This window comes from Triticum urartu, chromosome 3A (assembly GCF_056163025.1).
Source record: "Triticum urartu cultivar PI428250 chromosome 3A, HENAU_Tu73, whole genome shotgun sequence".
Classification (NCBI taxonomy): Eukaryota; Viridiplantae; Streptophyta; class Magnoliopsida; order Poales; family Poaceae; genus Triticum; species Triticum urartu.
This window is the reverse complement of record NC_141875.1, coordinates 415,894,753-415,966,841: the sequence shown is the minus strand read 5'-3', so window position 1 is coordinate 415,966,841 and position 72,089 is coordinate 415,894,753. Positions and strand designations below refer to the sequence as shown.

At 44.9% G+C, this 72,089-nt stretch overlaps 1 protein-coding gene and 1 non-coding gene across 2 annotated transcripts; one reads left to right on the top strand and one right to left on the bottom strand.

Annotated features, from left to right (window-relative positions):
* Positions 1-26,227: 26,227 nt before the first annotated feature.
* LOC147979909 (uncharacterized) lies at positions 26,228-31,849 on the bottom strand. Its single transcript, XM_087547227.1, has one exon. It carries the CDS (start codon positions 29,211-29,213, stop codon positions 28,317-28,319), a length of 897 nt encoding a protein of 298 aa, XP_087403353.1. The 5' UTR covers positions 29,214-31,849; the 3' UTR covers positions 26,228-28,316.
* Positions 29,281-29,391, top strand: LOC125549641 (small nucleolar RNA R71). The gene has a single exon (XR_007301417.1). It is a non-coding gene; the product is annotated as a small nucleolar RNA R71 (small nucleolar RNA).
* Positions 31,850-72,089: the final 40,240 nt, after the last annotated feature.

Below are 72,089 nucleotides of genomic sequence, written 5' to 3'. Positions count from 1 at the left end.
AAAGACATGGCAACGATAGAGAATAATTGGAAGACACCTGGCGCATCGGCCTCGGGGCGTCACAACACTCCACCACTACAAGAGGATCTCGTCCCGAGATCTAGAATGGCACCGGAGAGAAAAGGAAGAGGAAGAGCAGCGGTAAAACTAAGTTGCTTATTTGACAAACGAGTGAAACCAATGAACCTTGAAAGGTTAAGCCATTTCGAGAAAAGAATACAACTAAGATGAACGAAGTTGATAACTCTTCGTTAGAAAAGAGGAACAAGGAAGAACAAATTTGGGCAGCACTCCGGTTGGGAAGGGATGCAAGACTAGATAAGATGAAAAGAACTTAGATGAAAACACGACACTCCGGTTAAAAAGGATAAGCATGAAAAGATCATGATCTTCACAAATCGAGATGATGACTAAAAAGAGCAATATCACAAAGTCTCCGGAAGAAAATAAAGAATGGAATGGAATGGACGGAGGGGAACAAGATCTTGAGAGAGCTTGCTTACAAAAAATGCTGGAATGGAGTTGTTGGATTATCAACAATGAAAAAGCATGAACTTGATATGGTCTTATGGAATACATCTCAAAATTATGAGGTGACAACCTGCCACTGACGGAAAAAAGATTGGATTGAAAGCTAGAAAAGATAGAAAATCTTCTTCCACCGAGGTGACAAGGATAAATCCTGGATCATAGACAATTACCACAACGAGCAACATTCCCAATGGAAGGCTTAAGGTGTAATATAACCCAAGATAACTCCAATGACGAGATTGATGGATTTAAAATACCTCATTCTTAACAACATATGTGAATCATGAAACATGAACTCAAATTATCAAGAATGGCATAATACCACCTCCAATGATACGGTAGAAAAGATTGCACTTCGGAATGCGAGATGAAGAATGCTTGAGCTCCTCTGGGAAGAATCTCAAAGAACACTTCGAGAAGGAATTAAATCCTTGCTGAACCATCATGTAGAGCCTCCATCAAGAACTCCGGTAACAAAAGAGTGATCAAACGAAATGAAGGATGAAAAGAATAAGGTTGAAGCCTTGCGATGATTTAGATGGATCTCCGTGGTGATAATGCGGAAAACTTGGCACTCCGGAAAAGAAAAGATGCAGCATCTCGGACCGAGAATGTGATATGATGAACAACTCTAGGAAGAAGAAACTAGATCACTTGGATGAAACAATAATAAGAATTACGTTATGCGTATCCTTCACCAATTTAGATTGATGACAAGCACGGATTTGGCATACTACTTATTCTCGTAGACATGATTAAGATAGATATTGCGCAAACTTGGGAAGGTCTTCAACGATCCACCAGAAGGATTGAAACAACGAATGAATTGATACAATAACAGCGGAAGAGAATTTTTGAACGAACCGGCATAAAAATTGAAAATGAACGAAGATACCTGAGAGAATTTAGATACTAGAGAATGAAGAGATCCCGAACAAATTAGAGAAAACTTGATTGATGCACCGGTAAGATTTGGAGAATGAGAGCTGAAGTCTAAGAATGAGTAAGTCTTCTGAAAAGATGGGCTCTGGAGAATCAAATTGAAAAGAATCTTGAATTGCTACGGATAGGTGAAAAGAATTCTCACAATCAAAACAATTATGAGAGGATGGAAACAAGCTAGAGTGACGAATCTTTGAGAGAACGGATAAGATTTGGAGGAAAAACTCTTCCCCGGTCTTCAAAATCTGAGAATTACGACGAGAAACACCACCATAAATTATTTAGACACTCCGTAAGAATCAAAAGCGAAGAGGTTGAGCCAACGATGAAAAGAATTTGTCCGATGTTGGAGAAACACATCTGACTGATGAGAATTCATTGTTACGTCAAACTTTGAAAGATTTGAGAATAGCTCCAGTAAAATAAGAAGAGTCGGGTAAGATCCTGGGAAAAGACCTGTGGGTTAGGGCCCACTCAAAAGATACACCGTTGAACAATTACTTGAAATGGAGATAGCACTGGTTGAATTAAATGGCTAGAATGAGATAACATCCTCAAAAGAACTTGAGCTAATAGATAAAGGAAACTTGAATCTTCTGAGATATCTTCAGCACTCCAGAACAAATGAATGGCGAGTAGTGGATGATCAAGAGGTGCTCCAGCATGAGAAAGCATTTGAACCGAGGACATGATATGATCAACCAAAGCTTGAATTGAATCCACCAGAGAAGAAAAAGAATGGCGAATGATGAACTTGAAGCTCCGTTAGTATCTTCTTGAGAATCACCGGATAAGAACATTGACGGAAAGGAATGGAGAGACTTCCCATCAATAAACATGATAGTTGATTAAGAAATCCGAATCCTTGAAGGAAAAGGGTGGGAGGGTGGGAAAAACAAAGACAATTTCGGACGGATGAAACAAACACCATTGACGAAAACTGAGATTGGATCTTGCAAATGTTGAAATGATCGGATCCACTTGAAGGGAATCTCACCGGTTGAGAAGAAATTGAAATGACAAACTCAATGATCAAGAAGGATTTGTATTCACATAGGAGTATGAGAACACCGCTTAGGCAAGGTATGGAATCAACATTTGACTTCGAAGCAACTCGGATACCACAACTGAAAACAAAAATAAAGGATTGGCTTGCAGAATAAGCCAGAACAAACATATGATAAAGATTTCGTCTGAAGTTTTCGAGGTGGGGCCCACATGGGCTCGATCGTACAGCACCATCATGTACAAGGCAGTGCACATGACATACGAAGCGTCCCCGAGTCAGCATAGCCAAGGACTCTTTAAGACACAACGAGACTAGTGTAAAACCAACCGTGGATAGCCGGACCACTAGACATAGAACCCCAATCTCATATCACACTTCTGTCGGAAAGATGTCCTAAGAGCTACTTGAATTCCCACTTATAAACTCCCGAAACTTTCTGTTTATGCAATCAGGTGTTGGGGATACAGGGGAAGCATAATATTTCACCCAAAACTAGCAAATCCTACATCCAGCTGTATCCATCCTTCAACACATAACCAAGAAACCTTCGGAAATCATTTACCTCAACCTTCGAAAAGCATATGTTATACGAGTTATGGCAATACTCCCGAACTCCCGCCCCAGTACTGGGTGGCGTCGAGGTTATCTCACCAACAACTTCATAAAAGAGATTTTCGATGTCGGCGAAACTCAGGTATTCTAGAACTGCAACGCTAAAATTGTGACGACAACACCTCAGAGATCAACTCCCCGGGACACTGCCACAACCCCCAAATGTCAGGAAGCACCAAGAACAATGTTCTCGTCACAAAACCATCGAAACGATTCCAAGATACCCGCGTGATCCTAATTTTTTTTAGTGAAATTTGAGAAGAGAAGAGTCAAAACTCTACGCCAGGATGCCTCACCAGAGCGATGAAGGGACTGAGGAGTAAAAAGAATCCTACTCTCCGATATATATATAATCCTATAAGACTCAAAACATTTTTCTAGACTCAACAACGCCAGCGATTCGATCAAGCAGGGGGCTCCTAAGTCGGGGAAGGCTCTGATACCAACTTGTAACACCCACGATGCAGCTATATCTCCCACATGTCGGAGCACGACTTAGAGGCATAACCGCATTGTAGGCATGTCGCAAGAGGGGTAATCTTCACACATCCCATGTACTGAATAAGAAAGAGGTATAGAGTTCGCTTACAATCGCCACTTCACACAATACATGAATATGGCTTTACATCATCCAGATACAATCAAGGTCCGACTACGGAACCAAAATAAAAGAAGACTACCCCTAATGCTACAGATTCCCGATCGCCCCGACTGGGCTCCACTACTGATCAACTGGAAATGAAACAACACAACGAACAAGATCTTCATCGAGCTCCTCCTTGAGCTGGGTTGCGTCACCTGCATGGTATCATCGGCACCTGCAACTGGTTTTGGAAGTAATCTGTGAGTCACGGGGACCCAGCAATCTCACACCCTTGCGATCAATACTATTTAAGCTTATGGGTAGGGGAAAAGGTATGAGGTGGAGCTGCAGCAAGCACTAGCATATATGGTGGCTAACTTCGCAAAAGAGAGCGAGAAGAGAAGGCAAAGTACATTCGTGAAACTAGAAGTGATCAAGAAGTGTTCCTGAAACTACTTACGTTCAAACATAACTCCAACACCGTGTTCACTTCCCGGACCCCGCCGAGAAGAGACCATCACGACTACACACGCGGTTGATGCATTTTAATTAAGTTAAGTTTCAAGTTCTCTACAACCGGACATTAACAAATTCCCATCTTCCCATAACCGCGGGCACGGCTTTCGAAAGTTCAAAACCCTATAGGGGTGTCCCAACTTAGCCCATGACAAGCTCTCACGGTCAATGAAGGATATTCCTTCTCCCAGGAAGACCCGATCAGTCTTGGAATCCCGGTTACAAGACATTTCGACAATGGTAAAACAAGACCAGCAAAGCCACCCAGATGTGCCGACAAATCCCGATAGGAGCTGCACATATCTCGTTCTCAGGGCACACCGGATGAGCAAGACGTCGGGTTGGCATAAACCCTGGTTGCCCAGGGGGCGCCGAACATCGCTCAGGTTGGACCAACACTTAGAGAAGCACTGCCCGGGGGGGTTAAAATAAAGATGACCCTTGAGTCTGCAGAACCCAATGGAAAAGAAAGGCTAGGTGGCAAATGGTAAAACCAAGGTTGGGCCTTGCTGGAGGATTTTTATTCAAGGCGAACTATCAAGGGGTTCCCATTATAACCCAACCGTGTAAGGAACGCAAAATCAAGGAACAAAACACCGGTATGACGGAAACTAGGGCGGCAAGAGTGGAACAAAACACCAGGCATAAGGCCGAGCCTTCCACCCTTTACCAAGTATATAGATGCATTAAGTAAATAAGATATATTGTGATATCCAAATGATAATCATGTTCCAACAAGGAACAAACTCCAATCTTCACCTGCAACTAACAACGCTATAAGAGGGGCTGAGCAAAGCGGTAACATAGCCAAACAACGGTTTGCTAGGACAAGGTGCGTTAGAGGCTTGACATGGCAATATGGGGGGCATGATATAGCAAGTGGTAGGTATCGCAGCATAGGCATAACAATAGAGCGAGCATCTAGCAAGCAAAGATAGAAGTGATTTCGAGGGTATGGTCATCTTGCCTGAGATCCTGCAAGTAAGAAGAACAAGTCCATGAAGAAGACAAATGGACGTAGTCGAACGGATCCTCACAAACGTGACGTTATCGGAACTAACCCGAAGAAGCAACACCGGAAAGAAGCAAACAACATAGTAAACAATCAACACATAATCATGGCATGATGCAGAAGCTAGTATGATGCATGTCCGGTTTAATGAAGCATGGCATGGCAAAGTGCACAAACAATCCTACAAATTAAGTGGAGCTCAACATGCAACTCCGTTGCATATTGACGAAACACCACATTCAAGTTATTTAGTTCGATCTCGTTTATGTACCCAACAATATTAAATGTTGTTAAACATGGCAAGAGGGTGAAGCAAAGTAAAACTACTTATCTAGTCAAGTTTAAATGAGGCCGGAAACAACGAACAACAATTCCGGAAAAATTCTCATATGCATATATTAGGTTTGGTACTGTTCTACCCTAAACCATATTTTATAGTTGTTAAACATGAAAAGTGATGCCATCATGTTAACCTTGGCATTTTTCTACCCAATTTTCATATAAAGATTATTTAAAACTGAGCTACGGTTATTAAGTTATGAAATATACTATTTTAACATGTCATTTGTGCAAAACAATGCAAACAACAATTTTAATCAGTTTTAACAGGGATGAAAGTTGCATATTGTTAAAGAACATGAAAAACTGAGCAAGATGCATTTATGACATGTTTCATTTGGATGCATGGATATTTAGTTATGAGCATTTTAAACTGATGGCATTACTGTAAATAAGAATGCACTGGGAAATGGTAAAATGCACATACTGAAAAAATATGCACGGGACGGATTCAACGCACTGTGCAAGCCCAGTAGCAGATCGGACCCATTGCGTGTGAGAGAGAATAAGCAGGGCAATAAAATGAAATACGGGGCGCCTGAGATTCGAACTCCAAACCTCCTGGTTGGATACTGGCTGCGCTAGCAACTAGGCTAGGTATGAGTTCATGATAAAATGAGCTCCTAGGCTCTTTTGAGCTATTCAGGAACAGGTCGAGCTTGGCCATGGCTGCATGGCAACAACCGACGACGAGGGCAAGCAAAAGCAACGGGCGTTGAGGTTATGAACTTGCGGCGGGCGTGCATAAACAGAAGACGGTGCACGCGTGCTTGCGGAGAGCTGCAAGAGGGGCCGGAGCATAAGCCTCGAGCAGAAGCTCGTCCCGGCCGAGGCACGACTTGCGACTATGCGGCAGCTGCTGGGCATGAGCGAAGAAAAACTGGCAAGGACGCGAGCATGGCGCGGGTGCGGACAAAGGAGGGGGGTGCACTACAAGATGCTCGCGTGCATGCGGGGCTTCTACGAGTGTTGGTGATGTGTGTGGACTCGCTGAAGATGCATGCATTGGGTCTTAACCAAGCAGAGCAAGACAGAGAGATAGGGCTGGGCTTGCAGGTCGAGGCACTCGGCCACAGCCACGGCCACGGCGGGGCATGCAGGCATGCAGCGGGGCGTGCGTGCGGCACTTGAGGCAAGGCTGCAGCAAGGCGTCGAGGTGAAGTGAAGCAGGGGACCGAGTGAGGCGAGCGGGGACAATATCCGATGGGGCACGGCAGCGTTTCTCTGAAAGTTTCAGAGATTCGCCGGAGCAGTGAGGGCACGACGATGGCATGGATCTAGTAGTGACTCCGGTGACCTAAACGCGACAGGAAGAAGAGGGAGCGAAGCAGGTATACCTAGCTCACCCTAGGACACGCAGACAGCCACGGAGACGAACCTGCGGCGATGCGGACGAGCTATGAACCTGACGCGGTTCCTGTCCGAGGAAGAAGCAAGCAGGGGAGGACGCCAGGCGCGAGACTTAGCGACGCAGAGGAAGCAGACGAAGTAAAGGAAGAAGATCGTGGCACCCTTGGACCCTTCTTGCTTCTGGCCTTGCTTGAAGTTGAAGAAGACGACGAGGAGGCCTCACAAACGACGGTGGAACGCGCTCAGTGGGGTGAGGCCTTGGCTTCGAGCGGCTTGGGGCTTTCGGGATTTGTGTGGCGCGGAAAACACGGGAGGCGGTCGGGGAGATTGGATTGGGAGGAGGTCGCTGGTTGGATCGATGGGGATCCCGAGGTGGGACTTGGTGAAGTGGTGGCGGCGGCGATGGGTGGATGGAACAGGGGCCTAAAATTTAGGGTTAGGGGCTATATATAACAAGTAGGTGAAAGGAGAGGGATTTGGATCATCAAATCGAAATCCAACGAACAAGAATAAATGGGTTAGGAAAACCAAATGAGAAAAGGGTGATGTTTCGTAGACGTTTGGGGATGATCCGGACCCAACGGTGACGACTGTCCGGGTCGGGTTTGGGACAACTCTCGGACGCGCGCGAGGGGCCGATGCACTGTGCAAGGAGGGGGTTTCGGGGCCTGGGGGTTGGTAGCGGACTGTGCAGAAAGCTTTGGGCTGAGAGAAGAGAAGAGAGAGAGACCCGGCGACTGTTTCCGGAGATCGAAAACGTCCGACGAAAAGACCGGCTATAATGCCGCTATAGTTATCCGTTGGGGCATCAAACGGACTCCGAATGTGATGAAACTTGGCAGGCGGCCTACCTACACTATAATAAGACCGCACGACAGCTTTCAACCCATTTCGAGAACATTTTCCGGCCACTTATAAAATAATATTTCGGACGTGCCGCGGGCGCGTGCAAGTGTGTCTGGGCTCAGAACGGATAACGGACGGAAGTGGGGGAACCCGGACGGATGCAAGTTTTGAAAACATGATGATGCAATGCATATGATGACATGATAAAATGCAACATGCAAGCAAAAGACATGGCAACGATAGTGAATAACTGGAAGACACCTGCCGCATCGGCCTCGGGGCGTCACACATTGTCAACATAACAACCGAGAGATCTCGATATCTTCCATGCTACACACATTATAGGCGGTTCCCAAGCAGAATGGTAAAGTTTATACTCCCTCACCACCAACAAGCATCAATCCATGGCTTGCCCGAAACAACGGGTGCCTCCAACTAACAACAATCCTGGGGGAGTTTTGTTTGCAATTATTTTGATTTGATTTAAGCATGGGACTGGGCATCCCGGTGACCAGCCATTTTCTCGTGAGTGAGGAGCGGAGTCCACTCCTCTTGAGAATAACCCGCCTAGCATGGAAGATACAGACAGCCCTAGTTGATATATGATCTATTCTAGCATACAAAACAGAATTTCATTTGAAGGTTTAGAGTTTGGCACATACAAATTTACTTGGAACGGCAGGTAGATACCGCATATAGGAAGGTATGGTGGACTCATATGGAACAACTTTGGGGTTTATGGAATTGGATGCACAAGCAGTATTCCCGCTTAGTACAAATGAAGGCTAGAAAGAGACTGGGAAGCGACCAGCTAGAGAGCGACAATAGTCATGAACATGCATTAAAATTAATCAACAGGGAATGCAACCATGAGTAGGATATAAATCACCATGAACATAAATATCATGGAGGCTATGTTGATTTTGTTTCAACTACATGCATGAACATGTGCCAAGTCAAGCCACTCGAATCGTTCAAAGGAGGATACCACCCTATCATACCACATCACAACCATTTTAATAGCATGTTGTCACGCAAGGTAAACCATTATAAACTCCTAGCAAATTAAGCATGGCATGGGTAACTATAATCTCTAATTGTCATTGCAAACATGTTTCATTCATAATAGGCTGAATCAGGAACGATGAACTAATCATATTTACAAAAATAAGAGAGGTCGAGTTCATACTAGCTTCTCTCATCTCAATCAGTTCATCATATATCGTCATTATTGCCTTTCACTTGCGCAACCGAACGGTGTGGATAATAATAATAGTGCGCGTGCATTGGACTAAGCTGGAATCTGCACGCATTTAATTCAAGGGAGAAGACAAGGTAATATGGGCTCTTTGTTAGATCAACAATAATGCACATGAGAGCCACTCAATATTTTCATTATGGTCTTCTCCTCTTGACCCCCAAAGAAAGGAAAAGAAACAAAACTATTTACACGGGAAAGCTCCCAACAAGAAAAAGAAGAACAAGAAATCTTTTTGGGTTTTTCTTTTTCTTGTTAATTACTACTACTACAGGCATGGAAAGTAAATTAGCTAAAAGCTACAACTAATTTTTTTTCTTAAGGGTTTTCAAACACACAAGAAGAAAGCTGGAAAAGAAAATAGACTAGCATGGATGATGCAATGAAAAAGTATGAGCACCGACAACTGGCATGAGTGTGTGAACATGAATGTAATGTCGGTGAGGGATACGTACTCCCCCAAGCTTAGGCTTTTGGCCTAAGTCGGTCTATGGCCGCGGTTGGCCTGGCGGATATCCGAAGTTGTAGCTGGGGTCGTACCGTGATGCAGCGGCTATTGCCTCACGGGTTGCAGCTTGGAGGCCAACTGTCTCCGTCCTCCTCTCATACTCGTTCGCCTCCTCCCTGGTTATAACATATCTCCCTTTTGTATGAAAGTCAAAGAAAGCGGGAGCAGGGAAGAGCAACATGGACGATGCGCCGTCTGTCAAAGATTAGTCGGTACTGGAGGAACTGATCATTCCTCTCAACAAACTGATGATGAACCATAGCATTATAATCTAGATAAGCAGGAGGCAACTCAATATCATCCCCGTGTATGGGTATATCAAGAAAGTTCGCTACACGAGTTGCATAAATTCCACCAAACAAATCTCCAGTTAAACTATTAAGATGCAACCTACATGCAACAATAGCCCCCAAGCTGTATTGTTTATCTCCTAATACAGCACTCTTGAGGACACTATGATCGGGAACACACATGTGACATGCATCATCCTTACCGTCAATGCATCTACCCACAAAGAGAGCAAAATAATGTATGGCAGGAAAATGAGTGCTCCCTATGGTAGCTTGGGTTATTTCTCTAGATTCCCCCACAGTGATACTAGCAAGAAGTTCTTTAAATTCAGATTTGCGAGATTCACTGGCACTACCCCACTGCGGGAGTTTACAAGCAGTATTAAAATCTTCTATGTCCATTGTATAAGATTTATCATAAAGATCAAATAGGACATTGTGAGAATTGCGCGAGGATGTAAATTTAAACCTTCTCACAAATGAATCAGTTAAATAGAGGTATTGTCGGCACTTATCTGACACGAAGCTCTCAAGATTAGCATTACACACATATGCGTCAAATTCTTCCTTGATGCCTGCCTGGACCATGAAATCCTCTGACGGCCGTTCACAAGGCCGCACTTGAGCCTCCCTTGGTAGTTCATTATCTGGCTCACGTATTGTGGGCCTTGGGCCTTGCTTCCTTGAGGAACCACCTTGGTACATTTTCCTAAACATATTCTTCCTCTGAAAAATTTCTGAAATTTTTAGTGACTCAAAATAAAAGTGAACCAAACTCAACAAAATTGATAGCAACTACTCCTACAAGTGCCTAGAGGCTATATCATGCATTAAAACTACTTTTGACCACATAAATTTGACATGCAAGCTCAAGAACAGGGTCACCTAAGCAGCAAAAATTTGCAATAAATAAAGCACTAGAACAAAAACTAATTAGACCATTGGAGGAGTCACATACTGAAGAACAATCCCCCAAAGCAGTTTTGTGAATGGAGCTTTGAGTAAGGAGATCGAAAATGGCAGCAAGATGAGCAAGAACACGGGTTTGAGCTGGTGGATGATTTTTTCTGGAGGAAGACGAAGTGTGTGGGTGCAAGAATAAGTGGAGGGGACCCACATGGGGTCCACGAGGCAAGGGGCGCCCAGGGGGGTGGGCGCGCCCTCCACCCTCGTGGGCACATGGTGGGTCCCCCTGGTGTGTTCTCAGTGCCAATAATTCTCAAATATTCCAGAAAAAATCATATTAAATTTTCAGGGCATTTGGAGAACTTTTATTTTTGGGGTATTTTTTATTGCAAGGATAATTCAGAAAACAGACAAAAAATATTATTTTTTCTTTATTTAATCTAAATAACAGAAAGTAAAAAGAGGGTATAGAGAGTTGTGCTTTCTAACTTCATCCATCTCATGCTCATCAAAAGGAATCCACTAACAAGGTTGATCAAGTCTTGTTAACAAACTCATTCTGAATCGCATGAAACTGGAGAAATTTCTAATAACACTAGGTTACCTCAACTGGGACATGCGCATCCCCAACAATAAGAATATCATATTTCTTCTTGGCAGTAGGAAGAAGAAATTCAAAACCTCCAATAATAATCCTTGAAAATTTTCCAATAGAATTGATACTGTGGACTTGAAGTTGTTCCCTTGGAAAATGTACCGTATGCTCATTACCATTAACATGAAAAGTGACATTGCCTTTGTTGCAATCAATAACAGCCCCTGCAGTATTCAAAAATGGTCTACCAAGGATAATCGACATACTATCGTCCTCGGGAATATCAAGAATAACAAAGTCTGTTAAAATGGTAACGTTTGCAACCACAACAGGCACATCCTCACAAATACCGACAGGTATAGCAGTTGATTTATCGGCCATTTGCAAAGATATTTCAGTAGGTGTCAACTTATTCAATTCAAGTCTGCGATATAAATAGAGAGGCATAACACTAACACCGGCTCCAAGATCACATAAAGCAGTTTTAACATAGTTTCTCTTAATGGAGCATGGTATAGTTGGTACTCCTGGATCTCCAAGTTTCTTTGGTATTCCACCTTTAAAAGTGTAATTAGCAAGCATGGTGGAAATTTTAACTTCTGGTATCTTTCTTTTATTAGTAACAATATCTTTCATATACTTAGCATAAGGATTCATTTTAAGCATATAGGTCAAACACATACACAAAAAGATAGGTCCAATCATTTCAGCAAAGCGCTCAAAATCCTCATCATCCTTTTTCTTGGATGGTTTAGAAGGAAAAGGCATAGGTTTCTGAACCCATGGTTCTCTTTCTTTATCATGCTTCCTAGCAACGAAGTCTCTCTTATCATAATGTTGATTCTTTGATTGTGGGTTATCAAGATAAACAGTAGGTTCAATCTCTACATCATTGCCATTGCTAGGTTGAGCATCAACATGAACATCATCATTAACATTATCACTAGGTTCATGTTCATTACCAGATTGTGTTTCAACATCAGACATAGAAATATCATTGGGATTCTCAGGTGTGTCAACAACAGGTTCACTAGAAGCATGCAAAGTCCTATCATTTTTCTTTTTCTTCTTCTTAGAAGAACTATGTGTATCAATATTAGTTCTCTGAGAATCTTGCTCAATTCTCTTAGGGTGGCCCTCAGGATACAAAGGTTCCTGAGTCATTTTACCCCCTCTAGTCATAACTCTAACAGCATTATCATTTTTCTTATTATTTAATTCATTGAGAAAATCATTCTGAACCTTAAGTACTTGTTCTACTTGAGTGGTAACCATAGAAGCATGTTTACTAATAAGTTGAAGTTCACCTTTAACTCTAGACATATAATCATTCAAGTGTTCAAGCATATCAGCATTGTGTTTCAGTTGTCTACCAACATAAGCATTGAAGTTTTCTTGTTTAACAATAAAATTATCAAACTCATCTAAGCATTGGCTAGCAGACTTATAACGAGGAATATCACCTTCATCAAATCTATAGAGAGAATTTACTTTCACTACCTGTGTCGGGTTATCAAGACCATGTACTTCTTCAATAGGTGGTAAATTCTTAACATCTTCACCTTTAATACCCTTTTATTTCATAGATTTCTTTGCCTCTTGCATATCTTCAGGACTGAGAAATAGAATACCCCTTTTCTTTGGAGTTGAATTAGGAGGTGGTTCAGGAACTGTCCAATCATTTTCATTACTCAACATATTATTCAATAGCAATTCAGCTTGATCAATAGTTCTTTCCCTGAAAACACAACCAGCACAACTATCCAGGTGGTCTCTGGAAGCATCGATTAGTCCATTATAAAAGATATCAAGTATTTCATTTTTCTTGAGAGGATGATCAGGCAAAGCATTAAGTAATTGGAGAAGCCTCCCCAAGCTTGTGGGAGACTCTCTTCTTCAATTTACACAAAATTATATATTTCCCTTAAAGCAGCTTGTTTCTTATGAGCGGGGAAATATTTAGCAGAGAAGTAATAAATCGTATCCTGGGGACTACGCACACAACCAGGGTCAAGAGAATTAAACAATGTTTTAGCATCACCCTTTAATGAGAACGAAAACAACTTAAGGATAAAGTAATAGCGAGTTTTCTCGTCATTAGTGAATAGGGTGGCTATATCATTTAATTTAGTAAGATGTGCCACAACGGTTTCAGATTCATAGCCATAAAAATGATCAGATTCAACCAAAGTAATTAACTCAGGATCGACAGAGAAATCATAATCCTTATCAGAAATGCAGATAGGTGAAGTAGCAAAAGCAGGGTCATATTTCATTCTAGCATTCAAAGACTTTTCTTTCAGCTTAGCTAATAATTTCTTGAGATCATATCTATCATTGCAAGCTAAAAAGTATCTAGCAGTTTCTTCATCCATAACATAACCCTCAGGCACAACAGGCAATTAATATCTAGGGGGAGAATCTTCATCATCACTTTCATCAATATTACCAGTTTCAATAATTTCATTCTCTCTAGCCCTAGCAAGTTGTTCATCAAGAAATTCACCATGTGTCACAATATTATCAAGCATAGAAGTAGTTTCATCGTGACATGTCAGAATGAATAGCAGGAGTAGGTGTCGCAAGTTTACTCAAAACAGAAGGTGAATCAAGTGCAGAGCTAGATGGCAGTTCCTTACCTCCCCTCGTAGTTGAGGGAAAAATCTTGGTTCTTTTATCTTTCAAGTTCTTCATAGTGATCAGCAGATATAAATCCCAAGTGACTCAAAGAATAGAGCTATGCTCCCCGGCAACAACGCCAGAAAATAGTCTTGATAACCCACAAGTATAGGGGATCGCAATAGTTTTCGAGGGTAGAGTATTCAACCCAAATTTATTGATTCGACACAAGGGGAGCCAAAGAATATTCTCAAGTATTAGCAGCTGAGTTGTCAGTTCAACCACACCTAGAAACTTAATATCTGCAGCGAAGTAATATGATAGTAGCGGTAACGGTAGCAAAAGTAATAGTTTTGGTTTTATAGTGATTATAACAGTAGCAACAGAAAAGTAAATAAGCGAAGAACAATATGTGAAAAGCTGGTAGGCAATGGACCAATGATGGATAATTATGTCGGACGCGATTCCTCATGCAATAGTTATAACATAGGGTGACACAGAACTAGCTCCAGTTCATCAATGTAATGTAGGCATGTATTCCGAATATAGTCATACGTGCTTATGGAAAAGAACTTGCATGACATCTTTTGTCCTACCCTCCCATGGCAGCGGGGTCCTATTGGAAACTAAGGGATATTAAGGCCTCCCTTTAATAGAGTACCGGACCAAAGCATTAACACTTAGTGAATACATGAACTCCTCAAACTACGGTCATCACCGGTAAGTATCCCGATTATTGTCACTTCAGGGTTAACAGATCATAGCACATAATAGGTGACTATAGACTTGCAAGATAGGATCAAGAACTCACATATATTCATGAAAACATAATAGGTTCAGATCTGAAATCATGGCACTTGGGCCCTAGTGACAAGCATTAAGCATAGCAAAGTCATAGCAACATCAATCTCAGAACATAATGGATACTAGGGATCAAACCCTAACAAAACTAACTCGATTACATGATAAATCTCATCCAACCCATCACTGTCCAGCAAGTCTATGATAGAATTACTCACGCACGGTGGTGAGCATCATGAAATTGGTGATGGAGGAAGGTTGATGATGATGATGGCGACGGATTCCCCTCTCCGGAGCCTCGAAGGGACTATAGATCAGCCCTCCCAAGAGAGATTAGGGCTTGGCGGCGGCTCCGTATCGTAAAACGCGATGAATCCTTCTCTCTGAATTTTTTCTCCCCAAACGTGAATATATGGAGTTGGAGTTGAAGTCGGTGGAGTACCAGGGAGCCCATGAGGCAGGGGGCGCGCCCCCACCCTCATGGACAGGGTGTGGGGCCCCTGGCCTTGATTCTTTCACTAGTAGTTTTTATATATTCCAAAAATATTCTCCATTGATTTTCAGGTCATTCCGAGAACTTTTATTTCTGCACAAAAATAACACCATGGCAATTCTGCTGAAAACAGTGTCAGTCCAGGTTAGTTCCATTCATCATGCAAGTTAGAGTCCAAAACAAGGGCAAAAGTCTTTGGAAAAGTAGATACGATGGAGACATATCACGAGGGAGGTTAATCATAAGTGGGATGCTTGTCCAAGGAAGGGCGGTACCCAAGCACCGGTGCACCCACATATCAAATTATCAAAGTAATGAACGCGAATCATATGAGCATGATGAAAACTAGCTTGACGATAATTCCAATGTGTCCACGGGAGCACTTTCCTTTATATAAGAGTTTGTCCAGGCTTGTCCTTTGCTACAAAAAGGATTGGGCCACCTTGCTGCACCTTGTTTACTTTTGTTACTTGTTACCCGTTATGAATTACCTTATCACAAAACTATCTGCTACCGATAATTTCAGTGCTTGCAGATAATACCTTACTAAAAACTGCTTGTCATTTCCTTCTGCTCCTCGTTGGTTTCGACACTCTTACTTATCGAAAGGACTACGATAGATCCCCTATACTTGTGGGTCATCACAGCATATGACATTGTGATGTTGTTGGTAGTCTCACCACACCACTGGATTACAGATCAAGAACACAAGCATACACATAGTGCTAAAGATGATAACTTTCTATGTTTAGTTTAATTTACATGGTATGAATAAGGAACTAGATTGTACAACTAAAGACAGAAATTGAGAAGGACAAACTTATGTTTATGTACTTCTACTTTATAAACTTTGAACAAGCAATTTGAAGCAGACGACAAAAATAAACAACATTTGCACTCATAGCTATCGAAATATACACAACAAAGTTTGAAGGCTCGAGAAGGACAAACTTACATTAGTAGTGAAGACAGGCTCTATAAAGTCCTTGTCCATATTGATGGGGGCAATTCAAGAAGTTTACCGCACACTCTTCTTCAAGAGGATTGCCTTTATTCTACATTTTGTTAAGAGTAAATATAGATGTGAAAATATAGGAACAAATTGCGATTATTTAACTTAAGATGCAGAGTACAAATGTAAATACAGCATACAGGCAGAAGGCACTGACAAGAGCAATGCGGAGCTAAACTTCTTCAGTAGCATTGGTTTTATTCAATATTTTGGCAAGAGTAAATGTAGATCTGATGTGTAGAAAAATGGAGGAGAAGGGAAAATAAGCTGCAAAGTGTACATGAAGAACTAACTGACAAATATAAGTACAGTGATGAAGGACAGCAGATACTTACAAGAATAATGCAGAACTAAATTTCTTCATAAGCATTGGGTTCATTCTACATTAATTTAAGCATTAATATAGATCTGATAATCTCGAGCGAATAGTGGATAAGCAAGCTATAACGCACAATGATGTCACATAGTCCACCAGGTATGAATGTAAGGACAGTGATAGGACAATAGGTACTCACAAGAGCAAAGCAGCGACCAGCATAGTTGTGATATCCTAGGTTTTGCGGCGTTGGTTCTATCGCCAATATACATCAGGTGCTATGTGATTTCTCCGGTAGCACCACCTTTTTCAAGGACATTGCTTGTACTCCTTCAGGTTCTGCAATCACCCTCTTCCTTTTAGATGTCTGAAACACAATAACAGCATTTGAATGGAAAACATGGTATGACAACAAATGGAATAGGTGTTGATAATGGACGGGCATGGCATCTTCACATATATCATGAGTAAACTAAGCAGATGGTGGTGCAACGAAGCAAAATAAATGCAAGACACCTTATGCAAGATATGTGCAACCAATAAAACCTTGCCAAATTAGAACAGACACCTTGTTGGGTGAACAGGATAGGCCATCTGCCTTTGACTCCTTAAGCTTAGAATAGTCATTAGGATCATATTCTAAATACGAATCTATAGGTCGGGAGCATGTGGGTTTCACTGCATCCACAATGGACCTCAATCCTTTGATGCCAAGTTTGTTACCCATTGAACCGTTCCACAATATTCTTCTGATGTGTGCATTCTTATATTCATTGTGATTATGTACAATATATGTAAAGCATGAAAACACAAATGGTAGTGAGATTATCTTTGTAATGCAAATCATATTGTAACATAATAGAGGCTCCCTGTAAACCCTTGTGTGCTATCACTGGATTCTGATGAGAGAGCCCATGTGTGTTGTAATATGGTGAGTAGATTAATATAATCTGGCACAACTACACAAAAAATAGGCTCCTGTTGGGGGGGCCCAGATGTAAGGATATTTGGCGGATGATAGGTTCATAATATACCGTATAGAAAGTTTATTGCCAAACCATGATAACGAGAGCGCAGAGCCAGTAGGCAAATCGTAGTGTAGATAATAGGGGTACACCATAACCACCATAAATAAATCGGGAAAGCGGAACTGGCCGGAAAACACAGGGTTTTGCCGCTACTAATATGCAGCCTATCGATCACCTACAGGCTAGCTCTATTCATATGAAGGCGCACATTCGTTACTATTAGTTTAGTCTATCAAAGACCGCACAGCTCCCACCATTTTCGGGGTATTATGGTAGACCAACTCGAAGTGCGAAATCATTTAGCAGAACCGGCCCAATAGAGCTGTCGACTGCAGATGTCCCTGCTCCCCTTCTTGACAAGGAACATACTGTGCTTACTAAAGAAGAACAGAAGAGGAACATGTTAAAGAACATAAGAGGAAGCATATTATTGAGATTCCCCTTCTTTCTATACAATGTTGGTTGCCCACGCATGATGAATCAGAGCGCCCAAAGAAATGCAATTCCATGATGCCTCTCTTTATGTGGCCACATGCATTTGGAAACTCAATTGGGAGCATTAGCTAACCAATTAAATGTGTGTCTATTAGCTAATGTCAGTATCATATCAGATTCGTATTTGAAGAACCTTAGGATGTATGATTGGTGTGTTATTTAGCTTTAAAGGGTGAACAGCTGCTAGTAGGACACAAAGCACCTACATAGATCATAATGTAGATATAACGGGAAAACCGTAAGCATCAGGAGTAAAATCAGCAAAGTGGAACTTGTTGGAATATATGTGCTAGTATTGCTGGTACGGCTAGAAAGGCTTCGGATACTAGCTCTCTTCAACTGAAGGTGTGGTACTGTTAATATCACTGTAACTCTCAACTGCGACACAGCTCCCCGCATTTCCTTACTAATCTTATAGGATTCAAGTGGGCAGGCCACTACAATTCCTATTCCTATGGTTACAAAATCGTACGAATCAAAGAGGCCCGAAGAGTTCAGAGTGTCCATCACAACCGACCGTATAGACCTCTACACTGCAAATGTCCCTGCTCATCTTCACTACAAGGAACATACTGTACTACTATCATACTCCCTCCGTTCCAAAATGTAAGTCTTTGTAGAGATTTCCACTATGGATCACATACAGATGTATACATATACATTTTAGAGAGTAGATTCACTCATTTTGCTCCATATGTAGTCCATGGTGGAATCTAAACAAAGACTTGTATTTAGGATCGAAGAGAGTACTTATTAAAGAAGAACGAAAGAGGACCATGCTACAGAAGAGCAAGCAGATTTTGGGTAATAAAATGTTCGTTGCACAGTGCCCACACATGATGAACCAGAGCGCATTAAGAATGCAACTCCCTGATGTCTCTCTATATGTGGTGCACGTGCTTTTCGACAGTAAAGTAGGAACATTAGCTGACCAATTAAACGTTATCTATTCTAGTAATATCAGATTCGTATTTGAGCAACAAGTTTGGAATTATGAGTGGCACGTTGTTTAGCTTGATGGATTCAGGAGCAATGCTAAGCAGCTACGATGATGGTACTAAATATAAAGGCATGTCTGCATGCAAGTCGCATGACTTTTGTCATTTGGGTCAGTCGACCATTTCAGGCGGTTGGATACAGAACACCGCACGGGCCACTGGCCGAACCACCGGCCCCGACCCCCCACCCTCCCTGAACTGCCCCCACCGCTAGTGTTCCTCCGCCACCCCCACCCCCCACACCCGCGTCGAGTTTTCTTCATTCGGCGAGGCCCCACCACCGCCCCCACAACCACCGTCCCCACCCGAGCCCCTTCCTTCGCACTGGCGAACTCCGACGAGCTCTCAAAAATCGACTGACCCAATTTTGAAATTTAGTCTACTTTCATTTAACTAGTGTGGAATATAAAAGGGGAAAACTATAAGCATTGCGAGTATAGTGTTGAGCGTGGCATGGCAGATCTGAAGGTGCAAACCGGACAAAGGCAACTTCGCAACCAATGTTTGATTTCAACTAACAAGTAAGTGATGGACAAGAAATTAGAGTAAAGCAGTGGCGATCTATTTTCTTGCTGCGATAAATAAGTTTAGGAGATACGAAAGAGTACCGCCTTTGGTGCGGTGCCGTGTATGCATCTACTTAGAATTTGATGGTGCTACGATAGTGATGGCTGTCGGCGGCGTGGAAGCAGATCTAGGAGGGTAGACGGTGGCGGCGGGGCGCGGTGGACGAGACTGTCGTCGGAGCGGCGCCGGCAAGGTGGACGACGGCGGGGATGAAGCGAGAGGACGGGATGCAAGGATCCCGGTCCGAAGTCGTGGATGAGAGAGGTCGATCTCTTGTAATGGACGAAGGTGTCGGGGTATCAGCTCCGGCATGGTGGAGGAGGACGGCGGTGGATGGGGTGGCGAACGGAGGAGGCTCGGGTGGAGAGGGTGTTTTGGCGCCCACGGGGTACGAATGAGGAAATGGAGGGAGAGAGGAAGGGGGAACCATGTCTTCAGGGCGCGCTTGTCTCAAATGCAAGGAAATTTACAAACTTAGCCCCTGTTTAAAATTTCCTACATCACAACAATATTAGTCAGTTGGGGATAGGACGGTAATCTCGCATACACCGAATATTTGCCGACGAGAGTTTGTTTTGGCGCCCATCGTGTATGAATCGGAAAGGGAGTCGATTACGGCCGAGGAGACACTGTATTTTGGCGCCCATCGTGTATGAATCCGGGTGAGAGGCGGTCATTTTACGCTTGAGTGAAATTACAAACCTACCCCTATCGAAACCTATAGAAATCGAGCCGATAGGCTTTTGTGTGTCAGTGATAGGCAGTAATTTCCATCTCGCAGATTTTGGTTTGGGGTGGTTATTGCGACTTTCCCCGCTTCGTTCAAATTTTTGCAGAGCAAGAGTGCATGATTATCGTGCCAACTCAATTCGAATCCAGTTTGTATTCTATTTTTGTTCGGGCAGGATCCATTTTCGATTGGAATAAAATTCTATATACATCATTTTTTATATATACTTTCAAAAGCACAACACCCTTTATACATAAATATGGTTTACAAATGGCATGATATTAGATTCATAAGGTTGTATCCATCTTAATTTGGATTTTCAAAATATTTGAAACCACTTTATGTTGAAATCCAATGTATGCAGTCCTCACTAACTATCTTCAATTAATGTGTGTTTCATGTGTTTTTTTACTTCTCAAACATGTATAATGTGTTTCACACACGCAACATATAGTGTAGTCCCGTTTAGACATTAGTTGCATATAAACCATACATTGTCTCTAATTAAATAATCTATGGATCACTAATATTGATAAACTATATAACATTACATGTGTCCCCAAATTCAAATGAATATGCATGTTTGATACACCAATTTGCGTTATTATATTATCGATGTCGTGATCTCTAGTTTAAATATTTGAATCCTGTTTAATCTAGATATTCGTCTCATATAGCTATCACTCATGCTTATATAGGAGTATCTCTCTAGACCTATACGCGTTCGTCGTTTCTCGGGTATCTCTTGTGCTACCTGTATATTGACAATGATCTTTTATCTTCGTAACACACTAACGGTACTCTCTCCCTCGACCTTCATCATTTTATCTCTCTAAGTATATCTCGCTCCATGCTATGTGTCTCTAACTATGATTCTCCATGTGAAATCTCTTTCTCTCACACAAACACAAACTTCATCTCCCGGGGTCTCATTTCTCTCTACTATTCCCCTGTGTGCCACTCGCACACACCCTCTCACATAGAGATGTCTTTCGCTCCTTAGGTATGAGAAGCTACGACTCTTCCTCTTAAATATCTCTTTCTCACACACAAACACAAACTCTGTCTCCCAGGGTCTCATATCTCTCCACCATTCTCTTGTATGCCGCTCACACACACTCTCTCTCCCTAGAGATATCTTGTGTTCCCTCATATGTCTCTCTAGCTATCAGTCTTGTTGTGAAATATCTTTCTCTCTCGCAGACACAAAACTATGTCTCTCAGGATCTCATTTCTCTCTGATATTTGTTTGTATGTGACTCACATGCACCCTCTATCTATCTATCTCACACCCACACACATAACTCAGCCTTCTGATCCATTCGACTCCTATCTCCAACACACACTAGCTAGCATCTTTATCTTTCTATTTATATGTTTCTCCATCAACCTTCTTTCTCGCCCTCACTCTTTCTTCCTATCATGCACACTATATATGTTTCTCTCTATATGCAGTCACGTGCCCTCCTTTTATCTTTCTCTCACACACACATAACTTCACCCTCTGAACCACCCAGCAGTCATCTCCAGCACTCAAACTAGCCGATGTCCCTCTAGCTAGCATCTCTATCTCTGTATCAATCTTTAGTTTCTCCGTCAACATTTCTTTCTCGCACACACTCTTGCTTCCTATCACGCACAATATATATGTCTCTCCATACGTGCATCTATAGGTTGATCTCTTTTGCACAATCGTTGTGTCTCGCTCCCTCTGCTCGCCATAGATGCATGCTCCAGCCCACATCACTATCTCTTAAAGACAAAAACGCATGCTCAATTATCGGGCCTTCTTCCCTGCACTCTCACATGCATGCATATTGTCATACTGATCCGTCTCTCCCATGTCGTTGATCTCATGACTTATGTCTTCTTTCTTTTATCTCGATCATGCGCGCGCGCACACACACACACATCCCATGTATACATGTATACCTCTCGCACATGCATGTTCAAGGTCTCCTATGTCTCCATACGTAGTTAATTACCCTCAGCCCTAATGCCACATCGAATCGTTCTCTTCTTGTGTGCACATAACTTCCGCCTGGATGGGTAAAACACACACTCACACTTAAACAATCTCCTTCTAGCTACCGCCCCCCTTCTCACTCTTCCCCTATATCCCCGAAACCAATAAGACCATCCCTTCATTTAATTCCCGCCTACATGCACCATCGATATATAGTAGTCTTCCTCGGTGTCTCTTGAACAAACACGTTCTCTCGATGTCGAATCCTCTCACATGCACACGCCTTCTCTTGCCTCTCTATGGGCCTTTTCTCTCTCGCACCCCCTCGTTGGTGGCCTCTGCCATACACATCAACTCTCTACGATGAAGCCATGCACACTTAAATTACATTCGCCACCGAGGACTCCGTGTCACACACAGACACACACACACACACCCCACACACACACACACCCCACACACACACACACTAAGACTCCATCTCACACACACATGCTCTAGGAGGAGCATTTGTTCCTACCACCCTTCGTCCAACCTTACCCGTATGATAAACAATCACCTTAATTTACTTGTATAACATGGACAAATTCCACTTTACTTTAGTAGTTAGCAAACTTATCATCTCTACTCTTGTAAAAAAACTGAGATGGTGATGATGGTGTGCCTGCCATCTTGTAATATAGACCGTCTGATCTATATCTGATGGATAGAAAGCAAACTATGACAATTTTATGGAAGATACCCGCACCTCTCTCCACATTTACAAATAAGGCCTTGCCTCGTTCATCCTTATCTCCCACAATCTCATTGCTGAGAAATTAAAAAAGGAAGTCTCTGGAACAATCTAGTATGGTGGCTGCTGCCGCCTGCCGGCGCCGTCCATCCCCATGCCTCCGCCCAGTCCGACCACCAGTCACCACCACGCTCCACTCCTCCTCACCTTATCTCTCATCTTTCATTTTTTCAATGAAATTCTCGAGATACCATTTTTCCGATAAAATTCTCGAGATATCATTAGTTTTTACACATGGGACTACTCCTGCATGGGTCAATCACAACAAGTGTTTTGTAAAAAAATGCATCTTGATGTTCCATGCAATGCACGGGCATCTTTCTAGTAATTATATAACGCAAATCATGAGTAGGAAATGACATTTTTTTACACAGCCACGTTGACATAGCCACGTAAATCACTAGCTAAAGTGTAATACCATTATACTTATATCCCGATGCAAAAGGTTGAGTACATGTCCGAAGAGTAGAGTCGCACACACGCACTCTATCTCTCAGAATCTCACACACACACCAGTTACGTGATGCCCCCTTAAGCAGACACGTATGTTACAATTTGTGCACCCGCGGGTAGATGGTGCGCATTTATTTAAGCCGGGCGGCAAACCCAAATAATAGTTGCATTCATTCCCCTCCCGTCGCCTCTTCTCTGGTCATCGTCGCCCGGTAGCCATGGCCTGGTGGAAGGTAACGACATACGCTATACTCCCGCTGGAGCGGTGCTTTAATCTGGAAATTTTAGTGGTCATGCATGCATCTTTTTGTGCTAGCACTCCTATATAAGGGTTGACCAGTCACTTCCCGCGGACGTGCGTGGGCGGTGGAAGAGGAAGGAGAAGGGAAGCGGGCTGTGGAGTAACGTTTTTACCACAATTTCTTAGAAAATTGAGTGCAATAATTGAGTAGTTTTGCAAACTACCAGTACTACACCTGAAACGGTTCAAAACCAATACCACCACCACGCCCACGTCTGACAGCCCTGGCCGACCCAACCCACCACCTTGCCGGCGCGTGCTTCCCGCATGAAACAGTCAGTGTCACCTCAGAGCGTCAGTGCCGCATTAATGCCCGGCCAGAACGGAGGCAACCTCTCACTGGTGCCGGCTTTGAAGCAGTGCGACAGCCGCGAGAGCTCCACTTCCCGGTGCACGCGACTTCTCCGCGTCGAGGCTGGCCATAGTTTGGATGAGTCTCCATCATGGGGAGCCACACTAACTGCGATGATATGGACTCCCGTTGCCCACAGTTATGGATCGTTCCATCCATGAGGAACACGTGGGACTGGAACTACGAGACGGACATGTACCCAGGAGTAGATGTACGAACCTGAGTAATGTAGCGTAGTAAGTGAAGTAAAAAGGCACAAATAGTATGAACATGCGAGGCATATAGGCATTTGTCTCTTACTACCATTAAATGTTGTACGTGCAATGCACGGTGATGTTATGGAGTACGTGCCTAAGTACTCTACTACTACTATATTAATTGGAGGAACATATTAGGTTTTATATTTGTTTACGTGTATGCCCCGAGACCTTCCAACTAGACTTGTCTTTCTCTCCGGGTCGCACTTTGTATTGTTCATACCACTAGTACTACTACGTGTGGTCTCCGACCCAGAAGTGGAAGAAGTGGAGACGCTCTACCACGCTATTCATGTCCCACTCCTTTCGCTGACGTGTGGGACATCCAGCATGTGATGTATTTGGCACTCCTTCGTCGTAAGACTTGGAACGCTAGCATTCATTAGAAATAAAAAATAAATATAAATCTGCAGTGATACTATACCACGCGGTTTCATTGATCCTCGATATTGGAAAGAATACTTCCGTTCACCGACATGTGGGACGTCGACCATCCTGGTCCACTTGCCATGTACGTAGAACTCCAAGGGAGAGTCACCCCGGTCATCGCGCTGCAGTAATAATGACTAATGGTCCATCAAATCACAGGCCCAACCTTTCCCACTGTGAAGTTGCTCGGGCGAAGGAACCATCATGTCTTCGTTGAATTCCGCTTCTTGAAGAAAACTACTGTACTAGCAGTACCGCTAGCTACAGTAGTTACTCCAGCAGAGGCCTCCTTTTGTTCATAGGATGGGAATTTTATAGGAATATGAAAATCATAGGAAGTGAGACGACATGCATCTCAATTCCTATAGAGAAAGAGATGCCATTTGATGCATAGGATAGGAATTTTTCCATTGAGTCTAGGCTAATGTACTGGTAATTTGCTCTAAAACTACAATAGTAACTCATACTGGTACATGCTCGTAATTAATTAAACGAACGTACGGGCGACACAGACACACACACTAACTACTAGTACTACTGCTTCTCACATGCTGGCCAGACGCCGTCATTCTCCTTCTCGGCTTTGTCGGCGACACCCCACCGTGTTTGGATCTCCGTCGACCTCTCCGTAGCAGCGCATGCGTCCTCTTCTTTCTTGCGGTGGTGGGCCTCTCTTTTCTTGAGTGCTTTCTGACTTTTCCGCTCCCTCTGTGCGGCTTTGGCCGCCTCTTGCTCTACCACCCATTCGGCCTTGGCAGCTTCAAATTCCGCCCACGTAGGTGTGAGGTCGCGAGCAGCGATGAACTCGGCACGGCGGAATGCCATCACTTCCCTACCATTTTGTGTGTGGTCATGGGCGGCGAGGAACTCGGCGTGGCGGGATGCCATCGCTTCCTTACCGGTTAGTGTGCGGCACGGTGGCATGAACGACGCTTGGTGAGAGCTCTAGGGTGGAGTGACTGGACACCCGTATAGTGCATTTTTTTTGTCAAGAGCTCAAGGACAGAAGACGGAGGAAATTTGGATTCCCCTTCAATCCTGGCCATTTTTTTACTGAGTAAAATGCATTGGCAGTCATCGAGCTTGTCTTGATAGCTCACTTTGATCATGGTATACAAGATATGGTGATTATACGGTCACTAGCTCAATGTATAGCTCCGTATTTGTCTGGTTGACTAGTCAAACAGTCCGCATGCGCCTCATTAGCTCATGTTCTTTATCTATCTATCTATCTATCTATGTGGGCCTACCTGTCAGTGGAGAAAGAAATAAAAACCAAAATTATGCATATGTGAGGAATCAAACCACGGACTCGTCGCTACAACGGACAGTCGTCAGACAAATGAAAATGAAATACTTTGTGTTAAATGCACAAACCGATTTTTTTATATTATACGTGGGTTTTTCACGCCCAAACTGCGAGTATCGTTGGAGAGAGAGGAGCAGAGGAACAGAGGAGGAGCGAAGGGGGTTCAGAGAGAAGGGATAAGCAGCAGGGGCGTTGGAGAGAGAGCAACAGCAAGTTGGGGCAAGGGAAGGTGAAGAGCAGCAGCAGGTATAGGAGAAGAAGGAGCAGCGGCGGCTCGGCGCAAGAAGAAGAAGCAGAAAGCAGCGGAAGGAGGGAGAAGGAGCAGCGAGGGAGATTGTAGACGAGCAGCAGCAGGGGCGCGGAGAAGAAGGAGCAGCAGACAGGGATTCAGCGAAGCGGGGAAGAAGGGAAGAAGAAGCAGCGGCGGTGTGTTTGGCCGGGCGCGCCGGCTGGAGGGAGAGGTCATGCGAGGTGGGCACTGGTAGCTGGTTGGCGCGCCGCCACGCTGGCCTGGCCGCAGTGGTGGCCGTAGGTGGAGAAGGAAGCGGGGGAGAGAGGAGATGGAGATATACCAGGCCCAATTTGGGAATGGATGCATCTAGGGATTTTGATCCCCATCTGATCTGCCACTTTTATGATTTGGCCCTCCTCTTCTATTCATTTCTTCCCAAGAAGATCCCCTTCTTCTTTTAGTTTGCTCCCCTGGATACTTCTTTTCTTCTCACTGAAGTCCTTGACGTATTTCTTTCATGCCCTTCTCTCTTCTGGTTAGCCATATGTTCGGAATCTTGACGATTATAGTGCCTTTGCGCACTTTTCTGCAAAAGAAACAAGTGACAAGTAAATGAACCCTTTATATGATTCTCATTAAAATATGCGGTAATTCATAGCAAGAATTGATTGTCAGATCACAACAGATGCTATATTTGGGTGTCAAATTATATATATGAAATGTGCTTATCAAGTTCCCCCACACTTAAATCTTTGCTTGTCCTCAAGCAAAGGCAAATGACAAGAGCAAGAATGTGAACAGTGAGCTGACTAGAGAATGCCAAGTGAAGTAGATCTCCAAACAATGCATGCTTTGGACTTAGCTAGTGAAAATCAATGGTTAGGAGTGCTTCAAAGCGGTAGAATACTAGTAGACTTGACCATTTTAAACTTTTACAATGATAAAAGAGGATCAACAAGTTTAAGTGATGACTGTGCCAAATGGTTCCTAAAGAGAGCATGATCCCGAGAACAAAAAGAACTGGAATTAAATCTTGTGATCAAATCACTTATTTACAGAGATAAAGCAATGATTATATTATTATTAGTCTCACCATAGGAACATACCACCGATCCCGAGAACATGGTATACACTCAGCTCAACCAATTATTAGTTTTTTTTGTTTGCCTCCCCAAAGGAACATACCACCGATCCCGAGAACATGGTATACACCTGGTTCGACAATTACATTTTTTAACATAATTAACTCCTATCCGATCCAACCAGATTTCACAAGCCACCGATCCAGGGAACATGACATGCTACTGTTAGGTAAGATCAGATTATTCATTATAATATATACTTTTTTTGAACAAAAACAAGAATCATCACTCAACCATGTTTGGTTCACATACTACCGATCCAGGGAACATAGCATGCTAATCCATAGTGGTTAGGTGATTGCTCTCAATGGGAACACACTTAGCACAAGTTCAGCATCTAAACATGGTGATCTAGGTGTATCATAGTAAATTCAAAAAATGATGAAGTTTTCTAGTGTACTAGGGATTTGAGCACTCAAAACTACTAGTTCTCACTAATTTCAGCAAAGCAATCATTGTATAGATCACTGGTTTACAAGGCATTCAATAATCAGTTCTCATGTTCACATCAAGCACAATATGTCAAATAAAATTCAGTGGGAAATCATTTAAGAAATGGCTTAAGAAACTCAAATATCAAATGATTTCAGCATGATCAATGGAACAGCTCACCGGGCTTTGATCATGTAGCACTCGCTTGATCACTCTCTAAGTTGCGGCTCTTCTCCATTGCTCGTGCATGCTCCAGCTTCACTCTTCTTCGCGTGTGCCCATTGCTTCTCCTCATCACCATGCCGTGAATCCACCAGGATCCCAGGGAATGTCATCTTGAACTCGGTCAACTCGCAGTAAATGGTGCACAAGCATCAACCTGAAAGAACACTCAACAACCAAGCCAATACAAGTGACAAAGAGAATGCCCTCTAAGTCATCGATAGAGTACCCTAGCATATAAGTATATCTATTGAGAAAATCAGGAACATGTATCAACAACAAGTCACATGGTGCATAGGCAATATCAGCGATATGACATAACTTATCCAGAAAGCTAACATAATACCTGAAATGGCCTTGGAAAAGTTTTATGACTACCTCAACTGAAGATACCATGGAAGGCATGGTAGTAGAAACTTCCACCGGGCTCGTATCGACAGGTGAAATAGTAGGACTTTGCTCCTTGACATCTGAAGTGACCTCATCATAATCAACAATGAAGATTTCCATCTCAGGCTCAAGCGTTGAAGAATCGATGTGGCTAACATCATCAAAGGTGAACTTTTCCATATCTGGCTCTAGCAGCACATGATCAATATCAACTAAAGGTATCTCCTCAATATCAAAAGTAACTAACTGTAGCTCTGGTTCATCCACACAAGAATCATCACAATGCAAAACTGAATCTAGAATGCTAGTATCCATATGATCTGAAGTGTGTGTGTCAACTAGGATGGTGTCATCATCATCAAAGATAATCCATGAAAGCTCAATCTTGTCACATGAAGAAACTGGTTCCGGATTTTGTGTAAGAGATTCTTGCTGAGATGAAGTGATTTGTTGCAAGCAAGCAACTGGGCCAGAGGTGGGCTTCTCATTGTACCACTGAAGTTGGTGGAAGGCTATGTTCTCAATCAGCAGAAAAGCATCATCAAGTGTCTTGTTTGTAATAGCTCCACCCGCTGCCATATCGACGTAAGCTCGAGTGTCCGAAGTCAATCCTCTATAGAATATCTGCAGCTCTAACCATCTCTCGAGCCCATGATTAGGACATCTCCTGAATAAGGCTTTGTATCTCTCCCAAGCATCATACAAGCTCTCGCCTTCACGCTGAACGAAATTGAAGATCTCATCTCGAATTGCGGACTACTTGTGTAATGGGAAATATTTATCCAAGAAAGCTCGTGATATCTCATTCCAACCGAATGATCTTGATGGCAAGGATCGATACCAAGCACGAGCATCATCTCGGAGAGAGAATGTGAACAGCATGCACTTGATAACATCTTGAGGAACTCCTTGATACTTTACTGTATCTGAATACTCCATGACACGGAGCAAGTGCACATAAGGGTCTTTAGTAGGCAGTACTCCAAACTGTTGTTGTTGAACCAAAGCAATAAGACTAGGTTTCAGCTCGAAGTTCTCTGCCTCAATAGTTGGCCAAGCCAGTCCTATGATATAGCACTGACTTTTGGGCATCCATAGATCACGAAGCAATGCCATCTTAACCGAGTGTAACTATAGAACAACCTACAATTAGTTCAGATTTCCTACGCACACTCATAAACAGTAAACACTAGGCAGAAAGTTAGTATCCTAATAAGCAGAAGCAACAAAAAGTAAGAAGGTAAAAGAAGCACCGAAATAAATTTGACCGGAAATTTAAACAAAAACTATACTAAGCCTTGTCTATAGCTTCACACAATCGTTCGACGCTAGTCCCAGCAACGGCGCCAAAATGATCGGTGGTAAGTACAGTGGGTTTTTCTCGCCCGAACTGCGAGTGTCGTGTTCCCCACAGGGACTAGGAGACGACGACTATGCTCAGCTAAATCTAGGTAACACAAATTTAAGAGACGAATGCAGAAAATAAAACCTAAACTAACAAGGTCGTTCTCAAATATCGTCAACAAAGAAAATGCAAAGAGCACAGGGAGATTCAGATTTTACTCATTGTCTTTTTGGTATTTTCGTAATGCTTGAGAAGTTCAAATACTAATACGAGTATACATCAATGACAAGAGAAGTGAAAGGACATGAACATAACATGACAAGGACACATATTAATCTATCAAACATGAACAGAGGAAAGAAACAAGCTTGTAGGACAGAAATATATCACAACACAAACATATATATTTCACAAGCACATAGTTAACCACGGTTCAGGTTACATGAGTGAAAACACGTATACGAACGGGGGTTTACAAGAAGTACTCACAGATTAACAAAATGATACGTACTGGACAAGCACAAGTCAAGGAACAACCACAAAAGAGATCACACACATACACTAGCAGAATATTAATTAACAGAAGATGACAAGTATCAACTAAATATATCACCAACATGTATGTCATAGGTACAGAGATAATAAGCAGACTAGTTATCTAAAATGAACATTCAACCATCGCAGTACACATGTGAAATGAAACAAAGCTAGTTCTCACAGAACAACAATTAAGTAAGAACAATCATGTTTCTTGACTGAACAAATCTAATAATCTCACAACTAAAATTCTTATAGAATGGAACAAGTAGGTGAACACACACACACAACTATGAATATGGTGTTACAGGGCACAGTTCTAATACTCTCACATAAACAAAACAAGTACTACTAATCAAGCACAAGTCTGAAACTAAACAAGCTTCAGCACTACTCAAATCTGAACATTACAAAGCATTTGCCATACACATCTCAATTCTGAATATTACAAAGTCTGAACATTACACTACCCTGAACATTACACTACTCAAGGTTACAGAAATTTGAGAGAGAGAGAGAACAACAGCAGGATTATGGTTCAGAAAAGAAGCAAAGAAGCAGAGGAAGAGGAGGAGGCGTTGAGGAGGGGCGGCAGCAAGGAACAGAGGAGCAGCGAAGGGGGGTTCAGAGAGAAGGGATAAGCAGCAGGGGCATTGGAGAGAGAGCAGCAGTAGGTTGGGGCAAGGGAAGGTGAAGAGCAGCATCAGGTATAGGAGAAGAAGAAGGAGCGGCGGCAGCTCGGCGCAAGAAGAAGAAGCAGAAAGCAGCGGAAGGAGGGAGAAGGAGCAGCGAGGGAGATTGTAGACGAGCAGCAGCAGGGGCGCGGAGAAGAAGGAGCAGCAGACAGGGATTCAGCGAAGCGGGGAAGAAGGGAAGAAGAAGCAGCGGCGGTGTGTCTGGCCGGGCGCGCCGGCTGGAGGGAGAGGTCGCGCGAGGTGGGCACTGGTGGCTGGTTGGCGCGCCGCCACGCTGGCCTGGCCGCGGCGGAGGCCGGAGGTGGAGAAGGAAGCGGGGGAGAGAGGAGATGGAGATATACCAGGCCCAATTTGGGAATGGATGCATCTAGGGATTTTGATCCCCATCTGATCTGCCACTTTTATGATTTGGCCCTCCTCTTCTATTCATTTCTTCCCAAGAAGATCCCCTTCTTCTTTTAGTTTGCTTCCCTGGATACTTCTTTTCTTCTCACTGAAGTCCTTACGTATTTCTTTCATGCCCTTCTATCTTCTGGTTAGCCATATATTCGGAATCTTGACGATTATAGTGCCTTTGCGCACTTTTCTGCAAAAGAAACAAGTGACAAGTAAATGAACCCTTTATATGATTCTCATTAAAATATGCGATAATTCATAGCAAGAATTGATTGTCGGATCACAACAGATGCTATATATGGGTGTCAAATTATATATATGAAATGTGCTTATCAAGTTCCCCCACACTTAAATCTTTTCTTGTCCTCAAGCAAAGGCAAATGGAAAGAGCAAGAATGTGAACAGTGAGCTGACTAGAGAATGCCAAGTGAACTAGATCTCCAAACAATGCATGCTTTGGACTTAGCTAGTGAAAATCAATGGTTAGGAGTGCTTCAAAGCGGTAGGATACTAGTAGACTTGACCATTTCAAACTTTTACAATGATAAAAGAGAATCAACAAGTTAAGTCACTGAAGCAGCATCCGCATTCACGCCCGACGCGACCTCTCACTAGCGTCGGCATTGCAGCAGCGCGACGGCCGAGAGAGCGCCACCCGTGCGGCATCCCGGTGCAAGCGATTGCTCTACGTTAACGACGCCACGGCCATCCTTCCGTCTGCCGCCCACATTAATGACACGCGGCTACCGACGAACCTACTCTGGCGCCAACCGTCCATCTGTCTGTCGCGGCTCATTGCCATTCGCCCACTATATTAACTTGAGCCACAGCTCCCGACCATAGCCAAAGACCCACACTCATTCTCCCCCGGTCCCTTCCTTCTGTCGGCACCACTCTAACCATGGCCTCCTGACGCTCCAAAGCTCTCTTGGACGTACTGTCGTAGGAGCAGACGAAGGACATTGGCGGCTCAGCTCCGGGCGTGCTCCAAAGCTCTCTTGGACATACTGTCGCAGGAGCAGATGAAGGAGATCGCCGGCTCCCCCCCCCTCCCGACTGCCCTCCACCGCCACGACCACGAAGCCGGTGTGCGTGCACGGGCGCAACCAGCAGCGAGGAAGAGTAGTACATGATAGGTCACCGCCGCTCTGGTTCCAGGAAGGCCACCGCTCCTCCACTCAATTGACGCCAAGCTTGGTGGGATAAACATCGGCAGTCGATTAGCCGCTTGACAGTGATGTGGTTGTGCTCTGGAGGAGGAGGTTATCGAGGCGGATGAGGAGGAGGCAAAGGCAATGGCTAGCTTTCTCAAGGTTCATGGCCGGACATGGTGGTCGGGCGTTGGCGATCATTTAGATTAGGTTTACAGTAGGTTTTTGTACAGTTTGTGCGAAATATGTAATGAATTTCGTCCAGTTTATAGGGAAAGTTTTCAAAATGCAATGAATTTCATCTGGTTAATTTGAAATTTTCTTTGTTTGCATGAATTTCGTCCGGTTAGTTCATATAGTTGTCAAAAAGGTATGCGGGCAGCATTGGATGGCATCCTCTGGCATCAGTGTCCTCGGACAGATGTCGGTGTAAATTTGTGGGCCAGCACTAGAGATGCCCTAACTATCATGCTATAATCACTAATAGTGCTTCATTATTTCGCACGGAATAGTTATCCCTCCATCAAAATAAGATCCGTTGTGTTTCGCACTCCTCCCACGTAAGAGTGTAGACTCTTGCATACATAAAAATGGAGCAAGTGGACGACATTGTAGCACGTCATATCACTCAAACTAGCCCGCCTAACGCGCAGGAAAGCCCCGCCCTCGTCATTTTGTTCTGGATTTCTATCGATTGATAGCAAGAAAATGTTACGCTTTGCAAGTTCAAAAGGAAAAGGCGGCACACTTATGACTCGTACGCATCGTGTTCGCGTCGCACCCCCGACAGTCCGACTCGCACGCTGCTCACCAGAGGGGACATGTGTTGTCTTGCATTTTCACTGACATGTGGGACTGCAATTGAATAAACCGTCGATAGCCGAAATCTAATCGCTCGGCGGGCGTCCACTGAGAAGAGAGAGACAGGGAGGGAGAAGAGGTCGCCCGCCCGCCGTGCATGGACTCCAAGAAATATAGGGTGATAATGTGAGGTGGGCCATGCGAGAGTCCGGACCGCTTCCAAGCCCGCTTCTGACCGCCCTGGCCCACAAGAAAACCCCTCCCCCTCCCGCGCGCGCTCCCCCCTCAGACGCCGGCTGTCTGCATTCATAGCAAGTAGTACTAGTAAAATACTAGGCTATAAGCCCACTTATGTGGAGGAGAGAGAGGCATTGACAAAGTCAAGGAGTGGGCTCTACAAGAGCCCATTTCTACACGTGCTCCTAGGTATAAAAAACTAATTCTTAAAAAAGAGGCATAAAAACAATTGTGTCTAAAAAAAGAAAGGTAAAAAACATTTGAGAGGAAATATATATATAGAGAGAGTGATAAAAAGTTGTAACCTTATAGCCAACCTTATAGTCAACACTATGGTAGTATTACATGAGGAAGGAGGGAGTGGTGCACATGACAAGTTCACTAGGCTGCCGTGTTTCACACTCCTCCATCATAACAATGGAGACAATAGCTTTCATCAAAAATAAACAATGATACTCATTTCTCATCCTCTATATCTGAAAGAATACTTTCATTCGCTGAAATGTGGGACGTCGACCATCCTGGTCCGCCTGCCATGCACAAAATTATCCTGGTCCACCCCGGTCATAGCGCAAGCCCAACCTTTCCCGCTTTAAGTTGGTCGGACAAAGGAACCATCATTACTTTTTTGAATTCCGATTCTTCAAGAAAACTTACTGTACCCGCAATACTGCTACCACACGCGAAGACTGGACGGCACTGTACCACGCCATATCACTGAAACCCACTAGGCCAAACCCACAGTACCACGTCTCTGTACTTTTGCTATGATTTTCCTACCCTATGAACCAAATGAGGCCTGAAATGTATCCATGTCGACTATTGTCTGATCGATCACTAAGCCTACAATTTTAGGAGCTTGGGCTATTGGCCGATCAATGACGGATCAGACCTATAAGCGTACCACGAGCTCATCAGCCCCAACGTTTCTTTTCGGTGAGTGTTTTGCAAGTACTATAGCTCGCATAGTAGCTAGCCTACTAACACCAAGAATCATCAAACAAGCCCTGCTGATATGATAAATAGTTCAAACTTAAATCTAAGCATGCCATATATTACATCAAAAGCTGGTGAGGATACATCTTTTTTCATAACTCGGAGAGGGTTCGCATGATTCACTATCAAACAAAAGTAGCAAGTACCGCCCAGACAAGACAGTGCACTAGCCCTAAGATGGTTCGATAACACGCATCGTTCTGGTAATTAAACACAATGCAAACTACCCTGAAGGATTAGCGTGACCAACTATTTCTTGTCATCGATCTCCCAGGCAATGACCACAGTACGGACAGCGGCATGGGAATCGATCTCTAGGGCGATGTCCACAGGACGGACCGCGACATCGAAATCGATCTCTGGGGCGATGCCACAGGACAGACCGCGACATCGAAAACGATCTATGGGGCGTTGTCCACAGGACGGGCTGCGACATCGGAATCATCAAGGACATCCACAGGCACCTGCACAACCTTAACATATTGGCAAGCACATTGCAAATAATCAAAAACCACAACTATGGTAAGCCATTATTTTTTACCTTGTGCTGCTCACCGGGAGATCCCATCCCTCCGGGGGCCATCTCCTCATCCTCGATGGGGGCCATCACCTTGCCAGGGGAATACTACTTCTCAACGGCGAATATCTCGCATAGGTGGCCATTAGAGTTTCTGGGGTAGGCACGGTGGGGCCCTTGCTGTTCTTCCAGCTTTCTTTGAGGAGTTCGTCCGCCAACGTCGTCAACTCTTTGGCCAGTGCTTGTTTCTTGGAGTTCTTCATCTCCATGGGTTGGCCCGCCAACATGGCCAACTCATTGGTCAGTGCTCGCTTCCTGGAGATCACTGTCTCCAGTGGGTTGTCTGCTGGCAACTCTTTGCCTAGTGCTCCAGGATCCATCAATGAACTAACAAACAAAAAGCAATCGAAAGGAAACCACAATCGCAATGAAAACGGGAAAAGAATAGGCTGTGAGAATCGGCCGGTGCTTCGCAAAAAAAGAATATTCTTGGAATGAAACTATAGTAGCATCACTGATTCGCCCACCTTTCCTTTGTCGATACAGAAGAAAAATGGCAGAAGTGAGTAGCTTGGAGTGAGGTTTTCTCTACTCTCTACTCTTATAAAAAGCAGAGTTGGTGATGATTGTGTGCCTGCCATCCTGCAATATAGGTCGTCCAATCTATATCTAACGGACAGGAAGGAAACTATGACAATTTACCCACACTCCTCTCCACATTTGCAGATAAGGCCTTCCCTCGTTCATCCCTTTCTACCACAAGATCTTGATGTTTTGTGCAACGCACGGGCATCTTGCTAGTTCTTCAAGAAAGGGGAGAAAGGGCTTCAATGAGCGTTCCAATGAAATGATGGTTGCTTCGTCCAGTCCAACTTTGAGGACACTTTACCACTGCTGGTAAAGGTGTGGGTTTTTTGATATGACAGGTCATGACGGCCACACCGAGGTGACCGGTGAGTCTCGACTGTAGCACCTCGCTGTGATTTGGTGGATGGCACACAGGCCCGGATGCTTTGATGTCCCGCATGTAGATAGAGCGGCTAGTTATATACATACTCAATATTGTGTGCCGCAACCAAGGTGGAGAGGAAAACGAGAGAACTACATATTTATTTACAGTGTAGATTAACTCATTTTGCTCCATATGTACTCCACTCATTTAGGGTGTAGTCTAGTCACTTGTTGAAATCTCTAGAAAGGCAAATACTATACTCCTTTCCGGTTTACAGGGCTATACTAGCAAGTAGTACTACAATAGTGAGCTCACATAGCAATTTTGTCTCATGCAAGAGCCTCGCTATATGCGTGCTCCAAGGCTCCGCACCACGCCCCACCCCTACATAAAGACTGCCACGCGAGCGTTCGGAATTGCCACGTTCGGGTTGCGCTTGGCTCTTCGCCTCTTCGAGAAGTTGAACAATGATGTTACTACTACTAATTATACAGTATCGAATCCACTGTTGCATGTCCGTCCACCGCGTGTGGGGGGGATAGCTTGTTGTAGTATAAGCAAAAGCATGTCCTCGTCTGCAAGCCACCGCGCGCATGGGCAAGGGAGAAGGTGTGTAGTCGTAAAATCAAGCTTCTCCTCATTGTACGAGTTTTGCGCGACACATCATAGCATTGGTCCCATATGCTTGCCCCTAAACTTGGCTAAAAGACCCGCAGTGTACAATATATTTGCTGCAACCTCTAACATTTACCCCACCACAAATTAAAATATATATTCTTGTCTTGACTAGATGAGTGTGCAAACTACAATCACCAGGATGACGGGTAGGGCCAGAAGATTATTTTAATCAAAAAATGCTTCGAGACAGCCTCATATCTGTTGGGGAACGCAGTGATTTCAAAAAATTTCCTACGCACACGCAAGATCATGGTGATGCATAGCAACGAGAGGGGAGAGTATGATCTACGTACCCTTGTAGATCGCAACGGAAGTGTTGACACAACGTAGAGGAAGTAGTCGTACGTCTTCTTCCCGATCCGACCGATCCAAGCACCATTACTCCGGCACCTCCGAGTTCTTAGCACACGTACAGCTCGATGACGCTCCCCGGGCTCCGATCCAGCAAAGCTTCGGGGATGAGTTCCGTCAGCACAACGGCGTGGTGACGATGATGATGTTCCACCGACGCAGGGCTTCGCCTAAGCACTACAACGATATGACCGAGGTGGAATATGGTGGCAGGGGGCACCACACACGGCTAAGGAACGATCACGAGGATCAACTTGTGTGTCTCTGGGGTGCCCCTGCCTCCGTATATAAAGGACTAGAGGGGGGAGGCTGGCCGGCCAAGGAGGGCGCGCCAGGAGAGTCCTACTCCCTCTGGGAGTAGGATTCCCCCCCCCCAATCCTAGTTGGAATAGGATTCGCGGAGGGGAGAAAAGAGAGAGAGGGGCCGGCCCCCTCTCCTTGTCCTATTCGGACCAAGGGAGGGGAGGGGCGCGCGGCCCACTATGGGCTGCCTCTTCTCTTTTCCACTAAGGCCCAATAAGGCCCATCTAGCTCCCCGGGGGGTCCCGGTAACCTCCCGGTACTCCGGTAAAATCCCGATTTCACCCGGAACACTTCCGATATCCAAACATAGGCTTCCGGTATATCAATCTTTATGTCTCGACCATTTCGAGACTCCTCGTCATGTCCGTGATCACATCCGGGACTCCAAACAAACTTCGATACATCAAAATGCATAAACTCATAATAACTGTCATCGTAACTTTAAGCGTGCGGACCCTACGGTTCGAGAACAATGTAGACATGACCGAGACATGTCTCCGGTCAATAACCAATAGCGGGACCTGGATGCCCATATTGGCTCCTACATATTCTACGAAGATCTTTATCGGTCAGAATGCATAACAACATACATTGTTCCCTTTGTCATCGGTATGTTACTTGCCCGAGATTCGATCGTCGGTATTCCAATACCTAGTTCAATCTCGTTACCGGCAAGTCTCTTTACTCGTTCTGTAATACATCATCTCGCAACTAACTCATTAGTTGCAATGCTTGCAAGGCTTAAGTGATGTGCATTACCGAGAGGGCCCAGAGATACCTCTCCGACAATCGGAGTGACAAAACCTAATCTCGAAATACGCCAACCCAACATGTACCTTTGGAGACACCTGTAGTACTCCTTTATAATCACCCAGTTACGTTGTGACGTTTGGTAGCACCCAAAGTGTTCCTCCGGTAAATGGGAGTTGCATAATCTCATAGTTATAGGAACATATATAAGTCATGAAGAAAGCAATAGCAACATACTAAACGATCGGGTGCTAAGCTAATGGAATGGGTCATGTCAATCAGATCATTCACTTAATGATGTGATCCCGTTAATCAAATAACAACTCATTGTTCATGGTTAGGAAACATAACCATCTTTGATTAACGAGCTAGTCAAGTAGAGGCATACTAGTGACACTTTGTTTGTCTATGTATTCACACATGTATTATGTTTCCGGTTAATACAATTCTAGCATGAATAATAAACATTTATCATGATATAAGGAAATACATAATAACTTTATTATTGCCTCTAGGGCATATTTCCTTCAATATCATGGAGCCGACCCCAACGATTTTAAGATTACAGGAATGGTACACGCTATCCTAGACTACTCTACACATGAAACTGCCACACGAGCGTCCGGGCTGCACTTGGCTCTTCGCCTCTTCGGGAAGTCGAACAATGATGGAGTACTACTGCAATGGAGTACTACAGTATGCTTCTGGCCATCTGATACCAAATGAACTGCTGCATGTCCACCGCGTGCAGGAGGGAGAGCGTGTAGCGAAAGCTTATCCTAGTCCTGCCAGCCACCATGCTCATGGGCGAGGGAGGGACACAGCTTCATTGACTTACTGCTCCTGCCTTTGCGTCTATGACAGGTGGGCCCAATAGGTGGGTGGCCCACCTATCATACAGCCAAAGGCAGGTGCAGTTAAGGCACCGGAGCTCAGTCCGCGAGGGAGAGGGCATCGTACGATATATTTCAATAATTTGTGTTTAACGATGCATTAATTACAACGCATGCATGCATGCATGCCGTGACTTTCCTTTTGATGCTTGCATGTGTTGATTTAATGCACCTTGCTAAATTTTGACTATAAATTTAACTAACCAAATGTTCATGCATGTCACAAAAAATTACATCATTGAAAACTATGTTCAAATATGAATCAAACAATATAATTTTTGTTAACATGCACTAACATTTTGTCAGTTAAATCTTTGGTCAAAATTTAGCACCAATTACAAAGGGAACCAATAAATATTGTACTCTCACATTTTTTTTTGAGGTTACTCTCACATAGAAAATATAAATAATAATGCATGTTGGGGCAGCCCATGTTTCTGATAATTTTAGCCATGGGCTTGTTCACAAATTTTATGAGGCGGTGGTTGTTCATTTAATGGAGGGTCTTGTACCAGACATGAACGATACAAAGTGCGACTTGGCACACCATAACACCACTTGGAATAAGCGGGTAGCTATCTCAAAAAAAATCAACAACTCAAAAAATGGCGACCTGGCATGTACACAATTTTAAACGATTGTTTTGATGGAGTGAAAAAGGAAAACTACCCCACTACCTATATATATAGGTCGGAGCCTCCGTGCCTCCTTGCTAGGGTTGCTCTATTCACACACTCTCATCCTCTCTATATCTAAACAAGATAGCAGTGGTAACACTGTCTTTCTATCCTCACCGCTGGTTACAGATCTGGACGTACCCCCCTCCGCCGGTGAAGGGGAGGAGGGGCAGCGTTTAGGCGGTCGTCGACTGCGAGGGAGGAGACCCACTGCCGGCCACATCGTTATCTCTGGCCGAGCGGCGACGCAGAACATCCTCCAATCCCTTTGTCGTTGCCCTAGTGTGGGCAGATCCGGCCTCCCGCCACCCACCTATCCACATCTCGCGGCCTTCAGGTATATCTTCCTTCGAAACCGCCCTGGCTCTACTTCCCCAGCTTGCTACGTCGCCGCATGTGCATCATTTTCTACCTCTCAACCCCTCTCGATCAGATGGTCCAATGTTACCTATTTCTTCTTCTTCTATTATTAGAGGTAAAGCTACTTCATGGAGTCGAATCTTGTACTTGGTTCAAACAAGAAATAAAGGGGGGATTTAGTATGTACATCGGACTTGGTACAAACAGGAAGGAAAGGGGGTGAAAGTAGTACAAACTGGTCATCCAACTGGTCTCTTGGTCGAAAAGGGAAATATAGGGGAAAGGTTGTACACAGTGGTATGATCAGGACTAGATTTGATGTCCACACATAGGAGTAGGTGGCTAGAGTGAACAAAAATGGGACCAACCCAGATATCTTTCTTGGATGTTTGTTTCTCGGGGCAACAGACTCTGAATCACCACTTTGTGCCCCGGTTTAGGTACATGGTGCTGGACTGCTGGTGCACCCACTGTCCCATGCCCTTATACAAAATATTTAGTTGTTCTTAATCTAATGCCCCTGGTAAAATGAAGCCATGCCACTATTATAAGCCATGACAAGTTTAGCCAAATGTTTTTGCCTGTAATTGTTTGAGACTCTGATTGTTTCCTCTGTAGCTTTTTGCGCAAACAGGGATATCCATTTTGTTGGAAATATGCCCTAGAGGCAATAATAAATTGGTTATTATTATATTTCCTTGTTCATGATAATCGTTTATTATCCATGCTAGAATTGTATTGATAGGAAACTCAGATACATGTGTGGATACATAGACAACACCATGTCCCTAGTAAGCCTCTAGTTGACTAGCTCGTTGATCAATAGATGGTTACGGTTTCCTGACCATGGACATTGGATGTCATTGATAACGGGATCACATCATTAGGAGAATGATGTGATGGACAAGACCCAATCCTAAGCATAGCACAAGATCATGTAGTTCCTATGCTAAAGCTTTTCTAATGTCAAGTATCATTTCCTTAGACCATGAGATTGTGCAACTCCCGGATACCGTAGGAATGCTTTGGGTGTGCCAAACGTCACAACGTAACTGGGTGTCTATAAAGGTACACTACAGGTATCTCCGAAAGTGTCTGTTGGGTTGGCACGAATCGAGACTGGGATTTGTCACTCCGTGTGACGGAGAGGTATCTCTGGGCCCACTCGGTAGGACATCATCATAATGTGCACAATGTGACCAAGGAGTTGATCACGGGATGATGTGTTATGAAACAAGTAAAGAGACTTGTCGGTAACGAGATTGAACAAGGTATCGGGATACCGACGATCGAATCTCGGGCAAGTATCATACCGCTAGACAAAGGGAATTGTATACGGGATTGATTAAGTCCTTGACATCGTGGTTCATCCGATGAGATCATCGTGGAACATGTGGGAGCCAACATGGGTATCCAGATCCCACTGTTGGTTATTGACCGGAGAGTCATCTCGGTCATGTCTGCATGGTTCCCGAACCCGTAGGGTCTACACACTTAAGGTTCGGTGACGCTAGGGTTATAGAGATATTAGTATGCGGTAACCCGAAAGTTGTTCGGAGTCCCGGATGAGATCCCGGACGTCACGAGGAGTTCCTAAATGGTCCGGAGGTAAAGATTTATATATAGGAAGTGCTATTTCGGCCATCGGGACAAGTTTCGGGGTCACCGGTATTGTACCGGGACCACCGGAAGGGTCCCGGGGGTCCACCGGGTGGGGCCACCTGCCCCGGGGGCCACATGGGCTGTAGGGGGTGCGCCTTGGCCTATATGGGCCAAGGGCACCAGCCCCAAGAGGCCCATGCGCCAAGAGAAGAGGGAAAGGAAGAGTCCTAAAGGGGGAAGGCACCTCCTAGGTGCCTTGGGGAGGATGGACTCCTCCCCCCTTGGCCGCACCCTTCCTTGGAGGAAGGGGCAAGGCTGCGCCCTCCTCCTCTCCCTTGGCCCTATATATAGTGGGGGAAGGGAGGGCAACCATACCTAAGTCCTGGCGCCTCCCTCTCCCTCCCATGACACATCTCCCTCCTCCCGCAGCGCTTGGCGAAGCCCTGTTGGAATCCCGCTACTTCCACCACCACGCCGTCGTGCTGCTGGATCTCCATCAACCTCTCCTCCCCCCTTGCTGGATCAAGAAGGAGGAGACGTCGCTGCTCCGTATGTGTGTTGAATGCGGAGGTGCCGTTCGTTCGGCGCTAGGATCATCGGTGATTTGGATCACGACGAGTACGACTCCATCAACCCCGTTCTCTTGAACGCTTCCGCGCGCGATCTACAAGGGTATGTAGATCCACTCCTCCCTCGTTGCTAGATGACTCCATAGATAGATCTTGGTGACACGTAGGAAAATTTTGAATTTATGCTACGTTCCCCAACAGTGGCATCATGAGCTAGGTCTATGCGTAGTTTCTATGCACGAGTAGAACACAAAGTAGTTGTGGGCATTGATTTTGTTCAATATGCTTACCGTTACTAGTCCAATCTTGATTCGGTGCCATTGTGGGATGAAGCGGCCCGGACCGACCTTACACGTACTCTTACGTGAGACTGGTTCCACCGACTGACATGCACTAGTTGCATAAGGTGGCTAGCGGGTGTCTGTCTCTCCCACTTTAGTCGGATCGGATTCGATGAAAAGGGTCCTTATGAAGGGTAAATAGCAATTGGCATATCATGTTGTGGTTTTTGCGTAGGTAAGAAACGTTCTTGCTAGAAACCCATAGCAGCCACGTAAAACATGCAAACAACAATTAGAGGACGTCTAACTTGTTTTTGCAGGGTATGCTATGTGATGTGATATGGCCAAAAGGATGTGATGAATGATATATGTGATGTATGAGATTGATCATGTTCTTGTAATAGGAATCACGACTTGCATGTCGATGAGTATGACAACCGGCAGGAGCCATAGGAGTTGTCTTAATTTATTTATGACCTGCGTGTCAACATAAACGTCATGTAATTACTTTACTTTATTGCTAACCGTTAGCTCTAGTAGTAGAAGTAATAGTTGACGAGACAACTTCATGAAGACACGATGATAGAGATCATGATGATGGAGATCATGGTGTCATGCTGGTGACGATGATGATCATGGAGCCCCGAAGATGGAGATCAAGAGGAGCAAAGTGATATTGGCCATATCATGTCACTATTTGATTGCATGTGATGTTTATCATGTTTATACATCTTATTTGCTTAGAACGACGGTAGTAAATAAGATGATCCCTCACTAAAATTTCAAGAAGGTGTTCCCCCTAACTGTGCACCATTGCGACAGTTCGTTGTTTCGAAGCACCACGTGATGATCGGGTGTGATAGATTCTAACATTCACATACAACAGGTGTAAGACAGATTTACACACGCAAAACACTTAGGTTGACTTGACGAGCCTAGCATGTGTACAGACATGGCCTCGGAACACAGAAGACCGAAAGGTCGAGCATGAGTCGTATGGTAGATACGATCAACATGAAGATGTTCACCGATGTTGACTAGTCCGTCTCACGTGATGATCGGACACAGCCTAGTTGACTCGGATCATGTAATCACTTAGATGACTAGAGGGATGTCTATCTGAGTGGGAGTTCATAAGATGAACTTAATTATCCTGAACATAGTCAAAAGGTCTTCGCAAATTATGTCGTAGCTCGCGCTTCTGTTCTACTGTTTAGATATGTTCCTAGAGAAAATTTAGTTGAAAGTTGATAGTAGCAATTATGCGGACTAGGTCCGTAAACTGAGGATTGTCCTCATTGCTTCATAGAAGGCTTATGTCCTTAATGCACCGCTCAGTGTGCTGAACCTCGAACGTCGTCTATGGATGTTGCAAACATCTGACATACACATTTTGATAACTACGTGATAGTTCAGTTAAACGGTTTAGAATTGAGGCACCGAAGAAGTTTTTGAAACGTCGCAAAACATATGAGATGTTTCGAGGGCTGAAATTGGGATTTCAGGCTCGTGCCCACGTCAAGAGGTATAAGACCTCCGACGATTTTCTTAGCCTGCAAACTAAGGGAGAAAAGCTCAATTGTTGAACTTGTGCTCAGATTGTCTAAGTACAACAATCGCTTGAATCGAGTGGGAGTTGATCTTCCAGATGAAATAGTGATGGTTCTCCGAAGTCATTACCACCAAGCTGCTTGAGCTTCGTGATGAACTATAATATATCAGGGACATATATGATGATCCTTGAGATATTCGCGATGTTTGACACCACGAAAGTAGAAATCAAGAAGGAGCATCAATTGTTGATGGTCAGTGAAACCACTAGTTTCAAGAAGGGCAAGGTCAAGAAGGGATACTTCATGAAACGGCAATTCAGCTGTTGCTCTAGTGAAGAAACCCAAGGTTGAACCCAAACCCGAGACTAAGTGCTTCTGTAATAAGGGGAACAACCACTGGAGCAGAATTACCCTAGATACTTGGTAGATTAGAAGGCTGGCAAGGTCGATAGAAGTATATTGGATATACATTGTGTTGATGTGTACTTTACTAGTACTCCTAGTAGCACCAGGGTATTAGATACCGGTTCGGTTGCTAAGTGTTAGTAACTCGAAATAAAAGCTACGGAATAAACGGAGACTAGCTAAAGGTGAGCTGACGATATGTGTTGGAAGTGTTTCCAATGTTGATATGATCAAGCATCGCACGCTCTCTCTACCATCGGTATTTGGTGTTTGCGTTGAGCATAGACATGATTGGATTATGTCTATCGCAATACGGTTATTCATTTAAAGAGAATAATGGTTACTCTGTTTATTTGAACAATACCTTCAATGGTATTACACCTAAAATGAATGGTTTATTGGATCTCGATCGTAGTGATACACATGTTCATGCCAAAAGATAGTAATGATAGTACCACCTACTAGTGGCACTGCCACATAAGTCATATCGGTATAAAACGCATGAAGAAGCTCCATGTTGATGGATCTTTGGGCTCACTCGTTTTTGAAAAGTTTGAGGCATGCGAACCATGTCTATTGGTGTATATGCATGAAGAAACTCCATGCAAATGGACCGTTTGGACTCACTTGATTTTAAATCACTTGAGACATGCAAATCATACCACATGGGCAAGATGACTGAAAGCCTCGTTTTCAGTAAAATGGAACTAGAAAGCAACTTGTTGGAAGTAATACATTTTGATGTGTGCAGTCCAATGAGTGCTGAGGCATGTAGTGGATATCGTTATGTTCTTACTTCACAGATGATTTGAGTAGATGTTGAGTATATTTACTTGATGAATCACGAGTCTGAATTATTGAAAGGTTCAAGTAATTTCAGGGTGAAGTTGAAAGATCATCGTGACAAGAGGATAAAAGATCTATGATATGATCATAGAGATGAATATCTGAATTACGAGTTTGGCATAGAATTGAGACATTGTGAAAATTATTTCACAACTAATACAGCCTGGAACACCATAGTGTGATGGTGTGTCCGAACATCATAACTGCACCTTATTGGATATGATGCATACCATGATGTCTCTTATCGAATTACCACGATAGTTTATGGGTTAGGCATTAGAGACAACCACATTCACTTTAATAGGGCACCACGTAATTCTGATGAGATGACACCGTATGAACTATGGTTTAGAGAAACCTAAGCTGTCATTTCTTTAAAGTTTGGGGCTGCGGCGCTTATGTGAAAAAAGTTTCAGGCTGATAAGCTCGAACCCAAAGCGGATAAATGCATCTTCATAGGACACCTAAAACAATTGGGTATACCTCCCGTCTCAGATCCGAAAGCAATAAGGGATTGTTTCTAGAATCAGGTCCTTTCTCGAGGAAAAGTTTCTCTCGAAAGAATTGAGTGGGAGGATGGTGGAGACTTGATGAGGTTATTGAACCGTCTCTTCAACTAGTGTGTGGCAGGGCACAGGAAGTTGTTCCTGTGGCACCTACACCAATTGAAGTGGAAGCTTATGATAGTGATCATGAAACTTCAGATCAAGTCACTACCAAACCTCGTGGGATGACAAGGATGCGTACTACTTCAGAGTGGTACGTGATCCTGTCTTCGAAGTCATGTTGCTAGACAACAATGAACCTACGAGCTATGGAGAAGCGATGGTGGGCCCAGATTCCGATAAATGGCTCGAGGCCATAAAATCCGAGAGAGGATCCATGTATGAAAACAAAGTGTAGACTTTGGCAGAACGGCTCGATGGTCGTAAGGCTATTGAGTGCAGAGGGATTTTAAAAGGAAGACGGACAATGATGGTAAATATCACCATTAAGAAAGCTCGACTTGTCGTTAAGATGTTTTCCGACAAGTTCAAGGAGTTGACTACGATGAGACTTTCTCACTCGTAGCGATGCTAAGAGTCTGTTGGAATTATATTAGCGATTACTGCATTATTTATGAAATCTTGCAGATAGGATGTCAAACATTGTTTCCTCGATGATTTTCTTGAGGAAAGGTTGTATGTGATACAACCGGAAGGTTTTGTCAATCCTGAAAGATGCTAATAAGTATGCAAAGCTCCAGCAATCCTTCTGAGGACAGGAGTAAGCATCTCGGAGTTGGAATGTATGCTTTGATGATGATCAAAGATTTTGGTTTTATACAAAGTTTATGAGAAACTTGTATTTCCAAAGAAGTGAGTGGGAGCACTATAGAATTTCTGATAAGTATATGTTGACATATTGTTGATCAGAAATGACGTAGAATTTCTGGAAAGCATATAGGGTTATTTGGAAAGTATTTTTCAATGGAAAGCCTAGATTAAGCTACTTGAACATTGAGCATCAAGATCTATAAGGATAGATCAAAACGCTTAATGGTACTTTCAAATGAGCACATACCTTGACATGATCTTGAAGGTGTTCAAGATGGATCAGTCAAAGAAGGAGTTCTTGCCTGAGTTGTAAGGTATGAAGTTAAGACTTAAAGCTCGACCACGGCAGAATAGAGAGAAAGGACGAAGGTCGTCCCCTATGCTTAAGACATAGGCTCTACAGTATGCTATGCTGTGTACCGCACCTGAAATGTGCCTTGCCATGAGTCAGTCAAGGGGTACAAGAGTGATCTAAGAATGGATCACAAGACAGCGGTCAAAGTTATCCTTAGTAACTAGTGGACTAAGGAATTTTCTCGATTATGGAGGTGGTAAAAGAGTTCGTCGTAAAGGGTTACGCCGATGCAAACTTTGACACTAATCCAGATTATTCTGAGTAGTAAACTGGATTCGTATAGTAGAACAGTTATTTGGAATAGCTCCAAATAGAACGTGGTAGCTGCATCTAGGAGATGCCATAGAGATTTGCGAAGTACATACGGATCTAAATGTAGCAGACCCGTTGACTAAAACCTCTCTCACAAGCAACATGATCAAACCCAGAACTCATTGAGTGTTAATCACATAGTGATGTGAACTAGATTATTGACTCTAGTAAACTCTTTGGATGTTGGTTACATGGCGATGTGACCTGTGAGTGTTGATCACATGGCGATGTGAACTAGATTATTAACTCTAGTGCAAGTGGGAGACTGTTGGAAATATGCCCTAGAGGCAATAATAAATTGGTTATTATTATATTTCCTTGTTCATGATAATTGTTTATTATCCATGCTAGAATTGTATTGATAGGAAACTCAGATACATGTGTGGATACATAGACAACACCATGTCCCTAGTAAGCCTCTAGTTGACTAGCTCGTTGATCAATAGATGGTTACGGTTTCCTGACCATGGACATTGGATGTCGTTGATAACGGGAGCACATCATTAGGAGAATGATGTGATGGACAAGACCCAATCCTAAGCATAGCACAAGATCGTGTAGTTCGTATGCTAAAGCATTTCTAATGTCAAGTATCATTTCCTTAGACCATGAGATTGTGCAACTCCCGGATACCGTAGGAATGCTTTGGGTGTGCCAAACGTCACAATGTAACTGGGTGGCTATAAAGGTACACTACAGGTATCTCCGAAAGTGTCTGTTGGGTTGGCACGAATCGAGACTGGGATTTGTCACTCCGTGTGACGGAGAGGTATCTCTGGGCCCACTCGGTAGGACATCATCATAATGTGCACAATGTGATCAAGGAGTTGATCACGGGATGATGTGTTATGAAACGAGTAAAGAGACTTGCCGGTAACGAGATTGAACAAGGTATCGGGATACCGACGATCGAATCTCGGGCAAGTATCATACCGCTAGACAAAGGGAATTGTATACGGGATTGATTAAGTCCTTGACATCGTGGTTCATCCGATGAGATCATCGTGGAACATGTGGGAGCCAACATGGGTATCCAGATCCCGCTGTTGGTTATTGACTGGAGAGTCATCTCGGTCATGTCTGCATGGTTCCCGAACCTGTAGGGTCTACACACTTAAGGTTCGGTGACGCTAGGGTTATAGAGATATTAGTATGCGGTAACCCGAAAGTTGTTCGCAGTCCCGGATGAGATCCCGGACGTCACGAGGAGTTCTGGAATGGTCTGGAGGTAAAGATTTATATATAGGAAGAGCTATTTCGGCCATCGGGACAAGTTTCGGGGTCACCGGTATTGTACCGGGAGCACCGGAAGGGTCCCGGGGGTCCACTGGGTGGGGCCACCTGCCCCGGGGGCCACATGGGCTATAGGGGGTGCGCCTTGGCCTATATGGGCCAAGGGCACCAGCCCCAAGAGGCCCATGCGCCAAGAGAAGAGGGAAAGGAAGAGTCCTAAAGGGGGAAGGCACCTCCTAGGTGCCTTGGGGAGGATGGACTCCTCCCCCCTTGGCCGCACCCTTCCTTGGAGGAAGGGGCAAGGCTGCGCCCTCCTCCTTTCCCTTGGCCCTATATATAGTGGGGGAAGGGAGGGCAACCATACCTAAGCCCTGGCGCCTCCCTCTCCCTCCCATGACACATCTCCCTCCTCCCGCAGCGCTTGGCGAAGCCCTGTTGGAATCCCGCTACTTCCACCACCACGCCGTCGTGCTGCTGGATCTCCATCAACCTCTCCTCCCCCCTTGCTGGATCAAGAAGGAGGAGACGTCGCTGCTCTGTACGTGTGTTGAACGCGGAGGTGCCGTCCGTTCGGCGCTAGGATCATCGGTGATTTGGATCACGACGAGTACGACTCCATCAACCCCGTTCTCTTGAACGCTTCCGCGCGCGATCTACAAGGGTATGTAGATCCACTCCTCCCTCGTTGCTAGATGACTCCATAGATAGATCTTGGTGACACGTAGGAAAATTTCGAATTTATGCTACGTTCCCCAACACATTTCACCTGGTTACTGTTGTGACCTTTTGGTGCACTACACAAAACACTTCTTAAAAGAAGTGACTTTTGTGATGTTTAACTGGAATGTCGGAATGGAACAGTTGGTTCATTTCGGTGGAACTGCACAAAGGGAGATCTGTGTTCCAATCCTCATCATCCATATTGGCACCATAACCTTCCTTTAGGTAAGAATGATATTTAATGCATGTGTTCATCTCTATTTTGCGACTGCCATGAGAAAATAATGCTATTGTTTACTAGTACACTTGTACTCCCTCACTAACAAAACCAATTCTGAAATAGAAGGCCAATCATGTACTTGGTTTCACCAACTAGTGCGGAGAAAGAGAAACAAAGCATGAAGAGGAAGAATAAGAAGAATAAAGAGGAAAAGGAGATCACACGATGGTACCGTCCTATGTTATCCTGACATCTTGCTAGTGGTATTGTATTGTTGTGTTGCTACTAGTCTTAATTTACTTGGAAGACTAGCAAGATGCCCGTGCGTTGCACGTAACATCAAGATGCATTTGTGTATGAGTAGTTTATCTTGTGAGAGAAAAGGATGAACGAGGGAAGGCCTTATTTGCAAATGTGGAGAGGGTTGTGGGTACCTTTTTGCAAAATTGCCATAGTTTCCTTCCTATCCGTCAGATATAAATCGGGCGGCCTGTATTGCAGGATGGCAGGGATCATGTTGTGCCAATCATAAATTTTATTGGAACTACACAAGACAATACAATGAACTGTATCCCAGCCAGTGCTTTAACTCTGCTGGAAGTTCTTGATAATCTTTCGATATAATCTCAGCACTGGTAAACAAGAGTGATTTCAACCATACATTTGAAGTGCACAAAAATATATACTATTGAGTGATTCCATTGAGTGCTTTACCATCTCTTCTGGGACTACATGAATGAGCTTTTTTGCTCAGGTTGGTACCGGCCTAAGGCCTTCATCCATATTAGTTTGCCATCATATCTATTTGTATTTTGCTACTGTCATGAGAAACTCCTTTATCTTTGCACGTTAAAGTTTTGCAACCTGTGATACATGGCAATGCTTTGAGTGTTGAGCTAATTGGCACTGATTAAATAAACTAATACCTCTCTTTAAGCAAGACTACTATGTTGATAACTTTACCCATTAAGATAATGAGGGTGCTTCTATTTGTTAGTGTATGTTTCATCAACTTGTCCCACTATTACAGTAATCTCACTCTCTCAATATATGCGCCAACAGGGATGCTCAATTTTGGTGGAACTGCACAAAAACTTTAGGTGCTTCATTGCCTCGACTGCTTCCTTCCTTTCCTGTCAGTCGCTTATCTCGGCTTGCTTCCTTCCTTTGTTGTCAGTCACTTCGCTTATCTCGGCTTCCAGTCAAAGGAAATAGTAATTGATATGCTACCTCACACAGGTTGGTACTGGTCTTTATCCTGATTATTGTGTTTGTCATATGTATTGGTAATTTGGTATTGTGCTACTGTTTGCCGATTTCATAAAGGAGTAACTTGGAGCCTGAACTCGCAGGCAAATCATTACATTGGGCGGTTTCAGTTGAACTACACAAAAAAGATCAGATGGACAGATACTTATGCTGCTGCTATGTACTCCAAAGTTCACTTAGACAAGCATCGATGTTGACAAGAAGAAGTGCCTATATTCATTCGAGTATCAACTGGCGTCAACCAGTTGTCAAACTCCAAGTATTAGGAGATTGAATGCCAAAAATATTGCTTGGCACATAGCCCAGAAAAACACAGTCCGATCTTTGGTCCCAACTTGTGCGTTTTGGTTATCGGCACATATGGTAGCGAACTGTATGGCATGGAGTCTAAAGATTCCAAACAAGTTGGTTGATGCGTATATTCCTCTAGCACTTAATCAGTCTGCACGCCAGGGATGCTCCATTTCAGTTGAACTACACACAAAAATTGGGTGGTTCATTTTCTCAACCGCCTCCTTTCTTGTCTGCAATGTAGAATTTTGACGAGGTACGGGACCAAGATGAGCCAGTAAAGTAGTTGGATGAAAGTAGTGGCCAAATTTCTCAAACCTCCCTCGGCACGAGGCCACTATTTGAGGATAAACCTACAAGCAAAGTTCGAATTGTCTGTGCTGCCTATTATGTACTCGAAAGTTTACTCGTACAAGCATTAATTTTAGCAAGAAGTACCTCCGACTGAACACCATTTACCAGTCTGTACCCTAGGTAATTAATGTTCGTCCATAGATGATATTGGTTGTGATCTCAATCATTTGGATGCATAAACATACTTAACATGTGTATATCTGAATCTTTTTGTGAATTATCTATGAATATTGCCGTGTGATCTATCAATCATTTGGATGCATAGACATGCTGAACTTGTGTATATATGAATCTTTTGAGTTATTGATTGTGAATGTTGGATAAGAATATGAATGTGTCCTGTGAACCCGAGTTTGATACGAATGTTTACCTTTTCTATTGTACTTGTGTGTGAACTTGTTAGTATGTCTACTGTGGGATTTGTGATGTGTGGGTGTCAACAGCACACCTTCTTCCCGAGAAGAATTGCACCTGCTTTGTTAGGGTAGCAATGGTGCATCAGCTCTTTTCAATCTTTTTGCTCTGTCTTCCCCCCTCCCCCGCTCAACCCCTGTCGTAATGTTTTCGGCCTCAAAACAAACATTGTAACATCCCAAATTTTCAATTTGGAAATGTTATACATATGTCATCCATGCATATCATATTTTATTGCATTTCCGTTCCGCAATCCTCGAAATCCTAAGCAACTCAAGGACCCTCGGAGAGAGTTGGGGATTTCCCGGTTTTCATATTTGATTTTTATCAAATAATGAAACGAGGATTTTGATTTTAATTATTTTTCTCTTCGAAAAATATTTCACATTTAAAAAAATATGAGAGGAGATAATATGACTTCTCCAAAATAATTGAAATTGTGACGCCCCCGATTTAACCGTACACTAATCATACACGCAAACATGTACGGTCAAGATCAGGGACTCACGGGAAGATATCACAACACAACTCTACAAATAAAATAAGTCATACAAGCATCATATTACAAGCCAGGGGCCTCGAGGGCTCGAATACAAGAGCTTGATCATAGACGAGTCAGCGTAAGCAACAATATCTGAGTACAGACATAAGTTAAACAAGTTTGCCTTAAGAAGGCTAGCACAAACTGGGATACAGATCGAAGGAGGCGCAGGCCTCCTGCCTGGGATCCTCCTAACTACTCCTGGTCGTCGTCAGCGGGCAGCACGTAGTAGTAGGCACCTCCGGTGTAGTAGGAGTCGTCGTCGAAGGTGGCGTATGGCTCCTGGGCTCCAACATCTGGTTGCGACAACCAGGTAGAAGGGATAGGGGGAAAATAGGGAGAAAGCAACCGTGAGTACTCATCCAAAGTACTCGCGAGCAAGGAGCTACACTACATATGTATGCATTGGTATCAACTGGAATATGGCTATCATATGTGGACTGAACTGCAGAATGCTGGAATAAGAGGGGGATAGCTAGTCCTTTCGAAGACTACGCTTCTGGCAGCCTCCGTCTTGCAGCATGTAGAAGAGAGTAGACTGAAGTCCTCCAAGTATCATCACGTAGCATAATCCTAACCGATGATCCTCCCCTTGTCGCCCTGTGAGAGAGAGACCACCGGTTGTATCTGGCACTTGGAAGGGTGTGTTTTATTAAGTATCCAGTTCTAGTTGTCATAAGGTCAAGGTACAACTCCAAGTCGTCCTGTTACCGAAGATTACGGCTATTCGAATAGATTAACTTCCCTGCAGGGGTGCACCACATAACCCAACATGCTCGATCCCATTTGGCCGGACGCACTTTCCTGGGTCATGCCCGGCCTCGTAAGATCAACACGTCGCAGCCCTACCTAGGCACAACAGAGAGGTCAGCACGCCGGTCTAAATCCTATGGCGCAGGGGTCTGGGCCCATCGCCCTTTGCACACCTGCATGTTGCGAACGCGGCCGGAAGCAGAACTAGCCCCCTTAATACAAGAGCAGGCTTACGGTCCAATCCGGCGCGCGCCGCTCAGTCGCTGACGTCACGAAGGCTTCGGCTGATACCACGACGTCGAGTGCCCATAACTGTCCCCGCGTAGATGGTTAGTGCGTATAGGCCAGTAGCTAGACTCAGATCAAATACCAAGATCTCGTTAAACGTGTTAAGTATCTGCGAACGTCGACCAGGGCCAGGCCCACCTCTCTCCTAGGCGGTCTCAACCTGCCCTGTCGCTCTGCCTCAAAGTAACAGTCGGGGGCCGTCGGGAACCCAGGCCCACCTCTACCGGGATGGAGCCACCTGCCCCTTCAGCCCCCATCTCCGAACAGTATCACAAGTAATGTAACCGTGTAAAGTATATAGTATATGCCCGTGATCACCTCCCGAAGTGATCACGGCCCAGTAGTATAGCATGGCAGACGGACAAGAGTGTAGGGCCACTGATGGAACACTAGCATCCTATACTAAGCAGTAGGATAGCAGGTAATGGTAACAACAGTAGTAGCAAGGACAGGCTATGCATCAGGATAGGATAACGAAAAGCAGTAACATGCTACACTACTCTAATGCAAGCAGTAGAGAGAAGAATAGGCGATATCTGGTGATCAAAGGGGGGGCTTGCCTGGTTGCTCTGGCAAGAGAGAGGGGTCGTCAACACCGTAGTCGTACTGGGTAGCAGCGGCGTTGGTCTCGGTGTCTAGCGGAAGAAGAGGGGGAAGAAACAATGAATACAATGCAAACAGATGCATAACGATGCATGACAAAGCGAAGCGTGATGCTAGGCGTGCCCCAACGCGGCATGAGGTGATACCGGTGAAGGGGGGAAACATCCGGGGAAGTATCCCCGGTGTTTTGCGTTTTCGGACAGATGAACCGGAGGGGGAAAGTTGCGTGTTTGCTATGTTAGGGATGTCTGGCGAACGAACGGGCTGCGTATCCGGATTCGTCTCGTCGTTTTGAGCAACTTTCATGTAGAAAATGTTTTCATCTGAGCTACGGTTTATTTTATATTAATTTTAAAAGGATTTAATCATTTTCTAGAATTAACAGAATTAATTTAATTGAAAACCATTTATGACGTCAGCGGTCAAAGCTGACCTTTGACCGGTCAAACTAACGGGTGGGGCCTGTTTGTCATTGCCTGCCTAACTACTAATAGATTAATTAGATTAGTTAGCAGGTTAATTAGGTTTAATTAGTTAACTAATAGAATTAATTAAGTTAATTAATTACTTAAATACTAAATTAATTAATTTAATTATTGTTTTCCTGTCCTACCATTTTTTTAAGGTTCTCAGGGGCGGGGCCCACTTGTCAATGGCCCAGGGGCCTTAACGGGCCGCGAGTGGTGGTTCTCGGCGCAGGGCGGAGCCGGGCGACGGGCGCCAGCCCGCCCAACAGGGCGCAGCGGCTAGCGGGGGAAGGGAGCCGGCGCGTGGCCCAGCGCCGGCGACCGTGGCCGGAGCGGGGCGGCACAGCGAGGCCGGCGGAGCGAAGGAAGGCGCGGTGGCATGCACGTAGGGCGCTAGAGGCCCGGCCAGAGGAGGCGATGCGCACAGGGGTGGCATGTCGGAGTCGCCGGGAGCAGCGGCGGGAAGCCAGGCACGGCGGGGCGGCAACAGGGCGGGACGCAGAGCACGTAGCAGCAGGAGCGGGGAACGCCGCGAGGCGGCGCGCAGCGGGCTCCGGACGCAGGCGCGTGCGGCAGGAGGCGCGAGGGGACGCGAATGGACGTGGTCTGCGCGCGCGGAGGAGCAGGGGGCGCGGTGTCGTTCTGTACAGGGAGAGGAAGAGGCAAGGCGGAGGCCGGGGGCCTCACCGACGTTGCAGGGGTACAGGGCGGCGAGGCTCGGTGAAGCTACGCGGGGAGGAGATGATGACGGGGCGGCGACGAGGTGGCAGTGACGACGGACGGCGGCGTCAGATCGACGACGAGGCGGCACCGGGTCGAGGCCGCGGCTTCCGGCGGGTTGGTGACGAAGCTCCGTGGCGTCGGGGGCATTCGCGCAGAGGCGGGAGGGCGTCCCAGCGAGGAGGGGACTTGGCGTAGTGGCCGCGGGAATCGGCGGCGGCGTCGGGCCGATGGGATCAGGGTTTGCCCCGATCCAGATCGGGCAGAGGAGGGAGAGAGAGGAGTGCGAGGGGAGAGTGGGGCGGTTAGGGTTTCGGTCGGGTGGACCGGGGCGGTAAGTAGGTTGGGGCGCGGGCTGGGCTGGGCTAGGTGGGTTGGCCCAGTTGGGCCACAGCCCAGGGAAGGGGGTGTTCTCCTTCTATTTTTGTTCTCTGTTTGCTCCTTTTGTATTTTCTTTCTTTTATTTATTTTCTTTCTATTTTATTTAACTTAAAACCATCTAGCCATTTTATAAAAATGTGTTTGTTGCATCATAATTTCCTTTCTAATATTTGGCAACCACCGAACATTTTCGTTTCAATTTTTGAAAACTTTTATTATCGACATTAATTTTAAATTTGAATTTGACGCGGTTTGAACTAACGGACGTTTAGCAACAGCAATCGGGATGACGTGGCATGATTAGCGTGGGATTACTGTAGCTTGATTACCCGGGCGTCACAATTCTCCTCCACTATAAGAAATCTCGTCCCGAGATTTAAGAGGATGTGTAGGGGGAAAGTTCTGGTTACGAAATTCTAACGAGTCCTCTCGGTCTTGGTAGCTCTTCTCGAAGAGGTCGATTCATTGTGTTGCTGTCCCCATTCCTCTTCTTCAGGGCATCATGATTAAGTCGTCGTCCTTTCTTCGGGGGTTCCATCGTACTTACGAAAAAGGATAATGGGCATCTTCCGAAGAACGGACCTTACAGGGCTGACTACCTGGCAGATAACTCAGGGAATGTGGTAGAAAGTAACTCTCGAATAGATACTTAAGAAAATATCGAGAGTAAAGTAAGAAGGTACCGTGAGAAGTTTCAAACGGATAGGAAATCGCTCGATGTCTGAAGCAACATGCGAAAGGGGTCCAAAGCAACGAGATTGAATATTGCGTCGGTTACCAGAATAGATCACTAGGACGGTGGCCCGTGAATTACATATGAGGCCACGCGCGAGGAATAACTTTGGGAATAGGGGTTGTACAGGAGAGTCAGGTTTTGATCCTGTGGAACTATGGTTTATGGGCCCACCATGTGGTTTTTTTAATAGGAGCAGTGACATCTTGCACGGTCATGATAGCAAGGCATGTCAGAGAGTAACATGTCAGTTATGTCGGCAACAACGTTGGTACCAAGGGCGAGGGACGAAGAGAACCATTTTCCTGCTCGTTGAACGAGGCGGACCAATAGGCAAAGTTCTCATCCATCGGTGGCTACCGGAATGTCATCAACAATAGTAACAGGGTCTTGCTGACAGAACTGTACACCGAGGGGTTTACATAAGTAGGAGAATATTACTGCTTAGAACATATAGATCACAAGAAAGGTTAAACCAAATAATGGAAAGGAAAATGTGTTTAAACACATATATCGGGGGTATATCCTTCCCAAAGACAAGCAGAGCATGATATGTAGAAAACTCTTTAGTAAAGGGGAGAGAAATTTCATGACATTACCCATGCAACGGTGTTTGGATAATTGAGCAAGTAACATTTAGCGTTGGGCTTCAAATGTCCTTGTTGAAAATCGGAGTACCACAAACATGCTTCGAGATAGCATTGCATGGTCTTCAAGCAAGTTCAGACTTTGGAAACAAAAAGGGTCCATCAGGAAGAACTTATATAATAAGTCTTACAATTTCCTCATGGAAGAAAGGATAGCCTGGCTGAAAAGGGAAACTATAACAATTGGGCCTCCGGCCAGGTGTGCTAGGCATGACATCACCTTACCGGGTCACATAAGGACCATTGTTGTAACTCTCGGAAATATGTTCCAACCATCATATCTGACCTAGATTCAGATCTGATTAGTGCCAGGATACCTCCGACTTAGTAAGCCTAAGAAGAAAAGGTGCAACACAATTGACGAGATGACAATGTAAGATTCTCGGGAAATGAACTATGAAGTGATTTCCGTTAACAAGAGTTCATCATTAATCCAAGGAGAGGACAAGGAGGTGTCTGGTGAACTCACGGCAATTCATCGAGGTTTCCAAAAGATGGATTTCCACAATTAAGTGAACAAGGAGATAACATTTGTCAGATCAAATGATATAAGGAAGTATGCTCGCGGAAAACATACACAATTAAACATTGGTTGAAAGGTGCGCCCAAAATATGGGTTGGGTTGCACGACCAATGTCAGAATGGTGATTCAATAATCAATAGTCTAAGAACGAACGGCCGACCATTAACTTCAAAGCAATAGGGTTGCTAGAAGTGCAGAATCCAAACAACACCGTTCACTTGTTGGTACCCCGGTTGGAATCAACACGAGGACCAAGAAAGAATGGTGATGGTGAGAAGTATCACGATACTAAGAATTCTTAAGAGGTGGTGAAATTCTCACAACATTCTTGACATAAAAGATGGTAATACTCCAAGGTAAAGGAGAACAGATGCTGGATAGCAAGGATCTCAAGGTATAACACAAAACACGAACAAGTTTGTGTTGAACGGAAGGCAATCGAGTGGTCGATGATAACACAAATCGTCGAGGGCAAGGATGGTATTTATCTTCAGGAATTCAATTGATATCCTTGAGGAGCTCGAAATGTTGATGATGATCATGACAATTCCTGTCGAGAGGTTTCATGGAGATGTAATCGGTCGGCGATGACATCAAGTCAAACGAATGATGAAGCGAAAGGTTATTGGAACCATGGGTACGGCACAAACTTGAAATCTAGTTTGTTGTTTGAGGTGAAACAATAAGACAAGGAAGATCGACGTAAGCTTAGCCCATCGTCGAAATTGTGCTCCGGAAAGAAGGACCAGGTAGCACAGTTAAAATTTGGCACGATAATGATATAGCCGAGTAGGCTCGGAATGACGTGATCGAGTTCAGACTCGTAAGTAATGAAGGTTACCAAGAGTTGTTGAATCGTAGTGCGGACTCAATTCAGTTGTCGGTGTCCTTGAGGGGTTCTAACAACTGAGAACCCGTTGGAAAAATGGAATCGGCAAGAATATTAGTTGATGAAGAACTCATAAGAAGTTATGTATCCCGTGGTATCCTCGAGATACCAGGGGTAATACTCGACGACAGATCAAAGTAGAGGTTGGACTAGGGTATTGCTCTGCAGAAGACAAGTGCTTAAACTTTCACGAGAAACGGTACCTAAAAGAGAACATGGTCAAAACCACGATTGCAAAAGGCCAGATCCCAGATATAATATGAACTTATACCAAGGGAGTAATTAATTTAAGAGAAGCTTTAACGATAAGATCTACATCGTGTCCATGGGCATGAACACAAAGTTCAAGGTCAACTCCCACTTCTTCAATGCATAACCTTACATTTACCTCCCCTTTTCGAAGTTGTAGTGTTGAAAAGTTATCTGACGAAGCGTTAGCAGGGTATAACCCGCATAAATTTCGAGGTCACACAAATTAAGGAAGGCATAGGTCCAACCCGTCAGGGTATCGTGGAAACATATACCACAAGCTTTGAGAGTAATTATTACCAGCTCGAAAGCAGAGCATGGTTGGTCAATCAGAGGATAGGATTTACCAATGGAGAAAGAACTTCCAAAGGGATTGAATATGAAGGACGCTATCGGATAAAATCCAACAAAGGATCCGGTGGTCCTCAAAGGATCTGATGTGAGCATCGGTACTCAACCAGAGGAAGAAACAATGCAAGGAGATCAGACTATAGAAACAACTGACTAATTCAAAGCTCAAATGCAAAAGAATTATGATTTCCGACCAAGGGATCAGAAGCAAACACTTTGATTAAGGATGGACAAGTTACGTATGCTTAGGGTACAATCGATGGCAATCCGATTGGTCGAGAACCAGCTCATGTTTAAAATGATGTCTGAGCCGGAAGGATAAATCCTGAGGATTGCAAGCATTCACAACCATATTGGATCAAAGACCCAAAATGACAATGACAAGGGATGCCAATAATGATTACGAGACTTATGGGATTAACCATAATGCAAGCAAGCAAGAATTTCAAGGGCAATAAGCTGCTAAGGATTTTCGGAAGATCGAATATTATTTCGAAGACCTTAGTGAAACACATAAGCAACTGGGGATGAGCGGATACTCGGTAGGTGCGAGAATTTATCCATAGGGACATTCAGGCGGCAAAGAACTGCAAGACGGTAGGCACAAAGTATTCTCGGAACAATAGAGAGAATTTCGGGGTATCTTGCAATGACAAGATCAGCTAGGAATAAAAGTAAGGACGACTGGTGTATCTATTTATCCATAGGGATAATTCGGTGGTAGGGAATTGCAAATGCGGCGGGCACAAAGTCTCAAGAGAACATTGGAGAGTATCTTCGGAATCTTCTGGTGCAGTATGCGATCATCTGTGATAAGGGGCTCTCCGGGAGAAAGTAGTTACGAGAACCTAGAGTCAGGTTTAGTAAAATCATTTAACCCGAGTAGGAGAGAGTCAGAATCCCAGAGTAAGGATCGAGAAGTAAAAGATTCTAATACCACCCAATGGCGACGTGGGCCCATGGGCCGCACAGCCATGTTAGTAAAAGTTTTATAAAGTCTAGACTCGACATCGGCCAAGGAGTGTGGAAGGGGGATTCCTACAGGCAGTCGGCTCTGATACCAACTTGTGACGCCCCCGATTTAATCGTACACTAATCATACACGCAAACATGTATGATCAAGATCAGGGACTCATGAGAAGATATCACAACACAACTCTACAAATAAAATAAGTCATACAAGCATCATATTACAAGCCAGGGGCCTCGAGGGCTCAAATACAAGAGCTCGATCATAGACGAGTCAGCGGAAGCAACAATATCTGAGTACAGACATAAGTTAAACAAGTTTGCCTTAAGAAGGCTAGCACAAACTGGGATACAGATCGAAGGAGGCGCAGGCCTCCTGCCTGGGATCCTCCTAACTACTCCTAGTCGTCGTCAGCGGGCAGCACGTAGTAGTAGGCACCTCCGGTGTAGTAGGAGTCGTCGTCGAAGGTGGCGTCTAGCTCCTGGGCTCCAACATCTGGTTGCGACAACCAGGTAGAAGGGATAGGGGGAAAAGAGGGAGAAAGCAATCGTGAGTACTCATCCAAAGTACTCGCGAGCAAGGAGCTACACTACATATGTATGCATTGGTATCAACTGGAATACGGCTATCATATGTGGACTGAACTGCAGAATGCCGGAATAAGAGGGGGATAGCTAGTCCTTTCGAAGACTACGCTTCTGGCAGCCTCCGTCTTGCAGCATGTAGAAGAGAGTAGACTGAAGTCCTCCAAGTATCATCACGTAGCATAATCCTAATCGATGATCCTCCCCTCGTCGCCCTGTGAGAGAGCGACCACCGGTTGTATCTGGCACTTGGAAGGGTGTGTTTTATTAAGTATCCAGTTCTAGTTGTCATAAGGTCAAGGTACAACTCCAAGTCGTCCTGTTACCCAAGATCACGGCTATTCGAATAGATTAACTTCCCTGCAGGGGTGCACCACATAACCCAACACGCTCGATCCCATTTGGCCGGACACACTTTCCTGGGTCATGCCCGGCCTCGTAAGATCAACACGCCGCAGCCCTACCTAGGCACAACAGAGAGGTCAGCACGCCGGTCTAAATCCTATGGCGCAGGGGTCTGGGCCCATCGCCCTTTGCACACCTGCACGTTGCGAACGCGGCCGGAAGCAGAACTAGCCCCCTTAATACAAGAGCAGGCTTACGGTCCAATCCAGCGCGCGCCGCTCAGTCGCTGACGTCACGAAGGCTTCGGCTGATACCATGACGTCGAGTGCCCATAACTGTCCCCACGTAGATGGTTAGTGCGTATAGGCCAGTACCCAGACTCAGATCAAATACCAAGATCTCGTTAAACGTGTTAAGTATCTGCGAACGCCGACCAGGGCCAGGCCCACCTCTCTCCTAGGTGGTCTCAACCTGCCCTGTCGCTCCGCCTCAAAGTAACAGTCGGGGGCCGTCGGGAACCCAGGCCCACCTCTACCGGGATGGAGCCACCTGCCCCTTCAGCCCCCATCTCCGAACAGTATCACAGGTAATGTAACTGTGTAAAGTATATAGTATATGCCCGTGATCACCTCCCGAAGTGATCACGACCCACTAGTATAGCATGGCAGACGGACAAGAGTGTAGGGCCACTGATGGAACACTAGCATCCTATACTAAGCAGTAGGATAGCAGGTAATGGTAACAACAGTAGTAGCAAGGACAGGCTATGCATCAGGATAGGATAACGAAAAGCAGTAACATGCTACACTACTCTAATGCAAGCAGTAGAGAGAAGAATAGGCGATATCTGGTGATCAAAGGGGGGGGGCTTGCCTGGTTGCTCCGGTAAGAGAGAGGGGTCGTCAACACCGTAGTCGTACTGGGTAGCAGCGGCGTCGGTCTCGGTGTCTAGTGGAAGAAGAGGGGGAAGAAACAATGAATACAATGCAAACAGATGCATAACGATGCATGACAAAGCAAAGCGTGATGCTAGGCGTGCCCCAACACGGCATGAGGTGATACCGGTGAAGGGGGGAAACATCCGGGGAAGTATCCCCGGTGTTTTGCGTTTTCGGACAGATGAACCGGAGGGCGAAAGTTGCGTGTTTGCTATGTTAGGGATGTCTGGCGGACGAACAGGCTGCGTATCCGGATTCGTCTCGTCGTTCTGAGCAACTTTCATGTAGAAAATGTTTTCATCTGAGCTACGGTTTATTTTATATTAATTTTAAAAGGATTTAATCATTTTCTAGAATTAACAGAATTAATTTAATTGAAAACCATTTATGACATCAGTGGTCAAAGCTGACCTTTGACCGGTCAAACTAACGGGTGGGGCCTGTTTGTCATTGCCTGCCTAACTACTAACAGATTAATTAGATTAGTTAGCAGGTTAATTAGGTTTAATTAGTTAACTAACAGAATAAATTAAATTAATTAATTACTTAAATACTACATTAATTAATTTAATTATTGTTTTCCTGTCCTACCATTTTTTTTAAGGTTCTCAGGGGCGGGGCCCACTTGTCAATGGCCCAGGGGCCTTAACGGGTCGCGGGTGGTGGTTCTCGGCGCAGGGCGGAGCCGGGCGACGGGCGCCAGCCCGCCCAACAGGGCGCAGCGGCCAGCGGGGGAAGGGAGCCGGCGCGTGGCCCAGCGCCGGCGACCGTGGCCGGAGCGGGGCGGCACAGCGAGGCCGGCGGAGCGAAGGAAGGCGCGGTGGCATGCACGCAGGGCGCTAGAGGCCCGGCCAGAGGAGGCGATGCGCACGGGGGTGGCATTTCAGAGTCGCCGGGAGCAGCGGCGGGCAGCCAGGCACGGCGGGGCGGCAACAGGGCGGGACGCAGAGCACGTAGCAGCAGGAGCGGGGAACGCCGCGAGGCGGCGCGCAGCGGGCTCCGGGCGCAGGCGCGTGCGGTAGGAGGCGCGAGGGGACGCAAATGGACATGGTCTGCGCGCGCGGAGGAGCGGGGGGCGCGGTGTCGTTCTGTACAGGGAGAGGAAGAGGCGAGGCGGAGGCCGGGGGCCTCACCGACGTTGCAGGGGTACGGGGCGGCGAGGCTCGGTGAAGCTACGCGGGGAGGAGATGATGACGGGGCGGTGACGAGGTGGCAGTGACGACGGACGGCAGCGTCAGATTGACGACGAGGCGGCACCGGGTCGAGGCTGCAGCTTCCGGCGGGTTGGTGACGAAGCTCCGTGGCGTCGGGGGCATTCGCGCAGAAGCGGGAGGGTGTCCCAGCGAGGGGGGGACTCGGCGTAGTGGCCGCGGGAATCGGCGGCGACGTCGGGCCGATGGGATCGGGGTTTGCCCCGATCCAGATCAGGCAGAGGAGGGAGAGAGAGGAGTGCGATGGGAGAGTGGGGCTGTTAGGATTTCGGTCGGGTGGACCGGGGCGGTAAGTAGGCTGGGGCGCGGGGTGGGCTGGGCTAGGTGGGTTGGCCCAGTTGGGCCACGGCCCAGGGAAGGGGGTGTTCTCCTTCTATTTTTGTTCTCTGTTTGCTCCTTTTGTATTTTCTTTCTTTTATTTATTTTCTTTCTGTTTTATTTAACTTAAAACCATCTAGCCATTTTATAAAAATGTGTTTGTTGCATCATAATTACCTTTGTAATATTTGGCAACCACCGAACATTTTCGTTTCAATTTTGGAAAACTTTTATTATCGACATTAATTTTAAATTTGAATTTGACGCGGTTTAAACTAACGGACGTTTAGCAACAGCAATCGGGATGACGTGGCATGATTAGCGTGGGATTACTGTAGCTTGATTACCCGGGCGTCACAGAAATATTGGAGGAAAAATTAAAATCATTTATTTGATTTTATTTGGATTTTATTTGCATTAGAAAAATTGCACGTTTTCAAAAATTCATTTTAGGGCCAAGAAAATGTTCATCTTGTTCTAAATATTTTATTTAGACGGTGAAAATTTGTTTTGGCATTTTTACATTTTTATTTTATTTTCTAAGATTTTTTTTTGTATGCGAAATTGTTTAAAAAAAACTCCCCGCGCCGACTGGGCCGAACCCAGCCGGGCCGCCGGCCCAAGTCGCCGCCGCCGCCTCCCCGCGTGCAAGCGCCGCCGCCGCCGAGCTCGGACCGGAGTCCGAGCTGGACTCCGCCTCCGCCGCGCCTTGCCCCCTCCTCCAAGTCACCCCCTCCTATTTATACGCGCCACCCGGCCCCCCACCACCACACCGCCGCCGCTCGCGCCTGCCGCCGCCGCGCCTCGCTGCCGCCCGCGCCACCGAGCCCCACCGCCCAACCCCGCCTCGCCGGAGCCCCTCGCCGGAGGTACCGCGCTAGATCCCGAGCCGCCGTTTTTTTAAAACCGTTCGGGTTTTTTTAGAAACCCTAGTTCGTTTTTTAGATCGGTTCGCCGGTTTTCTCGGTTCTTCTTTTTAGCGGACGTTCGTCCGTACGTTCGTTTTAACGAATGGCTTTCACCCGTTAGTTACAGTTAACGAACGCTCGTTCGTTAGTCTGTTCGTCAGTTTTCTTTTTGTCGGATTTATCCACGATTATTTTCGATCGTGATTTCTGATCCGATCTTAGTTTCTGTTTATCTTTTCGCTCGTTAGTCGGAATCAGGCGATTCAAGCGCCTAGATCTTAGTCTCGAGACCCTCTTTCTGTTTAACCAACTTGCACAAGTTTTTGCTACTGTAAAATTTGACCTAGGTCCAGATTAGTAAACGGATCTTGTTTCTTTCGCCGTTTGAGTTTCGTTGCTCCGTTTGGTTTGATTCTTTTTGCTAACCGGAGTTCTTAAGTTGAACTTTCTGGTCAACCTCTCTTATTTGAGTTTTTCTTGTGCATCTTTGCTTGTTGCTTATGTATGTTATTGTTTGTTTGCGATAGAACACCCGGAGTGCGAAGCGTGTTACTACGAGTCTCTAGGTTTCGCGAATCGTCAGCAAGGCAAGTAACACATTGATCATACTCTTTTCATACCCAGTTTTTATGCATTAGTCCCAATCCTCAAACTTTGCATGATTAGGATGTCATTAACTTGTGGGTTGGGAAGTAGTTATTGAGGTAGAACCTATTGCCCTGTTACTATCAAACCCTTGGGAGTTACTTCTGCGCGTTGCTTATTGCTATGCTATGCTCGTAGACGTGGTTTGGGTTTGAGTGAAATCCATGACAGATGTGAGATTGTTAATTAATGGTTAACCTTAAGGTGGCAACTTGAATACACATCTGGGTGGATTGAGGCACCTAGGGAACCCAGTGTTGTCTGTTTTTTTGGAAATCCCAGGGTACCCGTGTGATCTTCCTATGGACCGCCACCCAGGCTCAAAGGGAACTGAGATGATTCATGCTAGAAACTTCCGTGTGGAGCCACAAGCTATTATGGGCTCTAGCATAGCTGAGTAAGTTACGTGAAGCTCTTGAAGAGGTAGATCAGCAGGTAGTGGGTTTTGTAGGTTTGGTATGGTCTACCCGGAGTAAAGAGTTAATGTTTCTGAAAGACTGTGTCTCGGTTATCCGTTTCTCAAACACCATGCAGTGCGAGAAATCCAACGGAGGCGATCGAGTCTTGTGGGGAAAAGTGTGCAAACCTCTGCAGAGTGTACAATCTAATCATGGCTAGCCGTGTCCCCGGTTATGGACAATCTTGAGTATCTAGTACTTGGGTTATCACATGTATCTCATCACTCTTAATTCAATTTGTTGGGTTGTTAAATACTTTAATTGGGATTGAGTTGGGGTTACCTTCTCAATGTTGTTCAACTACCATGATAGTTAAATTAAAATATATTCCTTTGTTGTAGGGAAAAATTGGCTTTTCGCAAAAACTATAACCATAGAGCTTTCCACCAGCCAAATGTGCATGTAGTGATAGCATTATTCTATTCTTGCTCTACTGTGTTACTTTGCCAGCATATTCCATGTGCTGGCCCGTTCTCGGGCTGCAACGTATTATGTTGCAGACTCTTCAGACGAGGAGTAAGGTTCGTTAGGTTGTTGTCATGCAACTTAGCTATGTCGTTGGAGTTGATGGACTCACTTATCTTCCAAGCCTTCCGCTGTTATCGCATTAGATGGCCTTAAGCCATGTTATTGTAATAAGTTCTCTTTGGAGACATTCGGTGTAATAAGTGTGTGATTGCTACTCTGTTATAAATCCTTCGAGTACTATGTGTGTCAGCATTACCGATCCAGGGATGACACTGAAGCACAGAGAGGTCGGGCCGCTACAAGATGGTATCAGAGCACACGCTGAGTGTAGGACACGACCACTAAGTTAAACCATAGGTCACTCCTCTCTACTCATTTCTGACTCCTCTCCATTTTCTACTCTTTAGGATGACGGAGATGAAGAACAAGTTTGCACAACCGGATGAAGACACACCTTTTGGATGCCACTTGAAGGAAGTCACTAGGTACTTGAACATTGGAATACCAAGCTTCACCGGGACGTACAACGCCACCTTACCAGAAGAGGAGCGCTGGATGATTCAAGTACAAGTTCCAGGAAGGACGTTCTCGCCAACTTCCAAACCCATAGAATTTTCCTTCGACGCGCCAACCTGGAGTTTAGGAAAGAGCATGGCAGCTCACATCACCATGGGACGCATTGGAGAAGTCTACAACAAGGAACTCAAGGACACCATCTACCAAATATGTGGGCTCCGAGACGAGCAATGGGAAGTAATCAGCACTAAGAAGGATAGATCCATTGCAGCTTTCATCCAGGGGTTAAACTAGCACATTCGACGTCAGGAGAACCAGATGTGCGTGGACATGATGGACTTGAAGAAGGCGAAGACTAGGATCGTCGAGCTCGAGGAAGAACTCAAGTTTACACGCGATGGATATGAGGAGGAAATCAAGACACTACTGGAGAAGAATGACGACCTAGTTAAGAAGATCGGAGTATTCATGGGAGACCCCACACCAGTAGAAGAAGACGAAGAGCCCAAGGAGATTCGCCCCGAGGACTACATCATCATCGACGACACTGATTCCGATCCTAGTGATGATGACTTTGAAGACGAAGCTGGAGCAGACATCATGGAGTCTTCCATCGATCAAAATTTCTAGATGACCACCATATGTTATTAGTATTCCCCCATGTAATTAGTAGTTGTAGAGCAATTTTGCGATAGTTCTAGACCGCTTGTATACCCTTGCTTGATTGATTGAGTGAAATGATTGTGTTTGCATGTGCATATGGGTAGTGCTTTCTCATTAGACCTCATTCTATTCTGATCTCTCCCCTCTAAACCTATCAGATGCCTTCGAGACGTGACCCCAATTTTGCTTTCCCACCGGAGCTCACTCAGTTGATCCAGCAGCAGGATACCCTGATGCAGTTGTTAGTTCAGGACCAGGGCAACAACAACAACAACAACAATAACAACAACAACAACCCGCCACCAGTGGACAACCTAGCCCGCTTTCTAAGGTTACAACCGCTGGTGTTTTCCAGTAGCACCGAGCCTATAGTTGTAGATGATTGGCTCCGCGGGATTGGAAGGGAGTTAACCACTGCAAGATGCACTGATGCTGAGAAGGTGCATTTTGCCACACATCAGTTGGATGGACCAGCAACATCATGGTGGGAGAATTACACTGTCACCTACCCCATAGCCACGGTGACATGGGACCAATTTCAGCAAGCTTTCCGCACAGCCCATGTCTCAACTGGAGCTATGCAGATGAAGAAGCGGGAGTTCCACAACTTACGCCAGGGGAACCGTACTGTGGCTCAGTACGTGGATGAGTTTAGCAAGTTATCTCGCTATGCCCTTGATGATGTGGCCACAGATGACGCGAAGCAGGAGAAGTTTATGGAAGGGCTAAATGATGAGATGAGCATACAGTTGATGGTAGCAACCTTCAACAACTACCAGGAGTTGGTAGATAAGGCTCTTATGATTGAAGGGAAGTAGCAGCAGATTGAGAACCGTAAGAGGAAGTACGGACAAGGGAAGTATAACTCAGGAGCCCAGCAGAAGCCTCGCCTAACTCCGAACTCGGGAGGACTTGTTCATAACCATGGAGGTCACAACCACACTGGAGGAGGATCGCATAATCACAATGGTGCTAAGAATGGAAATGGGAACAGAGCTAACAACAATCAGAACCGCTCCAACCCTGCCACACCCGCCAAAAGAGACCTAAGTCAAGTTACTTGCTTTAAGTGCGAGAAGACAGGGCACTATGGCAATGATTGCCCTGAATGAAGGAATGGAAACGGAAATGGGAGCGCTGGGAAGAAGCCTAATCCATTCAACAAAGGACAAGTTAACCACGTTAACATGGAGGAGGTTGAAGAGCAGCCGGACGCGGTAATAGGTAAGTTTTTGGTTAAGTCATTTACCGCTCTTGTTCTTTTCGATACTGGTGCATCGCATTCATACATATCAAGGGGATTCGTGGATAAGTTTAAACTACCAACCCAAACCCTTAGGACCCCTCTCCTAGTGAGTTCACCCGGAGCAGAGTACATGGCTAGCCGATGGTGCGACCAGATACCCCTAACCATTGGCACACATGTTTTTCTGTCCGACCTAATTATCTTGGAGTCACAAGGATTGGATGTGATATTAGGTATGGACTGGATGTCAAAGTATGGAGGAAGTATTGACTGTGCTAGTAAGTCGATTTATCTCACCACCTCGGAGGGAAAAGGATTAAGTATGTATCTAGGCATGTGCCTAGGAGGAGCCAAGTGAATTCCCTCACGGGAGTTGTCCAGGAGGAAGTGCATGTAGTGCAGGACTACCCGGATGTTTTTCCAGAGGAGTTACCCGGCATGCCACCGGATAGAGACATTGAGTTCTTGATAGAGCTATTGCCAGGTACAGGGCCAATATCCAAGAGACCCTATCGGATGCCCGCAAATGATCTGGAGGAAATTAAGAAACAGATCAAGGAGTTATTGGAGAAAGGTTACATTCGAAGAAGTTCATCACCTTGGGGAGCCCCAGTGCTTTTGGTTGAGAAGAAGGATAAATCCCTAAGGATGGTTGTTGATTATTGAGCTTTGAATAAAGTGACAATTAAGAACAAGTACCCACTGCCAATGATCAATGATCTGTTTGATCAGTTGCAAGGAGCTAAAGTGTTTTCAAAGATCGATCTACGATCGGGATACCATCAGTTGAAGATTCGAGAGAAGGATATACCAAAGAAAGTGTTCACCACGTGGTATGGATTATACGAATATACGGTCATGTCGTTTGGACTGACTAACGCCCCTGCCTATTTCATGAGCATGATGAACAAGGTGTTCATGGAATATTTGGACAAGTTTGTTATGGTGTTCATTGACGATATTATGGTATACTCGAAGAATGAAGAGGAGCACAAGGAGCATTTGCGGTTAGTTCTCGAGAAACTCAGGGAACACCAGTTGTATGCTAAGTTTAGCAAATGCGAATTTTGGTTGAAGGAAGTCGAATTCCTTGGACATGTTATATTAGGGGAAGGAATAGCAGTAGACCCCAACAAGGTTCAGTCAGTCACTGAATGGTTGGCACCCACTTCCGTTAGCGAGATCCGCAGTTTCCTTGGACTCGCAGGATACTACCAGAGATTCATTGAGAACTTTTCCAAGATTGCGAAGCCAATGACTGAACTATTGAAGAAGGACACTAAGTTTAAATGGACAGAAGATTGCGAGGCAAGTTTCTAGGAGTTAAAGAAACGTTTGACTACAGCCCCAGTGTTAACACTGCCAGATATACATAAGGAGTTCCAAGTGTATTGCGACGCCTCCCGCTTAGGACTTGGATGTGTGCTTATGCAGGAGGGAAGAGTTGTTTCGTATGCCTCACGACAACTAAAACCTCATGAGTTGAACTATGCCACGCATGATTTGGAGCTAGCAGCCGTAGTGCATGCGTTGAAGACTTGGAGACATTACCTTATTGGAAACCGTTGTGATGTGTACACGGATCATAAGAGTTTGAAGTACATTTTCACAGAGAAGGAGCTGAACCTTAGGTAGAGGAGATGGCTGGAGCTTATAAAGGATTACGACATGAAGCTACACTATCATCCAGGAAAGGCCAATGTCGTAGCAGACGCTTTGAGCCGGAAGAGTTATGTCAATATCTTTGAAAGTAAGGGATTGCCGAAGGAGTTAGCAAAGGATATCATGGAACTTCGATTGGAAATTGTTCCAAGAGGTTTCGTTGCAACAATGGAGGTTCAGTCTACATTCTTGGGCAAGATTTGAGAAGCTCAAAAGGATAACAAAGAGATTTCCGAGATAAAGGAGAAGATGAGCAAAGGAAAGGCCAAAGGTTTTCGTGATGATGAGCACGATACCTTATGGTTTGAGGACCGAGTTTATGTGCCCAATAACCCAGAGATCAGGAAGTTGATACTTCAGGAAGCTCATGACTCACCATACTTGATACGCCCCAGAAACACCAAGATGTATTTGGATTTGAAGGAAGTTTCTGGTGGACTGGTATGAAGAAGGATATTGCCGAGTATGTAGCCGTATGTGATGTATGTCAGAGAGTGAAGGCAGAGCATCAGAAGCCAGCAGGATTGTTACAGCCTATGCCGATACCCGAATGGAAGTGGGATAAACTTGGCATGGACTTTATCACCGAATTGCCCAGGACCAAATCAGGATATGATTCCATATGGGTAGTAGTTGATCGCTTGACCAAAGTGGCTCACTTTATCCCAGTGAAAACCACCTATACAAGTGCGAAGTTGGCCAAGATATATATGTCCAGGATCATATGTCTGCATGGAGTTCCGAGGACCATCGTATCAGATAGAGTTCACTTCAAAGTTTTGGCATCAGTTGCACCAGACTTTGGGTACGAGATTGGAGTTCAATACAGCATTCCACCCGCAGACGGATGGATAGACCGAGAGAGTCAACCAGATACTGGAAGATATGTTGAGAGCCTGTGTGCTAGATTATGGATCTAGTTGGGATGACAACTTGCCTTACGCAGAGTTCTCATACAACAATAGCTACCAAGCCAGTTTAAAGATGGCACCGTTTGAAGCCCTGTATGGACGCAGGTGCAGAACGCCGTTGATGTGGGATGAGGTAGGAGACCGACAGTTGTTTGGACCAGACTTGATCAAGGAGTCTGAGGAGAAGGTTAAACTGATTCGTGATAGACTGAAGATTGCTCAGTCCAGGCAGAAGAGTTACGCAGATTCAAAACGCAAGGAGGTAACCTATGAAATTGGAGAGAGAGCATATCTGTGAGTATCACCCTTGAGAGGAGTGAAATGTTTTGGAGTTAAGGAAAAGTTAGCCCCAAGATTTGTAGGACCATATCGTGTTATGGAACGGATGGGAGAAGTTGCCTACAAGTTGGAGCTACCTGAGGGATTGTCAGGAGTTCATGATGTGTTTCACGTTTCATAGTTGAAGAAGTGTCATGCTGAGATGGCCGATATACCGTTAAAAGATACAACACCCTTGGAGGCGATTCAGTTGGATAGTGATTTGCCTTATGAGGAGAAGCCAGTTAAGATTCTTGAGTTCGCCAGCCGAGTCACCCGCAGCAAGGTTATCAAGTTTTGCGAAGTTCAGTGGAGCCACCATACCGAGGATGAAGCCACCTGGGAATGAGAGGATGATCTCTGCAAAGACCACCCGCACCTATTTTCTAGCCAACCCGAATCTCGAGGGCGAGATTCATCTTAAGGGGGGTAGGTTTGTAACATCCCAAATTTTCAATTTGGAAATGTTGTAAATAGGTCATCCATGCATATCATATTTTATTGCATTTCCGTTCCACAATCCTCGAAATCCTAAGCAACTCAAGGACCCTCGGAGAGAGCTGGGGATTTCCCGGTTTTCATATTTGATTTTTATCAAATAATGAAACGAGGATTTTGATTTTAATTATTTTTCTCTCCGAAAAATATTTCACATTTAAAAATATATGAGAGGAGATAATATGACTTCTCCAAAATAATTGAAATATTGGAGGAAAAATATTAAAATCATTTATTTGATTTTATTCGATTTTATTTGGATATTATTTTCA

What these genes read in the sequence shown, in the direction of transcription:
- LOC147979909 (XM_087547227.1), bottom strand. Translation starts at nt 29,213, where the DNA reads ATGGCAGCGGGTGGAGCTATTACAAACAAGACACTTGATGATGCTTTT.